This window comes from Rhinolophus sinicus, linkage group LG05 (assembly GCF_036562045.2).
Source record: "Rhinolophus sinicus isolate RSC01 linkage group LG05, ASM3656204v1, whole genome shotgun sequence".
NCBI lineage: Eukaryota > Metazoa > Chordata > Mammalia > Chiroptera > Rhinolophidae > Rhinolophus > Rhinolophus sinicus.
In genome coordinates, this window is record NC_133755.1 from 177,162,047 (window position 1) to 177,234,135 (window position 72,089).

General features: G+C 43.2%; 1 long non-coding RNA gene across 1 annotated transcript; it reads right to left on the reverse strand.

Annotated features, from left to right (window-relative positions):
- Positions 1-29,900: 29,900 nt before the first annotated feature.
- On the reverse strand, positions 29,901-51,744 carry LOC141571922 (uncharacterized). Its single transcript, XR_012496965.1, has 3 exons — positions 51,402-51,744; positions 44,676-44,808; positions 29,901-29,987 (listed from the first exon to the last, which is right to left on the reverse strand). It is a non-coding gene; the product is annotated as an uncharacterized LOC141571922 (long non-coding RNA).
- Between the last annotated feature and the right edge of the window lie 20,345 nt (positions 51,745-72,089).

A 72,089-nucleotide genomic window follows, 5' to 3' on the forward strand; every position in this document is an offset into this window, starting at 1 on the left:
AGGTGCCTTTGCTATTTAATGTTGATAATTAATCCACCATTTACAGGAAAGCCAGTGTATATGGAGGAGTACCTAGGGCAGATTGTATTGTTCAATATACTGTCCATCCCCACACTCTTACCAGGTGATTCAACACATCTGCAATGAGAGGTGGAGTCTATGTTCCCTCCCCTTGAACCAGGGCAAGCCTTTGTAACTCCTTTGGCTAGTAGAACATTGTGGAAGGGAAGCTGCATGTCCGCCAAAGCTGGGTCACAAAAGGCATACAGCTCTGTCGGACTCTCTCTTTATCGCAAGATGGTCATATCTAGAAGCCAGTCACCATGTTGTGAGGAGCCCAGGCCACATGGAGAGGTCACATGTGGGTGTCCGGCCCACAGCCCCAGCTAGGCCCCCAGCTAACAGCCATCATCAACTACCAGATATGACAGTGACGAGCCTTCAGATGACTTCAACCCATGACCTGAGTCTTCCCTCTAAGGCCCCAGAAGTCACACTGAAGAGAGAGCCTGTCCCTGCTCTGCCCTACCTGAATGAATTCCCTATGCACAGAAACTGTGAAAAACAATAAAGGATTATTAATGTTGTAACCACTAAGTTCTGGGGTCATTTGTTATGCAGCAACAGGTAACTAATACACAGACTTGTCGAGACCACTCTGTTTGCACTCCCAGCATCTGTGAATCTCAATATAAGAAATAATGGGGACAGGGGTTGGCCCTCTGGTTAGAAGAAGGGTCTAGGGGATTTGTACTGAAGCTAAGCTTGCATCCCAAGCACAGTATTTTCACTTGGGGTGACTGGAGGTGCTGCTACTTGGCATCACCATGTCTCTGCAAACATCTCTGCAGTGTACGAATCCTATACGTGTGTTTAATAGCCCTTGCATAACTTGGTGAAGGCAATCCGAAGCTCTTTTGATTTATTCATAATAATAGTTAAACAAGCTACTACTTTGAGAACTAGAAAAATTCTTGGGTCTATAATATTATTGGGGTCCCCAGAGAATAGAAATGGACCTACCCCACCTCCACTCCCACCCCCCACACAACTGGATTTCCAATTGTGTAAATGCTAGAAATGATTCCAATTTCATCTTTAGAAATTCAAGCCATTTGAGGACTGGCTATGAACAGACAAGCAATAATGTTTCTGGAGCCCAACACTCTCATGACCTCCAATGTTTTGTGTTAATGTTATGCATCTGGAATAAGACCAAAGGAGCATGAATGACATCATAATAGCAGTCAAGATGCCCAGAGAAGAATGGCTTCCAAAAAGTATGTTCCTTAGACGCCTACAAGTCTCAATGCTGGTTAAGTAGCTGTGGGGGTACAGGGCCCAGGGAAGAGCAATCTGTCAGTTTCCCATTTCTGTAAACTATTGGCGTGCCACGCATTCAGCAGGGGGCTTGGAAAGCTCGCTCCCCTGGAGACTTTCCTTAGGAAAGTAGCAAGAGTTTTTCAAAGGAGTCAACATGTATAAGAAAATGGATTAGAAACAAAACAGCTTTGGAGGCGGGATGGAAATAATGCAGCAGAGTCTTATTTACCAAGCTTTGTTCCTTGAGGACTGCTTGCCGGTTCCTTGATTCTCACAGGTTCCACTTCCATCACCCGGAAGCGGTGTTATCTCTCGTTCATCCTTGAATGAGCTGTGATAAAAAAAAGAAAAAACCAAAAACCAAAAACCTGGGCTTGCAAGTGTCACACTGATGTGAGGATGGGGGGAGAAATGAGAAACACAAGGCTACACCCTTTCTAGGGAATGTTTGAAAATTCGCCATCGTTCCTGGAAATCTGTGAAGTGCTTTCAAAGTCTGAGAATAAAGAGGGAAAGTTTAGAGCTTTAAAAAGGGAAAAGGGGTATTTTTATGGCTAGGGGAGCCTTTCCTGTTTTATATTTCAATGACTGTCTCGTGATTGTGCGCACTAGACTTTTTTCTCTATGAGAAAACTGTGGACTGTGTATTTTTTAAAAAATCACTCCATCTCTATTTTGGTTAGGGTTATTTTGGTTGTTAGAAGAATCATTGTGATTTTCCTAAAATGGAAGTTACAGACAGCAAAGTGGAAAATAGAGAAATTTGGTATTCTGGGTTTCATTTCACCTGAGTTTAATCTTATCACTAACTTTAGAACCAAAAGCCTTTCCCCACTACACAGAAAATGTAACTCCACTAACCCATTGCCAAGGGTATAGAATGGGAGATATATATACACACACACACACATATATATGTATAATATAGTATTTATATACGTTTACATATATGTATATATCAGATAAGATATACACACACATAATACAACACAAATAGACAAAAAAACATGATTGAAATAAAAAAAGCTTGATAAGATATTAGGTTGGTGCAAAAGTTATTGCGGGTTTTGCAATTATTTTTGACCTTTTAAACTGCAATTACTTTTGCACCAACCTAATAGAATGGCTTAAATCCCACAGGTAAGGGAAACCCTCATTCTCCCGCTCACCTCTAGAGATTGGATAATTATCTTAAAGGAAGACGATCATGATGACAGCTGTAGATTTCACCTCACCCCGGCAAAGTGAAGCTGTGGTTTGTTTGACTCTGCAATAGTTACCTACTGAGAGGACAAACTGCTGTAAGTGCAAATCACAGGAGCGTCCAAAAACAAAATAATAACCAGAGGCTGCTAGACCAAACTCTTCGTGGCCTCCTTGTGCAGTAACACTGAAAAACTGTCCTTCTGCAGTGGCCAGACGGCCTGGGCTTCCTGCAACCAGGTCCTTTCACATCGGCAGTTCTGATTGCTCCGTGGTGGGTCAGGCTTGGTGGAGACCAGAGTGAGGAAGACTCGATTTCTTCCACAAGCTCATCCCTAACTCGTGCATCCTGTTTTTCTTCCTGTTCTCTATGAATTGGAGCAAAGAGGTAAACGTATGCCCACAGTCAACCGAACCACAGTGAAATCCAATGGTTGGAAAATTCTTGGCCATGAAGTGCTATGCAGGTCCCAAAAGTTATATAAATTTAGATTTAACGCACAGAGGAGTGGCAAGGACAGAGCTAGGAGTCCCACATTCTTTGGTGACATGCTCAGCTGTGATAAGGAAGAAAAAAGGACAAGATCTTGCAAGTACATGGGCGGAGTGATTAAATTTGAGAAATACAGTGTGAGGCTCAGGAAATGGGGATTTTAGCTAGACACAGACAGAAGCCCGTGAGTCCTTACTTTCCCTATTCAAAAAATCTCCTCTTATGACTTCTCAGGGATTTAGAGGTTATGAATATCAAAAGATTTAAACAATGTAGGAGGTGAGTTCTAAGTTCTTTATGGAATCATAATTATTTTTGATACTTTTGTCATATTATAATGCATGAACCTGGGACTGGCTACATAATTTGTGAGATCCAGTACAAAATGAACAAAGGAGATCCAATACAAAATGAACATGGGAGATCCAGTACAAAATGAACATGGGAGATCCAGTACAAAATGAACATGTATAAAAATTAAGAATTTCAGACTGACGACAGCAGAGCTTTAATCTAAGGCCCTTCGGAGCCAGGGCCTGTGTGATTGCACAAAAAGCCAAAAAGGCAATAAACTATTTCCGATGCCTGTGATAAAATACATTGATGGCATCTGAGCACGGGCAGTGTGGGGAGAGCCCAGCCCCTCGAAGCAGGGATAGTGGTTGTTCGGGTCACCATCAACCACTATAAGACCTGGTCTCATTTTAACATAATACAAGACTGGGGGTATAACATAATATAATATAATAATATATAGTAGAACATAATAGAACATAATATAATATAATTAATATAATATAAAATATAATATAATATAATACCAGGTCTTATACAATATAAGACCGAGTCTTATATTAATTTTTGCTCCAAAAGACACATTAGAGCTGATGGTCTGGCTAGGTCTTATTTTCGGGGACATGACATGTTATAGGACCAAACTCAATTGTTAACAATGCTGTCTCCATTTCTCCAGAGACATTACGATAGTCTGATATTGATATTACTTAGGTAATACACACTGGCCTTAGCCAGAGTAAGCATAAAAGATAATATATATAAAGAGGCAACTAACCAAATGGGAGAAGATTTTTGCAAGCAACACCTCTGATAAGGGGCTAATATCCAAAATATATAAGAAACTCATATAACTCAACAACAAAAAAACAAACAACCCAATTGAAAAATGGGCAGAGGACCTGAAGAGACATTTCTCCAAAGAGGACACACAAATGGCCAATAGACATATGAAAAGATGCTCAACATCACTAATCATCAGAGAAATGCAAATAAAAACCACAATGAGATACCACCTCACCCCAGTCAGAATGGCTATTATCAACAAGACAAATAGTAACAAGTGTTGGAGAGGCTGTGGAGAAAAAGGAACCCTCATACACTGTTGATGGGAATGCAGACTGGTGTAGCTGCTATGCAAGGCAGTGTAGAGGTTCCTCAAAAAATTAAGAATAGAATTACCATATGACCCAGCAATCCCTCTCCTGGGTATCTACCCAAAAAATCTGAAAACATTTATCCATAAAAACATGTGTGCTCCAATGTTCATTGCAGCTTTATTTACAGTGGCCAAGACATGGTAACAACCAAAGTGTCCTTTGATAGATGAATGGATAAAGAAGATGTGGCATATATACACAATGGAATACTGTTCTGCCACAAGAAAAGATGAAATAGGACCATTTGTGACAACATGGATGGATCTTGAGATTATTATGCTAAGTGAAATAAGCCACACAGAAAAAGTCAAGAACCATATGATTTCAGTGATATGTGGGATATAAAACTGAAAGCAACAAAGAAACAAGACAAACAAATAAAAAAACAAAAACTCATGGACACAGACAATAGTTTAGTGGTTACTAGAGGGTAAGGGGGGAGGGGGTGGGAGATGAGGGTAAGGGGAATCAAATATATGGTGATGGAAGGACTGACTCTGGGTGATGAACACACAATATGATATATAGATGACATATTACAGAATTGTACACTTGAAACCTATGTAACTTTATTAACTATTGTCACCCCAATAAACTTTAATTTTAAAAAAAGATAATATATGCAGGTATATGCATGAATACATAAATGTGTTTTTATGAATCTCACTTATTTTATCTCAATCTCAGTGACATGGAGACAAAGAAATCCCCATTCTGAGGGTTTCCTGCTGTGAGCATGTGTCCTGTATTTTCAGAGCGGCCAGCGGATTGCCAAGGTGGAGGATTCGTGATGAATTAAAGTATCTTTGAAAAATTAGACAGCGCTTTGGGAGAGGTAGGTAAACAGAAGCACTAAACCCTGTCACATAGGAGGGGTTGCACAAGGGCCAACGGTCTTGCACAGAAACCCTGTGTAACACCTGTGCGTTTGAGCTGCTGAAGCCACAATCCTACTGCTGGTCCCTTTTGTCTCTGGGAGGCAGAACACGGTCCCAATGGTATAAAATCATTTGTCGAGAGAGCTAGTTCCCCCACCAAATACTAACTAATCTTCCAAGACTTCTCCTGGATTTTTTCCCTTTCCAAAGCATGTAGGGTTGCCAGATAAAATACAGGATGCCCAGTTAAATACAAATTTTGGATAAACAAGTAAATTTTTAGTATAAGTATCATTCAAATATTGCACGTGCTATACTTATATTAAAAAATTACTTGCTGTTTACCTGAAGTTCAAATTTAGCTGGGCAACTTTTTTGTATTTTTCTTGCTAAATCTGGCATCCTGAGAAGCATGGCATTTAGCAAGACACAGTTTGGGTATTACCCAGGCTTCACTGCTCTTCCATTCACGTTCCTACAACAAACTTACCCCAGAGCAGAAAGGATATCAAAGCCCGTGGCTTCCCACCAGGGTAACTGAAGCAGGAGCACTGCCTGAAAGAAATGAAAATGGCACACCACTGAGAGGAGGGTGTGGGTCTGGAGGGCCCCCCTGCAAACATCTTGGGTGTGCAGACACTGTAGGAAGCTCCGTGGAAGCCTGACACTGTGTTTCCTGTTTGTGGTCTCTTCCTCTTCCTTGTCTTAGAGGGGTTAACAGGATGTAGGCAGAAATGTCTTTGCTGTCAGTTTTCATTGGGACGTTTCTGCTTTAGCAAAAATACCCAAATAGCTGAGTCAGCAAAAAGCACAGTTCCAGGGAGAAGGCAGTTTTGGGGGTGCCCTCAAAGCTGGTGTTGGGGAGGGAATAAAATCCTAAGTGAGGATGAACACAAGGTCATCAGCAGAAGGCTTTGGTGTCAATGGGCATATCAGGAAATCTGAGGTCCATTTTCCTTTTCCCGCTGGCAGAAGCACATCGCTATTGACAGAAAAAACTGTGCAGTTTGGAGCAAACTAATTTTTTTTTCACTTAGTAAAAGGGAGATTTAACTCAATGGTTACTTTTATTTATGTAAGAAACACATAATTACACTAGTTACTGTCCACCAGGCATTGCTCTAAGTGCTTTGCAAGAATGAATTCATTAAATCTTTTAATAAATCCAGTAGGTGTTATGATTCATCCCATTTTACAGAAGAAAAATCTGAGGCACAGAGAGGGTAAGTACCTTGCCCAAGGGCACCCAACCAGGCAATCTTTTGACCACCTTGCTATACTTTAAGTAAAGCGTGTGCCAGGGTTGCACCGAAGAGCCAGCCTTTTGGTGTATGGTGGTGGCAATGACAAGAAGATGAAGATAATGACACATTCACCAGACACAAAGCTGGCTCTGGAGGAGTCACAGACACAGGACAAGTGGCTGCCACTCAAAAATGGCGGTTACTGCTCTTACACCAACAAACGTTCATGGTGTATGCCAGGCTCAATGCAAACTCCTGAAGACACTGCTTAGAATAAGGAAGCTGGTCTCTGCCTCAGAAGTTGACAGCTATAAATGACACCTTCCTCCCAGACAGAACAAGAGGGTGAGAGTGACAGCTGTGGTGAAGCAACTGTTTCATAGCCCCTGGAATGTTCAGAGAAGACCACCAAGAACCAAGCCTCACTTTCAGTCTCCTCTCCACGCTGCACACCTGGCTGTTTATCTGTATTTCCTAAAGATGTGCCCGATGGTTACACTGTACATCCAAATATTCACAAGTGGCATCCATCTGCCAATGAGGCTAAATTAAATTGAATAAATCATAGCATTATATAGCCCTGGGATTTTTTTTAAAACTATTTTTAGTAAATGTTGCTGTATTTCCCAACATCCTAATAGAATAGATTTATGTGACCAGATATATTAAGATTTTGGGTATGTGAATTTGGACCTTTGCTGATATTTATAAAAATCAGAGATTCTCAGGATTGACCAGTACTTTCAAGTTATTTTGGTTCAACAATCCACCAGGGGTCTGGATGTCCTCCACCCCATTTCTGCTAAGTTCTGAGAGTCTGACTGAGAGTCCTGAAAGCTTGTTATAATGCTTCCTATATCAGATACTTATTTGTGTTCTGAAGTTCAGCTTTACATCCTAGCCTCTATCTTATCTAGAAAACCACAAATGTACAGGAAGATGATTCTAGATTTTAAAGTGAAAGTTGATTGCATTTTTTGAAATACATATACTTTTCTAGCTAATGTTTGTGAATTTTACTAATCTTTTCAAAGAACCAGGTTTTGGTTTCACTGATTTTTCTCTGCTGTCTTTTCTCTTCTCCATGTTACTAATGTCCACTCTAACTTTTATTATTTCCTTCCTTCTGCTTGCTTCAGGTTTAGATTATACCCCTTTTCCAGTGTCTTAAGATGGAGGGTTAGGTTATTAACTTAAGATCTTTCCTCTATATTATCATTAGCATTTATAGCTATGCGTTTTCCTCTAAGCACTGCTTTAGCTGCATTCCATAAGTTTTGGAATGTTGTATCTTTATTTTCATTCATCTCAAAGTGTTTTCTAATTTTCCTTATGTTTTCCTCTTGACTCACTGGCTATTAAAGAGTATGTTGTTTAACTTCCACATATTTGTGAACTTACAAAATTTCTTTCTGTTATTGATTCCTAATTTCATTCCACTGTGGTCAGAAAACATACTTTGCACATTTCAGTCATTTTAAATTCATTGAGGCCTTGTTTTGTGGTCTAGCATATGGTCAATATATAAGAAGTTTCCATGTGCACTTGAAAAAAATTGTATGTATTGCTGTTGTTGGGTGGAGTGCTCTATAGATGTTAGATCTACTTGATTTAGTGTTACTCAAGTTTCCTTGTTGATCTTATGCCAAATTGTTCTATACCCATTATTGAAAGCTGGGTATGAAAGTCTCCAGCTGTTATTGTTGAATTGTCTATTCTTCCTTCTAATTTTGTCAGTTTTGCTTTGTGTGTTTGTTAAGTGAATACATGTTTATAAATATCTTAAAGATGGATTGATCTCTTTAGCACTGTAAAATGTTCCTTTTTATCTCTAGTAATGTATTTTTGTTTTAGAGTCTGCTTTGTGTTATATTAGTGAAGCCATTGCAGCTTTCTAATGGTTGCTGCTTGTATGGCATATCTATCCACATCCTTTCACTTTCAGTCTATTTGTATCTTGGAATCTGTAATGTTTCTCTTGTAGATAGCATGTACTTGAATCTTGGATCTTTATCCAATCTAAGAGTTGCTGCCTCTTGGTTGCATTGATATCCAATCAAAATCCATTCACACTTAATGGTGTTATTGATATAGTGCTTTCATATCTGATATTTTACTTTTTTTCTCCATGTTTTATGTCGTGTTTGCCCTTCTAGTGCTCCTTCCTGTTGTCCTTTGCATAAAGTAGATATTGTCTACTATCGCATTTTAATTCCTTTGATTTTTCACTATATTTTTGAGCTATTTTCTTAGTGGTTCCCTTAGGGTTTGTATGTCATGACTTATCAGAATCTGCTTGAGATTTATACTAATTTAATTTCAGTGAGATGCAGAAATATTACTCCTGTATAGCTCTAGTCCTTTCCCCTCCTTTTTTTGTGCTATTATTGTTATGTGTATGATATATATATATATTAGAAATACAATATTACATTGTAAAATTATTATTTTATGAGTATATAATTTTACATCTTTTGAAGAAACCAAGAGAAAGAAGCTGTGGTTCAAATGCCACAAACTTTCACTGTTCTTACAGAGTTTTGGTAGATTTCCTTGGGTTAATTTCCTCCAGTAATTTAATCTTTGCCATATACTTTTGGAATTTTTTCCAAATTCCTTTGTAACTCGGGTGGCCATTTGACCCAGATGTGGTCATGAAATGGTAGGGAAGAGTTGCAATGGGATCTTTTGGGAAATACTTTCCTCTGTTGTGAAAAATATATATGTATCACTTTTTCATCAGACATTCTTTTCCTCCTATAGTAAATGTACCTGTGCAAAGATGTGATGTTGGAACTGCAACAGCTACTTTGCAATATTGAGGTAAAAGCTTAAGGATAAAAAGTTGATACCTGGAGGCTTGGAAAGACAAGAGTCTGTATCCTTAATGACGGTTTTTGAGCTTCTGCACCAAACCTGGAACCTTATCTTTGAACTTGTTATGTGAGATAATTAAATCAATTTGTGGTTTAAGTCACGTTTAGCCAGGTGTTCTGCTGCTTGGAGCTTGAAGCATTCCTAATAAATACAGTGGTCCTACCAAGTTGTCAATTAAAGTTGGATGGCGTACAGAGAATTTTACAATAAAAGCTGAAGAATTAGAACCTAATCCCAATGTTAGATAGTATCTAAAACATTCCTTGGGTGATTTATTCAGATAGTTGTATCACTAATACTTTTCAGAATACAAGACTCTGTATTTGGTAGTTAATTGAAAACCCAAAAGGAGCAAGTGCTATTGGGGTTTTTCTGCGCCCCCTCCCCCACCCTGCCACCATTTGCATCTGAATAAATGTGCTTGGGACCTACAGGAGATACCCACAAGAACCTCCATTCTGAGTGAATCTCACCAAATATTTATTGCTTTTGGACATCCTGCAAATTGCTATTCAGAGCTCCTCACATGCAAGCTGTCCTGTCTCTCAGGTTTCCTTTGGAAGGGGAGGGCTGCCTTGTAGCCCCTGAGTCTCCTAACCCTCCATTCCTGCCTTTACTGTGCGATCAGCTAGGCCCACGCTAAAGTAAGCAAGAACCCCTATGTGAACTTCTTGTTTAGGCGTCTTTGCACCACCATAGTTGAGTAATTATACCACTGACTTGTGTTTCTAACTTAAGGACCCACCAGGGGAGGCTAACAATGGGTCTTTGTTACAATTTATCAAGCAGTGCATCTGCTCCCCATTTCCTTTTCCTAAATGCATCAGATTGTTCACTCTTCTGTTCTCGGTTCAAAATATAAGAGCAGATTCCTCTGGAAGTTATTGGGCTCCTGCCTCCCATCAGGTCAACACCAAACCGTCAGTACGACATGGTTGTCTGTTTTTATCCTTTATGGTGACTAAATTTAATAAGCATAATAAATATTATAATGGTTTATGATTCAGAGTTTACCGGGTACTGTTACAATAAACATTTTGTTATTTAACTTCTTAGCAATTTTATGTGTTGGGTATTTTATTCCTCTGTTTAAAAACAGGGCAGTTAAGACCAAGTGAGATTAAGTGACTTACCTAGGATCGCATAGCGTGACTCACAGAGACAAGTTCTGTGTGTGTCCTCATTCTCCAGGGAGGCCAACTATGAGCAGGGAGGAGATTGCTCTGGAAGACCACAGGTAAATATCAACCAAGAAGGAACAACCTCAAATCCTGGGTCTCCAGAGTGAGTGCACAATGGCCACAGGACAAAGCAAGATGCTGGGTGTTGAAGGACTCAAGACAAGGTTTAGAGGTAGGGTAACTTGGGGTGAAATAAGATGATACAGTCAGAAAAGCATCTTGAACAGCCCTGACTGGTCTGGTGGCACCAGGAAATCACCCCACTGTAAGGCTGAAGAAAAAAATGACAGGGTTACAGAAAGGGGTTTCACAGCTGCTGTAAAAGCGCCATGGTCAATACATATGTGAACCAAAAATGCTCAAAAGAGAAAGTAAAAATTGTTTTAAAACGTTGTACTTGAAACAAATACAAGAAATATCTTTGAGCAGAAGCAACAGACATGTAAAATTTCCTGTCATTCAAAATGTGTAAAGGAAGGAACGAAGAAGCACCACTGAGCTGATGAACGTTCTTAAGGAAAGCCAAGTGCAGCAGAGGGGTGGGGGTGGGGTACAACACCAAACATTACTTTCTTAGATCATATTGCTTTAATACGAACATGGAAGTTTTTTAAGACTAAAAATAGCAACTTCTGAAAACCTTTAAGCTCATAATTTCATCTGAGAAACTACACACATTTTTTTATCCATTCTAGTTAAAAGTATGTACTTCTTGGATAAGAGGTAGTGGCTGTTTCAGTGGACAGCGACTATATGCTGCAGGGTGACCAGCTGTCCCAGTTTGCCCAGGACTGAGGGAGGTTTCCTGGACACAGGACTTCCAGTGCTACAACTGGGAAACTGTCAGACAAACCAGACACATTGGCAAATGGAACCACATTTCTTTCATGATGACACAGTCCTTCTTAGAAAAACTTTAGTTTCCATAACTGCCAGATGAGGCTCACCCGTGACATCCTGACAGGTCAGGGACAGGATGGATGGACAGATGGGGGGATGATCTGATCATTTGATCATGGTGGCTGGGGGATGGAATTAACCAGGGTGGGGTGGGCAGACTCTTCAACAGCCTGGCTCAGCAACAGCCTAGACTCTACCCGATTTTATGATGATTTTAATGGTCTATTTTCAGAGGAAAAAATAAATGTGCAGTATATCTTTAAGAATTCTACCAAAAAAAAGAGTGTTTTTGTTGTAGTTAGAGAGAGAGACTCTAGCACTCATATCTTGATAAACTGTAAAATGTCTGTCCTACTTTCTCTGTCAGCCCCCTTCCTTAGTGTTTGCTTGCATTGATATGTCACTTTATAGTTGACAAATCAGTGGATAAGATGGGAATGACTTTTTCTACTTATTATGTCAATGTCAGTATGATGAACTTGGCCAGTTCAACTGTGTACTACCTCAGAAGGGGCAATGCATGAAGAAAAATTACTTTCTAATAAAAACATGAATGAAAACCAAAATCGTATACCAAAATAAAAAATGAAAGTGTGAGAGCCATAGGGATTTCTGTACGATACAGAGACGGTTGCAGTAAGAACTGAGAAGAAAACCGAAGAGCAGGCTTGACTTTCCTTGTTATTCATCCATCTCAGGGTTCCAGCCGCTGAAAGGCAGGATGTTTGTTTGATGCAAAAGTGTCCAGAGCCAAATATCAGATCTCACATACATTTTAACACCTTGTGTAGATTAGTAAATCAAGAAAGCTCTGTGAAAGCAAAAGAAGGTGATTCAAAAGGAGCCCTGGAACCACAGTCTTTTCACAGTGTTGATACTATACGTAGGGTAAGAAAACTATTTCACCCCCATTTCACATACTAAGAAATCTAGACGTTTGCAGTCAGATGACTTTAAGATTTTGCCTAAGCTCATAAGCCTTCCAACCCATACCTGGGTCAAACCATTTGATCCCGGACCTATACTTTTCTTACTGCCCCACGTGGGAAGTGCATCACAGTGATGGGGAGTGTCTCCTGGTTTCCTTCCCTTGCCTGCACTGTACTTTGTACACTGGTGTGGCTTAGTAGATACAAATAAGCTAAACTCCAATCCCACCATTTATTAGCTGCAAGGCTTAGAGCAAACTATTTAGCACTCTGAGTCACAACTGGCCATTTAAAAGAAATGTGCCTATGAATTCTTACTTCGCAGGACTGTTGTGAGATGTAATAAGACAACACACATAAAGCACCTTGGGTAGGGGATGGGGCAGCATAAGGCAGGTTTTAGATAAATGTGACACTTGGGCTAAGCTTTCAAGGTGTTTCCTACCTTGTTGAAGAGCTAAAATCTGGACCTGAAAATTAACAACAACCAGATCAGATGTGTTTACATCAATGATAGAAAGAATCAGCCTTCCAGGAGCCGGCGTGGAGGGAGTGGTCAGTCCCGGCCGCAGGGCCCATCAGAGAAGATTCAATAGGCAAAAAAGGGGCAGAGTCACAATCACACTGTTCCAGAAAGAAAAGGAAGCCCCAGAAGTCAAGAAGTAATGACTGTCCCTGTGGGAAAGCTCCAGGGCCTCTGGGAGCTCCAAGCTCCGGCAGGAAAAGGACAGAGTGTCTGTCGCAAGCAGCAGGGACATGGCTGAGGGATCTGCAGGCAGAGGCCCAGAGGCCCCAGGCTGGCTGTGGCTTTGGTGCCAGTGACCCCACCTCCTAACAACTGACACGTACTTTGCAAAACACAGAGTCCTGGAAAGCCTTAAACCGCTAGGGATGGCTGCACGGCAGGCAGTGCCCGGGCTTCAAGGCTCCGCAACTTCCACTGTCTGGCGCTGCCTCTCCCGCTGGCTCCTCCTCCTGCCACCCGTGTGGGGGTAGGTCTGAGGGGCAAACCAGGGGCAGATTTTCACACATTCACAAGCTGGCTTCACAGCAGTAGCCACCTATTGCCGAATTTTAAACGGCATCATCCTTTTAGAGCTCAATAATCCTTATTGTATCCTTTCAGTGTTCTGGAATTTGGAAACTTTATTAAAATTTGAACACAGAAAAATGACCTTTATTCCACCTCTGGGAAGTAGTCCTAATAACATTACCCCGCACATCCACATTTTTCCACAAACTCCCACTGGCTCTGCACAAAGCTCAGCCAAATGTGGCTGTGGCGACGTGGTTCCTTTGGACATTCAAAAGAGTTCTGGAACGTTTTTTGAGATGGATACAAGATGTGATGGGTAACTTTGTGTGTCAGCTCGGCTGGTCTATGGTGCCTGGTTGTTTGGTCCAACACTAGTCTAGGTGTGGGTGTGGAGGGGTTTTGTAGATGTGGTCAACATCTACAACCAATTGACTTTAAGTAAAGATGACCCTCCCATAACTTGGGTGGGCCTCGTCCAATCAGTTGAAGGTGTTAGGGGTCAAAACTGAGGTTTCTGTAAAATGAAGGAATTTTCCTTCAAGACTGCAACATACATACTCTGCCCAAGTTTCCAGCCTACTTGTCTACTGTGTGTATTTTGCACTTGCCAGCTCCATAATCACGTGAGCCCATTCCTTAAAATCTCTCTCTCATATGTATATGATTCTTCTATGGGTTCTGTTTCTCTAGAGACTTGTGGCTTCCTAAGTAACCTCACAGTTCCCAGGAAAAGGACAACCTGGAAAGATAAAAGGAGTCCATGGTGGGGGAGGGAGCCTGAGTCAGTTAAGAGAACTTCTCTCTGCCCAGGATGCACAGGCCTGGTGATGGCTGAACAAGAGAGGCAGAGACAGTTCTACAAATGCTACAAATTTGTGCTCTTCTTATAAAAAGATCACTGATTTTCCATTTAATTAAATATTCTACTTGAAGATACGACTACCATGTCTATGTATTGCAGCAAGTGTAAGGTAAAGATAAAGCTTCTTACCAAGTTTCCATTATGCTAAACTGAATACTCAAAAACAGCGTAAAAAAAGTCCCTTGCAAAATTCTTGTAGCTGATTCCCCTTCTTGGCAGGAACTCAGCTGCTAATACGCCCCATCCTTTTCGGGCTGCCTTTCAATTTACATATAATCTCCTAAATTCCACTCAGGACCAGCCTTTCTCCCTCTGCCTCCAGTCTCCTATACACTTAATGAAAGGTCTCATACGTTCTCATTTACGGCTTATTCTGCATTTCTGTAGCGTTAGCCAAAAGCAACCACGACTCACTTAGGCTGTGTGGAGAAGCATAATCAGCCATCTCTCTTCTATGTGAAATGTCTTCATTCTTGTCATGCTTTCATGGCTGCAGCAGCTGGTGGATGTTTTCTAGTTTCTGCAGAGCTTTGCAGCTGTGGAAAATTCTCCACTAAAGATTCTGCAGCTTAGTTTAATGCAGATGTCTGGACTGCATGGTCAGTGTAAAAATTCAATAGCAGCAGTAATTACTTTTTATTGTTATAATATACGGGAAGAGGTTCCTGGCTTCCAAGTTAGAAAGTCCCACAGTGAGTCAATCAAGTCTCCACCTCTGACCTCCTTAGAGGCTGGAACGGTGAGCCTTGTGGTTTGGAGGGCTCAGAGTCTTGTCAAGGTCAAGGCCATGAGGCCCCGTGACCAGGGCTGGGAGCCGGGGGCATGCAGCTTAGGTCACTGTTGGCCTCTCTACTGCTGCGTGTCAACTGGGCCTGGCAAGAGCCTTGCACACAGCCCTGGCGGGGATGCTTATGCTTTCTCATTTGTTTTTCTGGCCCCAACAAAAACATCTTCTGATTGAGACACTTCAGAGAGCACCTTCACTTTGGAAATTTGTGACATCACAAAGAGATCTGTGGCTTGTCCTCTTCAAAGGACTTTAAAATGTCCCACAGTATTTGCACTAACCTGGCCTGGCTCAGGGACTCCCGTGCACCAGTGGCTCAGGTGAACAGCAAGGGGTGCCAGGGGCAGCAGTCTCTCTCCTCCAGCCTCGAAATCAAGTTTTTCTTCAACAAACTGACAGGCTCTTGTTGCTGGAGCTTGATTGTTCTAGTACCTTTCACTCTAAGAAGTGACACAATCATTTTGAACCTGTTACAAATTAAGTTTTAATTTACCAGGTGTTGGCGCTGCCTCCCGGTTCACCTTTCGCCAGATCTCCAGGTGCGTGGTGAGTAGAAAAAGTGGTTTTGAAATGTCCTTTTTCCTAGTTTCTAAAATACTTGATGCCACATGCATCATTCTGTACATAGGGCACAGCCTGATGATTGTAAATTTTTCTCACCTTGCAGGCAAGATTCAGGGTGTGAAACGGTGATGGATTAAAGGCCCCCAAGCAGAGTGAGGAATGTGGTGGGCATTCAGTGGGTCTTGGTGGATAGGTGGTGGTTGAAGGGTAGTTTTAGAGAGAAAACTCAAAAGGAATCACAAAGTCATCACCTAACAAATGTGTCCTCCAAACAAGGGAAGAATGGGGCAAGGTCACGAGAAATCACAACCTGAAGGTCTGAGGACCCAACCTGAGGCATAACAGACCCTCACGGAAGAGATGACTAGGAGCATCTAGGACTTATGCAACCTTAATGGCATTTTTACCAAGGAGTCACCACAGTGTTGTTTTTTCATAGAAACACCAAATTGGGAACTAAAACCCTGCCAGATTTTATGTGGTACCTCAGGATTGTCCTATTTTTTTTTTTTTCCCAGAGGTGACTGAGAAGGAAGGACCTGGTTCTTCCAGACCTGACAGCCTGCGTGTGGCCGCACTCAGGCCCTCCCACCCTTCCTGTCCCTGAAGGGCTCCCGGGGTGCTCAGAGCTGGAGACCCTGGGCAGGCCCTTTGAGAGCCATAACACTGCCCTCGCACCCACTGAGGCTCAGAAGGGAGGAAGTGGGGAAGGCCTCATCCTCCCCCTGCCAAGTTCCTGAGGAACGTGCAGCACCCCACATGCTATGGGAATGTGCATTCCGGGCATCTGCAGGGCAACCGTTTTAGCAGCTTTCTGTTCTCCGCCCACCCCTCCTGTAGCAACGTTACACTCAGGGACACCAGTGCCATCCTCCTCCAGCAGCCACGGGGCTCAGAGCCGTGGCCATTGTGAGGCTGAGCCCAGGGGAGACGGGGGGAGGGACTAGCATCTCTCCTGGAACTCCTCTCCTCTCCTGGACCCCAAGTGGACTTTTCCCGGCTGCTGACCTCAGACCCCATGGATGCAGCCCCCATGGAAGTGACCATATAGCTGAAGCACATGGTGAGCAAGGATGGTTCTAAAGTCCAGGCCTAGGGCCATGATGCCCATCTTCAGGGCCTCTGCTCCCCCATCACCCCCTGTCCAGGACTGAATATGTGGTACAACTTGAGGGACCCCAAAAAGCTACCACCACCACCCATGCTTCCACTAAAAATCAATCTCCACCCATCTAAGGAAGGATTGGCACTACTTTGGAGTAAGGCTTCTCTATAAGGCCCCTCTTAACATATAAATGCAGTTGGGGGGCAGGGCACGTAATTCATTGCACCACATACTTCATTTATCGCAGATTAGCTGGTTAGATACATAACAAAATGCCTAGAAGAGGCCAAAGGACAGACAAAATTTTAGAAAGGGGAGTAAAGAGAAATAGTCCACAATACGGGGAATGGGAGCAAGGAAACCCCAAAACCAAAGTGTTCCCAGGCAGTGATACTGTTGGTTACCTGGAGGGAGGGAAATTAAAGGAGGAGCAGGGACCATCCTGGAAAAAGGAGGGAGCACAGAAGACGCCGGGACAAACACCCCTATAGGACCCCCTATCCAGCATAGACCCGTTGGGAAAACTGACAACAGATAAAACTGATTCTGACCAGTCTCGCTTCCTATGGATCACTTTTAACGACCTTTGAATCAACCTCCTTGCAGTCTACTCCCCCATTTTTCACAGCCCTGCAAAGCCAACCAGCAGATATAACCACTTTTGTTGATTTTACGTGAACTAAATTAATTAAACAGACAGTTAGTTGATCGACAGCTAAAAGTCAGTGTCCTTGGATTTTATATTTACTCGTACAAACAAATTCCAAACGTTAAAATCAGCCTTTCCCAGCATCCCACTTTCCAGGAAGCATCCTTTGGGCAGTAGTCCACGGAAACAATGAATCAGGATGGTCCCCTTCTTGCTGAATGCTCCTGCCTTCCTGGGGCTTTCCAGTAGAAGGTGTGCCCCTTCTCCAGCCTAACAAAGCTTTGCACACCCAATACAAATTCCAGGAGGAATCAACGATGCTTTGTCCTTATCCTAAACAGTGGTGCAAACATCTGGTTAACGTCACAACACAAACATTTTGAAATGACATTGACAGATCCTACCTGCCCCCTGGATAAACGTGACATTGTCCAGGTGCTGCAGAGAGCAAGAATTTTCTAAAGGCATGGGAGGGAGCATGCGGGGGAAAGAGAGAGGGAGAGACTTGCTCACACCTAACTTAGGATCCAGCAGCATCTTAACTCTGCAGAAACCACGTGCGTTGGCTTGGTTAGTAATGTGCAGACTTACAGAGAAGTCATGGGACATGCATGTGTCATAATAGCATCTACCATTACTAAGCGTTATTATCTTCAAGATCTGTGCTCAGGACCTTACAAACAGAATCACATGGGTTCTGAGAAGCCGATGCTATGATGATCAACATTCTGCAGATGTGGAAACTACTTTCAGAGAGGCCCAGTTAATTTGCCCAGTCAGAGTCCAAAGCCTGAGCCTGAACCACCACCTCCCAGCTTTAGTGATATTTGTAGGTCACACATTACCCCACCTCAACCCTGGCCTCAGACTAACCATAATAAGTCTGAGCAGCCCAGGAAGGGCCTAGTTAGGGCCTAGTATCCAAGGCCAAGGGCCTTGGCCTAGTTACCAGGTAAGACGCTCTAACACATCCTTCCAGGACCAAAAGTCTTAGCTGATTTTAATAGGAAACAATAATTTAAATTGAATGCTGAAAAATTGCCTGCAATTGAATTGACCACAGAGAGCTGACATTTCCTTTCATTTATATTAAGGATGCAGACTTTCTTAAATGTACTTGGCTGCATAAATACATCGTTTTGGGGGCTGGCCCAGTGGCTCAACTGGGCTGCTGTGAGCAGCTGGAGGTTGGCGTGACGCAATGGTGGTGGCGGTGACGGTGGGGCAGAAGAAGGGGGAAAAATACATCTTTTTTATGGGATCTATTTTGATGAGTCCTTTAAACATGAATTCATTTAAAATTCCATTGCATTAATTAGTTTTCAACTTGATATGTCGCTGGCTCATTAGGTTGTTCCTGCAGAATCCAGGTTTGACCACCGAAGCAAAGACAACATTCAACAAGGAACTTCCTAGAAGGTTCCTGTGTGACTCACAGTGGTTAGATGGCTGTACAGTGGTCCCTCGGTTTTTGAACGTCTCCATTGACGAACAGTTTGGTTTATGAATGTCATAAATTTCATGGATCTATGGTATCATTAGATAGTAAACTTCATGCTACATTTGCAGTTTTAGGGGTTGATTTTAAAGGTCTGGAATGGATTAATCCATTTTGCATTACTCTCTATGGGGAAACCATGCCTCGGTTTTTGAATGTTTCAGAACTTGAACAGTCTTCCGGAATGGATTACTTTTGAAAACCGAAGTACCACTGTATAGTATTCTGGGGTGTCAATCATGCTCTCACCCCATATAGTTCAAGCAGCTGAAATAAATAGCTGTCTCCTCTGTGAATCTCACTTCCATTAGATCAGAAATGTAACAGCAACTTCATCCTATATCTGCACCTTAAACTCTCACTCTATTTAAATAATTTCTCATAAGGTCATTACTTTTATAACAGTCCAAGCTTTTCAGGTCCGGCCAACCTATGATCCAGTGTTAGCTCTAAAGGAAACATTCACCTCATCCTTGGAAACGATATCAATGGGGAAATATGGTCCTTCAATTCATGCTCAAATCTCCAGGAGCTGTTAACAACACAAGCATTTTCCTGCCTGTCACTCCTACGTGCAAAAATCATAATAGGTACATCTCATATTTAGATCACTTTTCAAATCGTAACATTTACATATCATCCGTATTTCTTTCAAAATGTTTTCAATTCAAGACAGCTTCAAAATAATAGAGTTGTGTTAAAATTATTACTTGTTGATTTTTCTTTTTATTACATGCATTTCAAATGAATATATAGAGAAACTTTTCTGGGCAGATTGCAATCACTGGTCTCAGATTTACCCTTCCACTGTAAACAATTATAAAGCTTGACAAATATATGACGGTACTGTTTTCAGGCACTGAACAATAGGCACTGCAGGACTGGGATCCCTGAGAGAAGGAAAATATATGATGTGAGCCCCACATCCACCTGACTTTCTGATTGGTGACAATTTCTTGACTTCAGTATCAGAAGGTAGAACTCAAACACAGTAGAGCAGTCCTGCTGAGCCGAGAAAGCAGACTTTGAAGTCCAGGGCTCAAGATACCAGAGAGAAAGGAGTTGCACTGAAGGAGGGAAGAGATAAAAGCATAAAGGAGCAGAAAATTGTGTGATGTCTCACTGTGAATCGTTGGTCAAGGGCTGGTGGCACATTGATCCAAAAGGCTGGCAGAGAGAGCTGCTACAGGATTGAGAGAGGAACAGAAATACTAAAAATTCATGGAAGACGGTAGAATTGTAGCCCAGCTAGCATGGAGAGACCTCATTAACATCCCAGCTACTCAGCTGGGGCACCAGAAAGACCAACTTGTGTGTACAACTCCAGAAATTAAAGGCCACTTATGCTGTATCATCCAAACTGTCTAGCTTATTAACAAAAAAATTTAGATATGTGAGAAGCAGAAAATTTTGACCCACAATCAAGGACAAAAATAGTAAATAGATACAGACCCTGAAAGGACCCAGATGTTAGAATTAGTATACAAGAATTTTAAAACAGGTATTATAAATATGTTCAAAGTCTTAAAGGAAAATATGGTCTTAATAAGCAAGCAGATAGTGCATCTCAGCAGAGAAGTTGAAGCTATAAAAAAGAAACAAATGGATATTCCAGGAATAGAAAGCACAAAATCTAAAATGAAAAATTAATTGGATGATCAGATTAGATAAGCAAAAGAAATGGTCAGTGAACTTAAAGACAGATCGTGTAAATTATTCAATCTGAAGAACAAAGAGAAAGAGCATCAAATCAAAGTAAATAGAGCCTCAGTGACCTGTGGGATCTCAAGTAGATTAACATGCACGTAATAAATTCTCAGGAGAATCGAAGAGTAAGAATGGGAGCATAAAAACATATTTGAAGAAAGTATGGTAAAATTTCATCAGATTTGGTAAAAATGCACCAACTACAGACCCAAGAAATCCAGAAAACAAGACAAATCATAGTCTGAAAATAAAACATAAAGAGACAAGCTTAAAATGGAGGGGAAGTAAAAGAGGGGCAGGAAGACATAATCTATTACATTCAGAGGAATAACAATTCAAGTGATGGCTAACTTCTCATCAGAAACAATGGAGGCCACAACAAAATGTGACGAAATCTTTAAAGCTCTGAGATTTAAAAAAAGAAGACTTTTTCAGATGAATGAAAGCTGAGAGAATTAATTGACAGCAGACCTTTATTACAAGAAATATTAAAAGAAGTGATTTAGTATAAAGGGATATGATATTAAATGAAAACTCTGATCTACAAGAATAACTAAAGAACACAAGAAAGTTAAATATATTGATAAATACAAAACACAGGTTTATTTCTTCTCTTAAGTTCTGTAACAGACAAATAACCGTTAAAGTAAAAATTACATAAATGTCTAACCACTATGCTGTACACCTGAAATTAACAGAAAATAATATTGAATGTCAACTGTAAGTGAAAAATTTAAAAGGGTAGGAAAGGTGAATGGAAATAAGAGGTCTAAATTTTCAGGTATAAAACAAATAAGTCATGAGGATGTAACATACAGCATAGGGAATATAGTCAATAATATTGTGATAGTGTGGTACAGTGTCTGATGATTGCTGGACTTATCATGGTGATCACTTCTTTAGGTATATTAATGTTGAATAACTATGGTGTACTCCTGAAACTAATATAATATTGTATGCTAGCTATATTTTTAATAAAAAGTCTTCTTAAAAAAAACTAGAATGGCTATATTAATATTAAACAAAGTAGACTTTAAAGCAAGGAGTATTACCAAAGTAAAGAGGGACATTCCATAAAAATAAAAGGGTCTATTCAAAAGGAAGACATACACACCCACACATAAGCTTTTTGCTTACATATGAGTGTTTTTCTCTTTTAACGCTCAATTCTTTCTCCATTCCACCCTGCTTCAGAACACATTTTTTACCAGCAGGAGCAGATGCACAGCTTCTGCCTCACTTCTACCTTCCAAATCTCACTTCAGACTGTCTGGCTGTGCTAAGCCTTGGTCACTCAGAAGACCCTAGAGTGTGGTTGAAGGGAATTAAGAGCTTGTGTGTCTCTTCATTGCCTTCTTCCACTGCTGCAGTGACCTCAGAAGCTACTGGAGGATGTAGTCTACAAGAAGGAGAGTTTCCCAGCTTGCATCGTATCAGCAAAAGATAAACCTCTATTTGTGTTTATCCCCTAAAATGTTAGGGCTTGTTTGTTACAACAGTACACCCTATCTTATTCTGATGAATGCAGTGACGAGGCTGGCCTTCTAACCCATATCTGTCTGACTCCAAAAGCCTCCTGTGCTGCTCACAGCTCCTTTGGAAAGATAAGACGGATTTAGAGCCATGGGAAATTGAATGGCAATACAAGAAGAAGAGATGCAGATCCATGAGAGATTGGACAGCAAGAGAAGAAGACAAGATGCCTACACAGGCACGAGAGATCCAATAGCCACACGAGAGGGGAGGAAGTGCTCAAATGAGCGGCCTCAGAGTGAGACTGGAGAAACACGCACGTACTCCCGAGCGGGGGGACGGGGAGGAGGTGTGATGTACAGGATGGGCATGGTGACCGCAGGTATCAGGCAGAGAGGAGAGGACATGAATCTGTAACATCCAGCCTCAAGTCAGCAACTCAGTTTCTGACTCTCTCTCCTCTTTCTGTCTCTTCATGTCTCTGCCTCTATCTTTCTCTGTTCTCTCTCTCTCTCTCTCTCTCTCTCTCTCTCTCTCTCTCCCCCCCCCACCCCCGCCCCCCGTATCAAAATTTCCTGTAACTTTCAGGCCATTGGGTGAAGCCTGACGCAGAGGCCTTGCCTACTTCTGGGGATTAATCTGGAGCCGTCCAGGCCTAGGGCAGTGGAGACAGCGGCAGAGCGTACCTGTGACACGTGGAGTGCCGCCCTTCACGGCCTCCTTGGACGAGAGCACAGTGAAGATGACCTGAGCTCTTACCCAGGGAACCCTGCAGTCTTGGTGACATGTGCATTTCCTCCTTTATGCTGCTGACTGAATGCTGGGCTCAACACGAGTACTGAAGACCCCTGGACCCCAGAAACACAGCAAATATAAAGCATGAAGAGGCCCACCATGGGGACAGGGTTCCACTCACCACAGCATGGTGCGCCTGTGCAGATGTGCTCCTGGGGCTGTGCTTTTCCTGGCTGGAGAATTCTTCATGCCTGAGACTATGGCCAGAGCCCATCCTCGCAGCTGACTCCTAAGGGCAGTCCGTCCTTCACTGACTTCTCCTGCACAGATCAAGAGACTTAAACTCAGAATCAAGAGCACAGCTTTGGAAATGACAATGCCGAGGTGTCACAAAGACAGGTGCTGAAGCTCACTGACCCAAACCCAACTGAAAACAACCTGGAGCCCCGCCTGGCCTGCTCGCATGTTGTGTGTGAGATTCAGATGGAAATGACTGAGAGCTTATGTAATCAACTGACCCTCAAATTCCTGATAAGACAGAACTGTTCAGTGTCCAGGAGAAGACGTCCAGGTTGGGGCCGAGAGCTCAGAGCTGGGTGGGGGAGCGCAGCCTGAGGCGGGGCACGTGGCCTAAACCACCCAACCCCCCCACTCTGCCTCTGCTGTGTGGACCTCAGAATGCGACCTAACCTTGCAGAGGCTGTGCCCCAATACAGTTCTCTAAAACTGTGCCCAATCACAGTGAGAACATTTTTGAAAACTCATATTTCACCGAGTAATGTTGGGATTTTTTAAGTCTTTGGAACAACCCATTCCTAGTTTTTTCATAAGTTTCACGGAGGAACTTACTGAATGTTTTTGCAGTATAGTGACAAACTGTCAAAACAACCCTTGGAAAATAAAATAATCTCATAAGCTGCTATTTACAACCATCTGTCGGCTAAAATCCCGGGACTCACAGCTGGCCTGGGTCTAACCACCACCATTCCCAGGGGCACATGTCAGTGCGACGTGACCACTTTATGAGAGGAGCTCAGTACCTGCCAACCAGGAGTGTCCACGACAGGACCAGAACTGGCTCCCAGCAGCACTCGGTAGGGTAGCCTAGGGGTTCCCGTGTGGAGTTGTTTCCTGGCCTCGAAGCTGCAAATGTCAGCTGACCAATATTAACCCCCCAGCCTGTGCCAGGCCCTGTACTCTTTTCTCACGAAAAACAATGAATCCTCACCACCCCCCTAGGAGGCTGGCACTATCATTATGCTCATTTACAGATGAGGAAACGGAAGCCCAGAAAGATTAAGTACTCTTTCTAAAGTCAGCTTCCCTGGGAACCCGGCCATGTCACCCGATATGCAAAGGCCACCAGTAGAACTGAGAGGGACCTAGACTTTAGCATGAGAAACAGAAAGGAAGACCCAGCCAGAGCCCTGCCTGGCGAGAGCCCCCTCCACTGCCGTGCCCAGCCTACCCTGCTCCAAGCCCACCTCCGGCCTGGATTTGGCCGTCTTGCTCCACCTGTATCATCGACCCCAACCTCTCCTCTCCATGCAGTGAACTCAACTTTCCTGATTTGAGTTTTTTCATGGCTCTTTGGACAGAGGGTGCTTTTAATTAAATCACATTCATAATCATTGGTCCCACGAACTCAGTCAAGCCCTGAGAAGCCCACAGTCCTAAGAGAGGGTTTTGAGGGCCCCAAACCTTGAGCCATGTGACAGTAAGTCAACCTTCCGAGAGGGGAGGGGTGATGCCATGGGTGTGACATGAGCATCTCTTAACAAGAGGTTTGTTAGGAGAATGTGCACCAGACAATTGGAGCTTTGGGTCCTCAACTCATGGGGAGCTGGGCGAAGAAACTGTGTGACTGAAAGGAAGGGGAGGTTATTTTTCAGGCAAAAAGAGTTTACAGTGTCATGATGGCCTGGCTCGTGGTCTGGCTGGTGACTATCCAGATGCTGAGAAGTCCCATAGGAAATAGGAATTAAGTGGAAAAATAAAGTCCAAAACTTGTAATATGACCAGGTCCCTGGATGCTTTGGCTTGTGCCTAAAATATTGAACGTAATACTTCATTAATAACTTTCAGTGCCTTTGTCTGTTGTGAAATATAATTATGAAAGGAACATCTGCGAACTATCACTCAACTTAAGAACCAGACCAATACCTTTAACATGACCTAGGTGATTCTTCCTGATTGGTTGGCCTGTGATAAGCAATATCCCGAAATTGTGCTTCTCACTGCTCCTTTAAAAACAGTTTTATGTATGTATCTTTAAGCAATACGTTGTTTAGCTTTCCTTGTTTTTGAGCTTTATAAAAATGGTGGTACCATAATGAATATGCAACTTTCAACTTGCTTTTTGCACTCAGATGGTTTTCCGAGATTTATCCAGTTGCTAAAATCTATTCCTTTATAATATTTTGAAAATATAAATGCAATTGATTTTTATATTGACCTTAAATCCAGTCATCTTGCAAAAACACTCTTAATTTCAATGAATTTTCTGTAGATATTTTGAGGTTTTTAATGTAGACTGAACTATACCACCTGACAGTCGTGATAGTTTTTTCTTTTCCTCTGCTCATTACTTGTACTTTTATTTTCTTACTGAGCTAGCTAGGATTTCTATTATCATAGGAATGGTGATTGTGATATCTTCTTTGTTCTTGAATTTAAAATTAACTCCTCTAGCATTTCACCATTGAGAACGATATGGCCATCATTCTGGTAAGCACGATTCATCAATCACTAAGGAAGTTTCTCTCCTTCCTACTTTACTGCAATATTTTTTTTTTTTTTTTATGAAATGTTTTGTCTTCATCTATTGAGATGTAGATGGTACTGTTACATCCATAGATAGAATTAAAAAAAATTGCAAGCCACCCTTTCTTCATTGAGATAAACTCAACTTCCTCTTGGTGTATTCTCTCTTTTATTGTGATGTTATATTTGGTTTGTTAATATTTTATTTAGGCTTTTTGCATCAACGTTCATGAATGAGATGTCTTAAAACTTTCCTTTACACAATCCTTGTCTGGCTTTGGATTAAAGGTATAGTGGCATCTTATAATACACTAAGAAGTTGTTCCTCTTCTGTGTATTCCGTGAAAAGTTTATACAAGATTGGATGAACATTTACTTAAAAATTTGTTAAAAACTCACTTATAAAAACCATCTGGGTCTCTGAGGAAAAGTTATAACCTTCAAGGTTTTTAATGATAATAGAATTATCAAAGTTTTCTATTTCTTCTTGAGTACATTTTGATAAGTTATCCTTTCCTAGAATTGGTTCGCTTCATCTATATTTCCATAGTATTGTTTCTTCTTAATATTCTATTCTACCTGTATTTATGGCACCTTTTAATTAATGTTTTCATTTGTGGCTTATGCATATTTTTATTGATCAATCCAGTAAAGGTTTATTCATTTTATTAATCTCTTTAAGAAATCCCTTTTGACACTGATGATTCTATATCTTAATTTCCTATTGTACTTATTTTTTCTCATTTCTTCTTTCTGCTTTAAAAAAATTTTTTCTGGAGTTATTTTTCTTCTTAAGTTGGATACTCAACTTCTCAAACTTTCTTCTTTTCTAATACAAACTTTTAAGGCATAGGGACATCTCAAAATATTGCTTTGGCAGTATCCCATGAGTTTTAATATATGTTATTTTCATTATGATTCAGTCATAAGTATTTTAAATTTTACCTAAAAAATGGTTTCTTCTTTTACACATTATTCAGAAGTATATTTCTTAAATTTTCAAATGTATAGGTTTTAAATTTGTACTTTTGTAGTTATTTTCAACTTACTGGCACAGTGGTCAAAAATATGTTGTGTATGATTCCAGCTCTCTGAATTTATTGAGATTTACTTTATGGCTTAGCATGAGGTCTAATTTTTGTACATGTCCCACGCATAGAATGTAGAGATGAGTGTGTATTCCCTTATCTCTGATTTGGTAAATGTCCATTAAATCTAGAAAGTTGATTGTTTTGTTCAATGTTTTCATATATATATATATATGAACTGTGGTACATATACGTGTGTGTGTGTGTATATGTTTGATCTACCAATAATTGAAATAAGTCTGTTAAGTTCTCACACCATGATGGTGAATTTGTTTGTTATTTCTCTTTGTGAATCTACCACATTTTGAGGCTATTTTATAAAATGCATACAATTTAGAATTGTATATTTCTAATGAATTTAATCTTTTTATATAGTGACCCTTTCTATCACTAATAATTGTTTTTGTTTTAAAGTCTCTATATTAAACGTTAATATAGCTATCAGGTTTTAAAATTTATTCTCTTTGAATTTGCCTGGTGTATATTTTTCCATCTTGTTTTCCCAACTTTCTATGTCTCTAAGTTTTAATCATGTTATTTATAAATAGCAAATACTCAACTTGGTTTGGGGACTGTTGTTAACCTATCTGCTTATCTCTATGTTTTAACCGCAAGTTTAATCCACCTACTTCATTGTGATGACTGATATGTATTTAAAGTCATTCTCTGCCTCCTACTTTGTGCTTTCTGCTTGCTTCACTTTTGCTATGCTTTTTATTTAACATTTTTACTATTATGGAATTGAGATTGTTTTTTTCTGTCCTGTGTTTCTTAATTCCTTTTCCCCCTCTAAAAGGCTGGAAGTTACACATTTTATTTTCTTTCTTTTAATGGTTGCATAGTGAAAATAATATTAATAATAATAGTAGTAAAGTAGATGTATAAATATATAAATATATGATAAACAAATGCCATGTGGCAGACGGTGTTCTATGCATTTTCTATACATTAACTTATTTAATCCCCACAGCAACCCTTCGAAATAGGAAGCATTAACAAAGTTTGAGGGTAATATCTTAACTCCCTCTAAACAATAATCAGGACCTAAAACACATTAATGCCAATCATTCTTCTCCCAAATCATAGACTATCTTTCCTGTATTTCAACTATCATTTTTCCTTCTGTGGCCACTTTTTCTTCCTGAATCACCTCTTTTAGTCATTCTCTTAGGGAAAGACAGTCATACTCTCTGTTTTTTGTGCAATGGTCCCATTTTATTCCCATTAAAAAAAATTTTTTTTTACTATAAAAATTTCCAAACATTGTGAAGTTGAAAGAATTTTATGGTGAACACATGTATACTCAATATCTAGATTCTACTATTACAATTTTATTGTAATTATTTTATCAAGATATATTGATCTATTATTGCCTGTATCCATGTAGCAATCCCTCTTGCTTTTTGATGCATTTCCAAGGTAAACTGAGCACATATGGAGTCTGCCCCGCATCCTACAGCCCACCTGTCATGTATGCCATTGGTTCACCAGTTAACAAAGAAGAAACTTTAGAAGCACCTTGTAGATGTCAAGCCCTCTTCTCTGTGTTAATCCTCACCAGAACCCCACAAAGGACATATTCCCAAAGAGTAGACCCCCCAACTCAGAATGCTGCCCTCAGTCAACAGCTGGTATTTTTAGAGGAGACACGTGCGTCCCCACCTTGTCATTGTCACACTGCTTGAATTTCCACTGAGAGCACTTGCTGCTTATTAAAAGCACGCTTTGTAGCAGAAAATGTCCTCGGGTTGACATCCTGGAGTCCAGCTTCTTGTTATTCACACCTTTGATTTTTATTAGCTTTGTCTCTTGATGGGACCCAGGAGAGATAGAGGCACTACGTGTGTTCCATGCCTAGGAAAGAAAAGCCTGGTGGGGGACCCAGGAAGCCCCCCAAACCAGGAGGGGTAATCACTACTCCTTACTGAGAACTTACGATGGCAGGTGCCATTCTTAGCACTCTAGTTGTGTTTCCTCATTGAATCCTTGTAACTCTTGGTAGTAGATTCCAGCACTGCCCCTGTATTACACATGAAGAAAATGCATCCTAACTGAACAACTCACTCAAGATCACTCAAGATCTCTCGGTTTACAAGTGGCAGAGGCAGAATTTAAACTCTGGTCCCATAATTCCACAGCCAAGGTCTCAGTGGCTACCCCAACCTGTGGGTCGGGGTTCGAGTGGAGGAAAATGCAGAACAAACACACAGAAACCTTCTGTTTCACAGTTTAGCTACAGCAGGGCTAGGGCAGGTGGAAGGAATGCTTGCCATCTCTGAGTTCCCCAGAGTCCCCAAGCAGTCATTTCACTAAAAAAACCTCTCTTGCTCTCATTGACTTTGACTTAAATCCATGTTGTCTTAGATTGAACTGGGCAGAGTTGGGTTGGGGGAGCGTGGAAGGGTTGCCCAGTTTTGGTTCACATCAGGTAAGATAGATTTTAGGACTCCATTCCAGTAGCTAAAAGTGAACCAAACCTTCGAAGGATGCCCAGGCCACACAGCACATGATGTGCGTTGGATCGCTCTTTCTAAGAGACTTGTTCAACAAAAGGGGGCATCTGAGTGCTCCAAAAATTTAGACTTGGGAAATTATAAACTATGATATCTGATAAAGGGACACACAGTTTTCTGAATGCTGGAACGCACAGTACATAGGCGAAAGAAGGCAGGGCGCCAACAGCGATTAGGGGAAAGGTTTGTAACGCTCTATTTAAGCCAGAGCAGACATCCCCTGATATGCTGGTCTGAGGATTTGGAAGCTGGGGATGGAAGGAATGGCAGAAGCCACAAGCCACTATTTTAAGGAACTCATTGAGGGCTGGAGAAGCTCTGGAAAGTCTAAAGGAGCTTTAAGAAAGAGGAAAAGATTAGTCTGGAAATTTCATTTGAGAGCCTCCCGTGTTGTTTAGGGGCCGGCAAACATCAGCGGATACAGGTTGTCCCTTCCCTCCCAGCCTCGCCTCTCGTCTCTATGCTCCGTGTCTCTGAGTCTTGCTGCTGGGGACTTAGGTAGAGTCCCACCATAAAAAAGACTATTTCCACTCCTTATCTCACTTTCTTTTCGTGCTCAATTTATTGTGAAATGAAAACCCACAGGGGATAGGGGCTTACAATGGTACACTTGGTTCTCTGCATGCTGCCTACTCACCCTGTTCTCTGCCGTCTGTGGCAGGAGGAAAGTGCAAGTGTCTGGAATGAGAACACTGACCATCCTGTGATGACACTCATCCGTGTGACTGCAAAAGTCAGAAAGGATAAAGAGACGTAAGTGCATATTCCCTGGATCTTTGGGGAAAGCGATTAAACATTCAGAAAATAACAGTACCATTTCAATATAGAAGCTACGCATACAAACACATACATTTTCTATAGTGGCTTTTTCTAAATATGGCTCTTTAGCAAGATTTAGTGCAAAAGTGGTTACAAAGGAAATTTCAAACCTCTCTACGATTTTAGAATTTGTTACTTCCCTGTGCCTCAGTTTCCCGGCTTGAAAACAACAGATTTGTTGAGCATGTAAATTAGCTATCGTGTAAGGTACTTAGAACAAGACCTGGTGTGTAGTAAACATTAAAGAATGGCTATTGTTAACTAACATCTTTGGAGACAAGTGGAGAATTTCCAATGGCAGGACAGCCCGGGAATTGAACCTAAATTGGTTTTCAGTCCGACTCATTTTGTACTTTGGTTTTCTCTTCTACAACATAGTTGTCCCTCTGTCAACAGAAACCTATGGTGTCAAAAAAATCTCAGATCTGTTTGTGAAAGGACAATAAAAATAAAGTATGCTATAGGTCTGCTTTCAGGATCCAAGACAAATTCAGGAGGAAAAAAATATCTCTCAATCCTTTCTTTACTAGAATGAAAAGCCTATTTTTTTTTTAAGGAGTTCTGGGTGAAGAGCAGGTGGAGACATTAACCTCCCCTGAGGCTTTCAAAACAGTCCATTCAGGAACCTGAGATAAGAAATTCTGACACAGTCAAGTTGGGACTGGAAAATCACCTCACACACATCAAGTGCCAGAATGGAGCCTGCTTTCCTTGTTTCGTTCTTCTTCATTAAGATGTGTCAACTGAGAGGTGTAGGGGCCCACTCATGTCTCAGCCATTCATAAATATTTTAAGCTGACACCAAACAAAATCCCAATTGTGTTACCTCTCCTGCCTGACTGTGGGTCAGACCACCAACGTTGGAGGGAGCTCCTGGCTAAGCTGATAGATAACCCAAGAGCTTACTTATTGTATTTGGGGTTCCATCAGAAATACGGTGCTTTGCTAACCATGCACAATGTCGTAAAGCTGGGACTAGCACATGCAAATAAATAAATAAAAGCAGTAGTGTTGACCATGAATAAAGCTTCCTGAAGCCATTCAGACCATCAACAAGGATTCAAAATTAGACACAAGGCAGTGGTTACTCCCTTGTCTACTATTCTTTCTTCACACAACAAAAGAGCTCCAGTTGTTTATCCATTTGTGAAGGCGTTTATAAAGTGCCTCCTTTGGGTTAGGTCCAGTACTGGGGCAAAGAGACAAGACTGAACACAGCAATCTCTACCCTCAAGGGGCTCACACACTTGTCAGCAGGTCATTTAAATAACAGAAAAGAGGAAAACTGATTAAATATGATAATAAAGTAAAAATACCGCATTAACGTAATTGGAAATAGAACAGAGGTATGTGTGAGTGCTGTGGTAGCCCAGAAAAAATCAGTAAATAACTAGAAGAGTCGGAGTTCTCCAGAAACAGAACCAGTAGATGTGTACATACAGATCCGTCTTAAGGAATTGGTTCAGATAATCGTGAGCGTGGCCAGTCTGAAATCTGCAGGGCAGGCAGCAGGCCGGACGCTCGGGTAAGGGTTGATGTTTCAGGCGTGCGGCAGAATTGCTTCTTCTGGGACCACAGATTTTTCTCTGAAGGTCTTCAACTTGTTAGATGAGGCCTACCCCCATCATGGAAGGTAGTCTGCCTTACTCAGAGTCTACTGATTGTAAATATTAATCATATCTAAGAAATACCTTCCAGCAATGTCTAAACCAGTATTTATCCCACATTCAGGCAGCACAGCCCTGCACGTTCACATGTGCAGTTAACCTTCACAGTCAGGGAAGGCTTCTCAGAGGAGGCAGTTGTTTATCTTGGTGGGTTGGCTTATTTGAGAGGGGATCCCAGAAGGCACAGACAAGGCGGGAGAAAAGTTATTCAGGGAAGGGAGAAAAGCCAATGAGGAGTGTGGTCATGAGCAAGTTGTCAATATGAGCAACTGGGACAGTCCCACTCGGGCCACTCTGTGGCCTTTGGGGCTTTGAATTACAGCGAACTGGTGAGAGAACTTGTGCAGCAAATCACGGTGGCCTCATCCTAAGCCTGAGCCTGGGAGACAAAACTCGCTGGTATTCGTGTGAAAGAACCTGTCAGTGGGCTTTATAAGTGGGGGTAAGTAACCCCTGTGTTCCTGCCTAAGCATGTAACCCCAGCCTAGTGAGATCCCCAGATGGTGGCTCCTTGACTGTCCTAGTCTGGCTGAAATGTTCCATGTGTGGGCTGAGCAAGTTCCCGGGGGACCTGGAGCGAGGCTCCTAGGCATGAGAGCAGACAGACTCAGGTTGGAAGTGGGGAGACTTGGCACTCACAGGGCACACCGGCCACCCACTCACAAGTGGGCCAAGGAGTCGGGACAAGGCGTTGGCATCATCTGCCGGCCACGCCCCCTCTGCCATTTACTCTGTGACCTTGGTAAACTCATGAACCTCTCTGAGCCTCCTTTTTCTTATCTATAAATGGATGGATTTGAAAATCAACAAGATAATGCACTTAAAGGCTTATAACAAGGCTGAGCTTCAGGTCAACCTTTCACCTCTCACCAGCCCTGGGCCAAGTCCAGCAGTCTGGATTTACTCCACTGCCAAGGCAGGAAAGCTCTGCTTTCTTTTAGTGTCAGCAAGCTTTGAAGCATTCTGGACAAGGAAGGAGGTCCACACTGGGAGGTCACAGTGACGCACTGGGAGGTCACAGTGACACAGCTGTCGGTCACCTCTCGCTCATGACTCACTTTCTCAAAAAAAAGACAAGCAGAAGATGCCGCCAGTGAGGAGGGGGATTTCTTACTCTCTGGAGTCAAGTCCATTTTTGATGTAAATGTCTCCTCCACCATTTCCCACATAATCAACCCCCCACAGCCTTATCTGTGAATGACTTGGGCCATTGGTCCAAAAGCTGACAGCCAGTGTTCCAGTCACCTTCTCCTAACCTTTGTGCCAGTCTTGTTCCCTGGGACAGGACAGCGGCTCTTGTGAGCCGGGGCGACCCCTCCCATGCACACTGACCACTGAGTCTTTCTCGGCGATGGCCGCCCTGCTGACCACACATGGTTCTCCCTGCTGCCCCGTCCTCGGCTCTGTGCAGTCCATGTGCTTGGCCAGCTGCCCCACTCTTGAGCTATTGGCATGCTTTTCCTGGGAACTGCCCGCCCTCTTAGATCCAGATGGTGACAGGTCTCCTAAGAGTTTGAATAACAATTTTAGCTAACATTTATCGAGTACTTTCTATGCGCCAGGCACAGCAGTCAGCGACTCATTTAATCTTCACAAAAACCCTTTGCCCCATCTGGCAGCTGTGGAAACTGAGGCAGGAGGGGTTTAATAATGTGGCTAATATACAATCAGGACACAGTGGAGTCAGGAGGAAGTCCGACTCCTGAATCCGTACCCTTATTGGCCACGTCATTTTTCCTACTCTAGGCAGGATTGCACATCCCGGCCTCTCCCTGGCTGGGCTTTAATAAACCAGCAGGGGGCCTGACCCAGCAGGGAAAGAAAGAGTCCTTTATCTGCATATTTACAACTGAGACTAAAGTGTGTGTCAGAGAGAAAGAGACACCACACCAGAGCAGGGGGAACAGGGATGACCATTTTCCCTCCCTCCCGCCCCAAGCAGACATACATACCGAGGGGGAAAAGCCCTCCTCGGAGCGCTGTGTGCCACAGCCAGCCCTCGCCTGCCAGCTGCTCTGACAGCCTGGAGCCCCGGGACACTCCATAATCGGGGCCACATCAACGCCTTGAGAGGTCCCAAACCAGAGAAGATTGAGTCCTTCCGACCCCTACATGAGTCATCAAAAATTTAAAAAATAGTGTTCAACTAGAAGCATAAGGAAGTCCTACAAAGTTATGATTTGCACCTGCCAACTACTTTACTTTTTTTAAAATTGCATACCGGACTCTTTTTTAAAACAAAAAATTCTGTTTCTGCTTTGCTGGTGCTCTAAGCACCTTCTTGGCTTACCATTCTGGGCAATCTAGCACTGCCTGTCTATGTAGTTATGTTAAATTGTCCTCTTCACTTGAGGAGGCCCATGTTGGTTTCTGCTCCCTGTTCTGAAATTCCTGTGAGTTGCTTGGCCACGTCCAAGTTCCGCAGATTCAGAGCTTAGGCTTCTGTGCTGAGCTCCTTGCAAACATGGCCACCATTTGCAATGAATTATAGAGGCGTTTTAGGCCATGTTTCGACCCACTGCTGTGAGTCTTCTTGTTTTCAGTTGAACGCAGGTCTTTTGAAAATGTATTTTTCTAAAGGTGTTCAAGTTCTGACAATTAAGTTCGCGAAATTCCCACCACTCACTTACATTGGCAGCACTGTACAAACAGCCCACTAAGGTTTCATAACCTTGGTATATCAGTGTCTCACAGCTGTGTTCGTGCTGATGTGTGGCAGTGTCATGCTGAGTGGCATTCATTATTGTTGCTGTGTGCTGTCGCGAGAATGTCTGAGCGTGAATTAGAGTAATGAACAAACATTAAGTTTCTTGTTAAACTTGGCAAGATTGGAAGTGAAATCAGGGACATGTTAGTCCAAGTTTATGAGGATAATGCCATGAAGAAAACATCAGTGTAAAAATGGATTAAACATTATTTTAAGGGGAGAGAAGGCGTCACTGATGAAGAGAGGTCAAGATGGCCAGTAACAAGCAGAACTGACGAAAACATTACAAAAATTCATCAAATTGTGCATCAAAATCATTGGCTGACTGTGAAAATCATAGCAGACCAAGTAAACATCGATAGAGAAAACGGTTAGGAAAATCTTAACAGAAATTCTTGGCATGAGAAAGGTGTGTGCAAAAATGTCCCTGAAAGAGCTCTTGCAACACATCAAAGCTCACAGGGCACTATCTGTGAGGGAGTTTTTCGCCAGTAAACAAATAAGTGTATTGGAACTCCCTCCCTACTCACCTGATCTGGGCCCCAATTATTCTTTCTTTACCCAAAGATAAAGGAAATATTGAAAGGAAGACATTTTGATGACATTCAGGACATCAAGGGTAATATGATGACAGCTCTGATGGCCATTCCAGAAAAACAGTTTCAAAATTGCTTTGAAGGGTGGAGTAGGTACTGGCATTGGTTCATAGCTTCCCAAGGGGAGTACTTTGAAGGTGACCATAGTGATATTCAGCAATGAAGTACATAGCACTTTTTCTAAGATGAGTTCGCAAATGTAATTGTCAGGCCTCATATTCAATGAGAGTTTGTAATTTTATCTTTCCAGAGACTGAGGGAGAGAATGTAAACAGGAAAACACTGTGAACAGGAAACACTAATAAACTGACAATTAGGCAAGGCCTGTAGAACACCACACACTACTGCAGGAAGTTTGATCAACAGGGTTCACTGCATACAAGGTCAGGCAATTAAGTTTGCGAACTCATCTGAGAAAAAGTGTTACATACCTCATTGCTGAGTATCACTACAGTCACCTTCAAAGTACTCCCCTTGGGATGCTATGCACCAATGCCAGCGCCTCGTCCACCCTTCAAAGCAATTTTGAAACTGTTTTTCTGGAATGGCCATCAGAGCTGTCATCATATTACCCTTGATGTCCTGAATGCCATCAAAATGGCTTCCTTTCAATATTTCCTTGATCTTCAGGCAAAGAAAGAAGTTATTGGGGGCCAGATCAGGTGAGTAGGGAGGGTGTTACAATACACTTATTTGTTTACTGGCTAAAAACTCCCTCACAGACAGTGCCGTGTGAGCTGGTGCATTGTCGTGATGCAAGAGCCACGAATTGTTGGCAAAAAGTTCAGGTCGTTTTTGTCTAACTTTTTCGGGCAGCCTTTTCAGCACTTCCGAACAGTAAACTTGGTTAACTGTTTATCCAGTTGGTACAAATTCATAATGAACAATCCCCCTGATATCAGAAAAGGATAGCAACATCATTGCATGAACTTGCAATGTCAGACCTTCGTATATATGTAATTTCTCACTGATATGTAGGAAATAGAGTAGATGTCATGGCCATAATGGCCTCATGAGCAAGTTTGCTGGTATTACGAAAGGTGCCAACATGTGCGACAACATCTGCTCCTGCAGCTGCAGACAGAACACGGTCACTCGGCACGCACATGGCATTAGAGCAGTAGTCCCATTCCAAAGGAATGAACTCAGCCAACATCTCTGTATTTGTCACCCATTGCCACCTTGACAAAGTATTGGGTGGCTGAAACAACAGAAATTTCTTCTCTCATAGTCTGGAAGCCAGAAATCCAAAATGCAGGTCTTGGCAAGGCCATGCTTTCCTGAGGCTCTAGAAAAGGATCTGTTCCATGCCTTCCTCTTAGCTTGTGTTCCCAGCAACCCTTGGTGTCCTTGGCCTATAAACACATCACTCCAACTTCCGACGTCACATGGCATTCTCCCCTGTGTCTTCATATGTTGTCTTCCCTCTGTGCTTGTCTGTCTCTGTGTCTCTTCTCCACTTCTGTAAGGACATCAGTCACATCGAATGAGAGCTCACTCAGATGACCTCATCTTAACTTGATTTCCTCTGCAAAGACTCTATTTCCATATCAGGTCACTTCACAGGTACAGGGGATTAGGGCTTCAGTGCATCTTTTGAGGGGACACAACTCAACTCATAACAATGTCCTAACAGCCCTTATCTCTTCTATGCCTTAGCCCAACACTTAGTGGGAGCCCAGGTCCTCCTGTCCTAGTCCCACTAACCTTCCGGGTGTGGCTCTCCCAGCTCCCCACACACTCTGTGCTTAGCCAGTTAGTACCCACGGTCTCGGGCTCTTTCCTTTGAGTGTCCCTCCATCCCAAGCTCTATCTACCAGTCCTCAAGGCCCCACTCGGATGCCACCTTCCCCAGGAAGGATTCTGGAAATCTCCCAGAGCTTCCTGCATCTGCTGCAAGACAAGATCCACGGGCCATGGGGACCCAGGCCACCATTAAGGCTAATCTTGCTCTGTCACTTCTCTGTGAGTAAAGCATTGTCCATCCAGTGCCTGTATGAGTCATGTCTTTCTTGGTGACCCTGAACCAGGAAGGGAGTTCCCACCTGGGACGGCTGCTCCTAATGGAGGAGGCTCACATGCTTGACAGTTTCGTCTCTTATCTTGCCACTTAAGTACATTAATGGTACAAAAGTGCTTTGTAAACTCACAAAAGGTATATGTAGGTTGTGAAGTATTTATTGAATAAATGAACGAATGAATTGTTCTCTCTGTGTGATATGTCAAATATCTTGATTTGATGCTGTCACTGAATTGACCAAAATATTTGGGCATCTTAGAGTCAATGGTTCTAAACTTCAGTTTGCAAAAGGATTCCCTCAGGACGTTCATTAAACTTCAGGCTTCTGGCCCCCCCTTCAGAGTAGGGATAGGAGACCCCAGGAAATTGCCTTTCAACAGGTCCCTTGCCCAGGTGACTGACGTGGGGTCTCCCAAACAATCTGCGAGAGCAATGTCAGCACAGCCTCAGGCACATACATACACATACACCAAACACAAACCACATGTCCACAGATACCAAGCAGCTATACACATAGACACATACACATATACTTACACACACATCACACACACACACATACACACACACCTTTTCAATTGTTTTTTTTTTTTTTCAATCAGTTTTGACCAAGTTGTGGCAAATATTATGGTAGTTGGTTATTTCTGTCCCTGTGTTCAAACAGCTGTGCTGGATGCTTGGGTCCCAGCTCAGGATTTTGACATGCACATCAGCATCACTGTTTTAATTCTGGAGGCTTGGCCTGAAGACCGCAGGGAACTCGGGGGCTTGGATTAGTAGCAATGAGTTTGAACCAGTTCACAGAGGAAGTGGAGCTGGACAGGGTGACCGCTTGAAGATCCGGCCCCAGAGGGACAGCCCGCCTCCCACACATGGAGTCCGGAGGCAGGTGAGGACGCCAGATGGACGTGTGTTTGCTGACACACAACGGTGGACCGAGACTAGAGCACGTTGCAGCAGCAGCCGTTAGCATGTGTTGGGTGGCACCACCACACCGGCAGGACCCACAGCGCCACGGCTGCAGGAGGTACAATTCCTAGGCACCTGGGGAAAGACATTTACTGTCCTTTGAAGACCCAGTGCTCCCCTCATACCCTAGTCTCCTCACATGACCAGGCCATGGGACTGGCTCTGCTTGGATGTGTCACTGTGGGGTAAAAACAATATTCAAGAGCCCTCTCCCTTCCCTGCAGTGAGTGTGAACAGGAGCGATTCTTGGGAGGATGGGCAGGGTGGGATGGGCCCCAGGAATAGAAACACTGCATGTACAAATTACAGCACATCTGTGGGGTTCCATTTCCATGAGGGGAAGGATTAGAAACAAATACCTAAAGTATTTTCTTGGATGACAAGCAGGAGCGATCATGAAAATCAGGTTGGAAATACTGATTTATTAATCCAATTGATTGTCTTGCCATCGTTAAGCAGGCAATACCACATGACCCTTCATTTGATAAGTGAGAAAACATTGGCACAAAGGAGTTAAATTCACCCCAGACCCTGCGTCTAGTGAGCGAAAGACCCCTATTTAAACCCTCTGGTCCTGGCCCTCAGCCTCCAGGCCTCTGCCTCTCGGTGGGGGTGGGTGGCCAGCTGTGTAGGGGACAGAAATGACAGTGGTAAAGGTCAAGTGCTACTCCAGGATCTGAGGTTCTGGAATGTTCCCTGAGCTCACCCTCCTGTTTTGCCTTTTCAATTTTCTTCTTTCTCCACTCTTACACTTAGAAGATGTGAGCATCTCTGGAGTGGAGAAACAGTTAAGGAAAGAAGAGAGAGCCATGAGCAGGATTGTAAACAGGACAATGGTCACTGTCATTTCTCACTTATGTAATTTCCTAAGTCATAAGGAGATATGAAAACACAGACCACTTATTTACACATACAGAGAAAAACTGAAATCATTTACCAGCAGGAAGAACGTCTTCGGTTTCTGCTCTGCATACTCCTGGCCTCTCTTTGAGCTTTAGTTGAACTTTTCCGTTTTTCAACTGCTGTCTTCATTCTTGTTCCCAGTATGGGGGGAGAGGGTATTCCTATTTGAATTGCTTCTAAACTGTTTCTCTTTTTTCCCTTCTGGGAAGATTTCCTGCATAAATGATTTCTTTCAAAGTTAATTTCCAGGGGCTCGTTTTACTTTAAAAAAAAAAAAAAGTCTACAGATTTTTCTCCACAGACTTAATGACTGAAACACACCCAGTTCCCTCTCGAATAGTTTCCTCTGTACGTTTCTCCATGTGGCTTTTATTCCAGATGGAGCCAGTGTTGCCACAGGCCAGACAGGGCCTTTTCTAAGCTACCTGAATGGCCAGGGGTATTTACAGGTTGCAAACACGGAGAGAAAGCACATTCCCCACCCACACCCTTGCCAGAGTGCTCTCCTTCTTTAGAAGAATGATGTTTCTACAGGTTCCCTTTCATGCTAAAGACTCTGCTGCCAATCTGGAAACCGCGTCACATACGATGCATTATCAAGAGATAAAGTCCTCAACCCATGAATCACGGCCACCGCATATGTCCACTGACTTGTCTTACCTCAGGTTCTTGCCCAGAGCACAACTGGCATGTGTGTGTGGGCAAGAAAGTGAACTGGAAACATGGAACGTATTAAGTTTAAGATGGGAGACTGGAAGGAATGAGCACTTTATTTGCTTAAGGCAGCTTAGTTGCACCTGATATTAATAAATGAAATGAAGGCTGAACAGTATTTAAAGCAACCATACAAATTGGAACATGCTCATCTAGTCAATAAAACACGAAGAAAATCCAGAAGTCAGCAATAAATAAACTGAATAAACTCAGTCAGTCACTTCTATTATCTTTTCGTAAGATATTCCCAGGAATCCGGTTTTTGGAAGCTCTCCATGAGTTTTTCCTTCTTACATTGAACTTGTATCCCCTTTGCATTGTAACAGAAAGTTCCACTGGAACATTGACCAGAAGAAGGGACTGGCATGGCAAACACAAGCGTGTCTGATGCAAATTTTACTTCCTGCTAAACATTTTTGAGATTCCAAAAAATGTATGTAAATACCACATTTGTTAAGATAACAATGGTTAAGATTTTTTGAGAAAGACCGACATACGTAACTACTACCTTCCAACACCTGAATCTCCCGCATGCTGATGAACTCAGCATGGCTATCCCACAGAAACTACATACTATTTGAGTGTCTCAGCATCTTTAGAATTCCAGACTGAAGACATGGGCTAGCAGAGGTCAGAGGTCAGAGGGCATATGGAGAGGGCAGAGAGGTCAGAGGTCAGGGAATAACTACTAAGAGCCCCTGGCCTGTCCCAGTTTCCCTCCGGTCATGCTCCCCACCGCTGCCACAACATTCCTGTTTCTTTCCTTGTTGAGGAGAGAGAGAGAGGTAGGAGAGACGAGAACAGAAAGAGAGAAGGAAATGAAAAAAGTATTTAGGAAAGGATGGAAGAAAATTGCCAGGTAAAGAGAAGGCTTTAAATGGTCTGCATTGCTCTGAAGGTGAGAAAGTGAAATCAAATCACCAGAAGAAACTCCTTCACTTTTAGCAATTTCAACCAATGGCTTTATAGCATTTGCTTCCAGGGAGAAGAGCAAATGGGCAGAAGGAAATGAATGGCTATTCCAAGGAATGTTACGTAAAGTCATAATACAATGAGGGTTTGTGTGCTTTCGGATATAGGACAATTTGCAAAACGTATCCATTCTGGGTCCTATTATTCCCAACAGGGATTCTCAGCATGGGATGTGTGGACCTCAGAGGGATCCATAAACCTGAAAATCTTGCAAATTTTTAAGTTTCTGTGATTTTTCTGGGGAATGCACCAGAGCTCCCATCAGTGTTTGCAGAGATTTCCCAATCCTGCAGGTTAAAATGGACATGTTTTAAAGCTCTAGTTTTAAAGTTCTCACTTGGCAGGCATTTGTGAATCTTTCCCCAGGGTGCTTTCTCCAACAGGATAAAATAGTGACTTTATCAGACTTTCCAGAAGTCCAGATATTGTATACAGTCCTTCCCAGGCAAACATCCATATCCTTTAACCATTTCTCTTAAGATAAGGTTTCAACTGTTCTCACCACAACGCAGTTGCTTCTAAGCATGCAGTGATCTGTCCATTTCTCTCTTAACATATGGCGTCCACAAAGCGAGCAGTGTACTCCAGCGTAAGTCTGACCGGCACAGAGGAAAAGGGATTACCAGCCTACATTTGGACACTGTGCTTCTGCTGATATAACCTAAGACCACATGAATTTTTTTTGATAGCTACATAACCTTTTTGTTTTCCATCAAGTCTTTTTGACAAGCAAATGTCTTCATTGGTCCCTATGTGTTACCTCTGAACTCAGTCACCATTCATTTGTCTCCTACTTATACAGTGATTTTGAGAAGACTAAAGGGCAGAATGTGATGTGTGTCTCTTTAAAATGTTATCTTGCTGGATTCCTGAATTGTTCAGTATGTCAACATATTTTAGGATCCTGATTTCTCCTCCCTAGTAGTTGTCCCTCTCAGCTGCATGCCATTGATGGGCATATTTATCATGTCCTCAATGGCCTGTCCAAGCCACTGGTTTCAATATTGACCAGGAGAAGGAGACCAAGGAATAGCAGCTCCTGCTACCCACTGCTCATTTAGATTGATCAATGAATCAATGCTTTTAGGTAGAAAGTGATCAACCAGTCATCGAGCGAGCTGATTACTACATGTAGTCTTTCCTGTTGGGCCGGTTTGGGCTTCCCCCACCGCATGCAGGTATCAGAGCTGTCAGACTGCTTACATGGCAGCATCCAGGGGGAACAAGGCATAAGTGTTTGGCATTTTTATGGCCTCACCTCAGAAAGTATAGTTTCACTTCACCCTACGCTATTGGTTGAAAGTCACAACCCACCTAGATTCAAGAGGAGGGTACATAGACTAGACCTCTTGATGAAGAGCGGCAAGGTTCTAGAAGAACATCCTAGAAGAACAGGCATCTTTGGAAAATAATATCTGCCATATACTGATGGGCTTAAAGAAAGAAAACTTGGGTGTTACTGATGGAGAAGAGGGACATGGGACAGTGATGAGGAAAAAATAATTCCTCAGTTCTGAGGGACGTGGATGCTAACGGACAGGTGAAGAAGGGAGGAGGTCACTGCTTCTTCCTACTTTGATTTTTGAATATATATTTCTATATAATTACTTATCATGTAACTTAAATTCTATAGAAAATTTCTATTTTTAGCCAAAACTAAACCAAAAAGTTTAATTGTAAAAAGAAGACATTATTGGGGTGGCTGAATGGCTCAGTTGATTAGAGCACGAGCTCTCAACAACAAGGTTGCCAGTTCGATTCCCACATGGGATGGTGGACTGTGCCCCCTGCAACTAAAGATTGAAAACGGCGACTGGACTTGGAGCTGAGCTGCGCCCTCCGCAACTAGATTGAAGGACAATGACTTGGAGCTGACAGACTCTGGAAAAACACACTGTTCCCCAATATTCCCCAATAGATCTATTTTTAAAAGGACATTATTAAGTTACACCCCATTAACTTAACTTAGATCCACCAATTGAGAAGAAATCTGATACCTTAGGCTGAATTTCCTTCTTGCTGGTTATAACAGAGTAAGGGCATAAACAAAGGCAAAAGTGAATAAACGATTTTTAGGGCCATGGACAAACAATTTTAATGTTAGACAGCAAGGTGCTAATTACAAATATTTCTGAGAATCTGGTCATTAAGCACTTAAGAGAATACAAAAGTTCTTTCTTATCCTATCCTATCTTATCCTTATCTAATATCCTTAAAAATATTGCTCAATATTCTTAAATTCAAGTAAGAATTTAGCAAATATAAGCAAAATGTGTAAAAATTAAGCTTTATTTCTTTAAAAGTCATCAATAAATCAGCATTCTCATGCTTTTTGCCAAAGTGACATCAACTGTCTCCTACTTAGAGGCTTTATATTGTTTTCTAATTGGGGGAATTGTCTACCAAAAGAAATAGGACATTTATTACTATAAATTACAATGGAAAGGTAAAACCCTACTGTGTGTATGCAAGATTGTTGTTTTAAGGATTTCCTTTCGTTCCACCCAGATTGGCTGGGAGCTTAATTAGAAGTTCCTGCTGTGAAACTTTCTTCTCTTCCTAAATAAATGGAAAGTTTATTAAAATAAAAGCCCTGCACCCTCTCACTCTGAGGGATGGCCAACTTCAGATAATCACCTGTTGGTGGCTGCAGATCGTAAGTCGGTGTTTCTCTTGTAAATCTCCAGCCTGCCAGGACAGGTGATGGGCGCTAAGCACATGGGAGGGTGCTCAGCGCTTGCATCTCAGCCTCTATCCTCGACACCCACAGCCACTTTCAACAGCAGAGGCTCAGCCATCTGAAGAATCTACTCCCTGGCTCTACTGTTTGGCCATGGCTCTGTGAGATCTCTGAGCAGCTTTCTTCACTCAGTCACAAGTTGTGCCAACAACCCAACAAAGAAACCAGCTCAAAAGTTCAGTGTTCAGACAATGGTCTATTGTTTGCTCTGTATGAATTCCAACATCAGGCCGGCCTGATGCTTTTTATTTCTTTAACCATATTGACTAAATTGGCCTGTTATTTTAACATTATGTAGAATATTTTGGATCACAAAAACCTACTCTCCTGTTCTTGCTGGATACGCTTATTCATGAATGTGTGATTTCTTTGCCTATCAGCAGTATTTCACCAACTTTTGCCAACAAAGCTTGTGTCCTACCTGCAAAGGATGAGGAAATGCACAGGCCTTGAGGGCTGACCCATGCTCTCCCGTTTGCTGTCCAGTGTCATGAGAGGCTGGCTTTACCTCTGTGCCCTCCCATGTGCTCCATGGCCCTGGGACATGCACAGAAACCTCACCCCACCGACGTGAGCTTCCCTTCTCTCTCCCCTCTTCTGACCTCCCCAACCCTGGAGTCCCCATTTCCTCTATCACCCCCAAATGATGCACATACATCACAGCGGCTACCTGGCCCCCATCCTCACCTGCGAACCAGGAGCACACCCACCAGAGAGCCTTTCAAGGAAGGCTGTCACATTGAGGGTGACTCAGCCCTGAGCTCTCGTCCCTGCCATGCCCACTTGAAGCTCTTCATGCTCGTGCAGACCAGGCACTGATGCTTACAAAGTGCTATCAAGTCCATGGCCGGGCTTGGACTTCACAGAGCCCCTGGGAGATTGACAGGATCAGAACTACCCTCCCATTTTGCAGATGAAAATCTTGAGGCTATTTCTCTTAACCTCAGCAAGGTTAAGTGATTTGCCCCAAGGTAACCAGCTGGGGAATGGCAGTGACGGGCTTCAAACCCAGGTCCCTCCATTTAGCCAGAGCTATTCTGAGAGTCTGAGTGTGTCACTAACCCTATTCTGAGGGCCACCTTTGCTCCTTAGGAAGGTGGTCAGAAATCGGGTCTCATAAACCTTAACCCCAGAGTTTAACCAAATGAAGTATTGCTGAGGCTGTGTACGTAAGACAAGGAATGTTGCACGTGGAACGAGATGATTTGACCTCTGCTTTGAGCTCTGCCATGGATTAGAAGTGCGAGCGTGGCCAGTGACTCATTCATTCACTCATTCATTCATTCATTCAACAGTTTTTGAATACCTTTAAGTGCTGGGCACAGTGCCAAACTCTGAGGAAACAGGATACAAAACGTGATCACGTGGCTCGCGGTCTAGTGCACGGGACAGACAGATGTGAAGTAATGTGGCAAGAACATCAGAAGAGAATCCTGAACCTGTTTCAGATGAAGGAAATGAATTAGATAATCTCCGGGATCATCATTCTTCAGTTCTGTAATCATCCAGCCTAGCAAGACTTTCATGATTAATAACACTGGGGTGAATAACACGAAAAATCGAACATCACACAAAAAAACCCAGATGTTTCTCCTAAGCGTCTCAATTAAAATATCAGGATTGAGCAATTTATGTTTCATCTTTTATCTCCCTGTTCCATACTATGGAGAAGGCTGATAGGACAGGGAAAAGGTTCAAAGTCAGGAGACAGAAAAGAAACGAGAGGCCCCAGAGGCTCAAGTGGCAAGTCATAAGCATGGTCTTGCTCAAGGCTGGGAAAGTTACAACTTGACGGTAACTGCCCTCGGCTTAGGGTCCCTTCCTAAGTCACACCCTCCCCTTGCTGCCCTGGTGGCGGCCACATCTTCAGCTCTCTGCTGAATCTCCCTGACAAGAAAGGACCATAATTTACGAATAGGCTCTAAATCCCCTCCCGAACCCGCACATGCACACACACCAGTTTCAAGGAATCACTGGGTTGGGACCTGACTCCATTTGTTCCTAAACTTCAGTGCTCACTGGAGACAGACAGGAGACAGGAGGAAGCAGGAGAGCAGGTATTTGCTGCTGGGGAGCAGGGCTGCTAAGCGGGGCCCTGGCCTGGGGCACATGTGTGCTATTCCCATTCCACAGCTGCCCTCTGCCCTGAGTACCAGCAGACAGACAGTGGGGCAGGAGCTGGGGCGGCGGGTAACCTATGGGCAGTGGTGAGTGGCAGATATGTGGGACACTTCCCTGTGATTGGTAAGAGGGACACTTAAAGGCTCACTTGGGTCCCCTGGGGCTTTGGAGTTTGGTTCAAGGCCTTTGAGTCTGAGTCTGGGGTCTTGATTCCCCAAACAGCCAGCAATATGCTAATTGACAGTGCAAAGGGAGCCACCTGAGTCCCACAGGGTGCCGGGGGATAAGATATTCACATTCACCTCCTAGGGATTTCCCACCCCACCTCGCTGCATTAACCATGTGTTTCTGATGTTTTGACATCTGGGGCCTTGCTGACCTTGGAGAGCCTGCCCCTCCCAGGGTTAGCTTATTCCTAAACAGCAAATTCCTAGACAAAGCCTGTTAGTGCCCATTCCATATGCAAACTAACCAATCGAGAACCCATCCCTCCCAAACACACCTCCTCTTGGCTCTCACACTCAGGGCTACTATCCCTCTGTCCTAATCACCCCAGGGCCAGGTACCAATCAGGGACAGCTTCTATACTCCAGGGTCCACTGGAGTTATTTACTGGCCAATCCTAAACTTGTTTGCCCTGCCTCACCTACTCCTCCCACGGAGGCTGCAGTAAAGGCTCCTGCCTGTTTTTCCCTCACTCCCTCTGCTTCCTGACCAACCCTGGTGCTTCCCCATGTGGCTCTGCCTGGTGTCACCTGCCCCCTCCTTTTGGGATCTGTGAGTAACAAACCATCCTTTTAATGGCAATTGTCTCCTTATCTGTTGGCCTCGCCATACCTGAATAATAATAAAATCTACTTTTTTATTTTTTTAAAGATTTCATTGAGTAAGGGGAACAGGACTTTATTGGGGAACAGTGTGTGCTTTCAGGACTTTTTTTTTTCCAAGTCAAGTTGTTGCCCTTTCAATCTTAGTTGTGGAGGGCGGAGCTCAGCTCCAGGTCCAGTTGCCGTTGCTAGCTGCAAAGGGTGCAGCCCACCATCCCTTGCGGGACTCGAGGAGTTGAACCGGCAACCTTGTAGTTGAGAGCCCACTGGCCCATGTAGCAATCGAACCAGCAGCCTTCGGAGTTAGGAGCATGGAGCTCCAACTGCCTCAGCCACCGGGCTGGCCCATAAAAATCTACATTTTAACCCCTACCCCCACCCCCAACTTTCTCATGGATAGTCTCTGCCAAAAACAATCTTTCCTGACCAACTCCCCTGTCCGCTTTATACATATATCTCTATCATAGCTATTAAGAGCATGGTCATCAACTCATCTTGTCTGTGTAAAGCAGATAATAACAGTGTGACTAGTTAGAACATGGACACACAGCAAGCTCTCAGCCCTGGGTTTGGCATGTGATGAGGCTCAGCGCATCTTAGCTCTGGTTATGAAATTGATGAGTCATCACTTCTGAGTGTCTCCAGGTCACCTCTGCGTGACCAGGCCAATTCTCATTCCAACGCCCACTAAATTTTCTACCATTTATTTGAGCAGTACTCAGCTACCTAATAAACTCCAGCTCCGGGAATGAGAGGCCTTTGGAAATCGCCCCTCTGCTCCTGGAGTGAGTACCAGCGATTCCAGCAGGAGCAGTCACTGCCGCCGCCTCGGGAGGCCTCGGGTGCAACGGGGTGGGAAGGGGCTGCTGGGGTCCAGTTTCCTGAGAGGTCAGGGAGCTTCAGGGGAGAGGATTCATCCTACCTAGAGAGAGACAGACACGCAAGCTTGTCCAGAATGCTGGTTGCTGAAGACAAAAGGCAATTCTTTCGCTTTGATTTGTCTCTGGTCCAGCACCTCACAGACTTACATCTGATTTTCAAGGAGAGAGAGGGGTTACGGGTAAAAACAAAATGAGGTACTTTCTCTCAAAACTCCATACAACATCAACATTCAGGGCAGCATGACTGACAGAACACAAAAGAATGCCAACCAGTATGGAACTCCAGTTAATGGCATGCGTAGGAAAGAAGGGCACTGATGAATGCCGCCTGCTGTGAAAGGCATAGGAACAATTAGATGGACCGGCAGAGGGAACGAGAGGAAGAAAATGGTGGGGACAAGCTGTATTGGGTGAACCTGCTCCTGAACTCCCTGGAGACCCCCCTCGTCCCAAGGCTCATTTGGGGATCTTGCAGATGTTCTGAATCCTGAATTACAGGGGCCAATGGATCACCAGCTGAAAATACACATAATTTTTAAAACTACTGTACAGATTTGTTTTGATAGGAAATTTCAAATCCTGAGCTAAAATTACATTTGTACTTTTTCAAGATGAATTTCCCTTTTGTAAGATATTGCTTTCTCTGGGATAGCAGGTTTCACATGGTTTAACAAACATTTAGCAAAAGATAGGAAACATTTCAAATTCAATGTTATCAAAGTTTTTTTCTGATCCATGGCCATAGTATCCTCCCTCTTTTCTATGATGAGTTAATTCCTATCCAAGGAAGCCCCTGACTCATTAAACACCCCAAACTGGGTCTTAGTCACTAAACAATTGAGAAACCACGTTTTAAATATGAAAGTGAGAATGAAGGAATGTGTTTTTGCCAAATTGCTACCACATAACTCCAAGTTTCTGTACCAGCGGAAGCTGAGTAATATGAAGTGGACCCCATGACATCCATTCAATCTGCTCCTAATCCATGCACAAAATAGCTCTGACAGTTTCTGGAACCTCCAGAATATTTTCCAGATATTAAGTATTCTTCCAACTTCTTTTTTCATATCTGAGTGTGAATGACTCGGGAACATTCACTGAATCACCCCCACATGAAACCAAGCTTTAAAACCAACATGAAAAAACATAACTGATTGACATAGAGGCAAAGATATGGAAGACTAACCTCTTTACATCCATCACGGACAAGATACTAATAACTTAATTACCTTGACTCTGTTCATTTGCAATAGGTCTCCTAAACTTCCCAACAGCCAGCCCTTTCTTGCTATGTAAATCCTGTCTGAGGTCGCTGGGGCTGGGGAGTGTCAACAGGAAAGGGCGGTAGAGGGAGCCCAGTGGACATGCAGGCTCTTCCCAGCTGGTGGTGCACAGATGCTACCACCAGGTGCAGGGTCCAGTCTCGACTTTCACCCTGACACAGACCACTGCAGGGGGGACTGGGCTTAAAGTTGAGACAGACGCATGAGGGAAAGGAGATGAAAAGGAGACGTTGGCACAGCGTCCTGTGCACCTGGCAATAGAACGTGCCAGGTGGTAGGACCAGGGGCTCCCAGAAATCCAGGAGGAGCACGGTGCAGGGAACATGACAAGGACACAGACTGCACCTTCCCGGGTTTCGGCTGGTTGAACACAGTGCAGGTTCTCAGTGTTCGCTGGTTAGTTCTGGAGCAGGCTTCCCCAGAATGTAGAGCTAGTGGTCAATGCATGTGACGAGAGAGGAGGCTCTACTAGTCGCTCCAGTGGTGAGGCTGTCACCATCACGTCACCCCCTCTTATATCTAACAGCAGTTTGCCGCTGATGGTCAGTATTTCACAGTTAGCGGTTTATTCCTTTGACTTCAAGCTTTATCCCCTAGTGTAACATTCATTATTGTGACATTGGTAATGATTGTTTACAGTTGAGTAGAGGTAAGTTCCTAAGAGCCAGTCCCGAAAACACATTTTGATAGAGGGGAAGAAATAAAGAGCGTAAGCAGGTTGGGAGGCTGGTGTGGAGCCAATAGGCAGATGTGCTACAGAGAAGGGCCTGGGGTGGGGTCAAGGCCTGGGAGGTAGGATTCACCGGCCTTGCTGTTCTATCTGAGCTCTTCCTTATTGAATGGATTACCTGATTGAAGGGCAGAACTAATGAGCTCATGCTCGTACAGAGCATCAGGCTGTTTTCCAGGACATTCTTTTTTTTTCTTAACCCTGGCAAGAAACACATGAAAAGAAGATCTTGGCAAGAAATGAATGACTCTGCATAGCCAATTCTCTCCCCTAGACGTCAAAGGATAGTGCCTGCTGCAGGATGTCTGGGCCTTACATCAAAGCCAAGATGAACAGAATGGGAGGGGCTGCCCCAAGCTCCGCCCCCACCAACCCCATGGCTGGCGGGAGGGGGAAGGAGACTGCAGGGGCACTGAACCCAGGAAGGCCACAGAACCCGAGAGCAACATGAAAGGGGAGAGGAATTTTGAAGTGGATAAAAGGAAATTTTAGTCCACGACATATATGAATGTTGGGTCTAGAAAATGGAGCAGGCAATGAGAAGAGAGGCAGCTCCACCGGGATGGTCCCAGGAGACATGCAAGCAGCCGGTCACCAACCACCTGCCCAGCACGGGGCCGGGCCTCTAATGATCTCGACTCTCCAGCAGCTCCGTGGGGCAGACTACTGCCATCTTGATTTCACAGGCAAGAAGGCTGAGGCTGAGAGGTGAAATGGTTTGCCCAAGGCCACGTTGCTAGTTAGTGAAAAGCTGAGCTATCACTCCGAACTAGAAGAGAAAGGATTTATACAAATGAGGACACACGATTTATTACTTTTAGGAAAATATTATCAAAGGATTATGCTTCCTTCTTTTCCAGAGATTGAGAATTCTTGCTTTGGAGCCAACCTGTAAAGCATCCAATTTCAGCTTGCAAATCTGGAAAAATCCTATTCTGGGTTATTGATTCACAGGAAGCACCCAGGAACCAGAGCTGCTTGCATGTGGACTTTTGTCCCCTCTTCTTCAGTGAACTACCTGGGGAGATATATTCTATGGCAGAGCAGGTCATAACTCACCCCCACTCAGAAGATCTGTGGCCTCACTGGAAAAGCCCCTGTGCTGTACATGAAGCTTAGAAGAGGTTACATCTGCCCTGGGACTCTGGGCATCAGACCAATGCAATCAAACCTAATGAGAAGGCAGAATACAGATTTTGATAGAAAAGTAGATAAATGATCCCTGCTTCCATGACCTAAGAGGAAAAGAGAAACACTATTTATGTTAAAGATTTGAACATTATTAGTAATAATAATTCCCATGTATTGGACAGCTACTGTGTGTTTAGTGTTTACATACACTTTCAAATGTGGTTAGGGACGGCGGGGTGGGAAGCAACAGAAGCCCACACACACACAAGCTGGAAGGAAGAGTCCACAGCAGAGATCAGCACTGAGGACAGGAAATTGAGCTATGCTGCGAGGAGAATGTGAAAGAAAGCGCTGGAGCCATGAGACCTCTCCTCTGGGCCTCTTCCCGCACACCTGCTCTGCGGGTTGGCTTCCTGGGCCTGCTCAGAGCTCCAGCTCCGTCTTAGTTTCAGCTCATGTGTGACTCTGGCTCCTTGTGGCTCCGATCCTGGCTTTGACTTTCCATGACCTGAAAGCTCCAGGGCTCAGCTGTCTGACTTTCATTTCTGGGCTTCTTAGCTCCTGATCTTAAGAGAATCAAACAGTCTCACTTGAACCTGTGGATTCATCCACAGGGTTCAGGGGCCTACCTGTGGTTCAATTTTCTATGGAAGAGGGTGACAATAAAACTATGGGGTGTATTCATGGCCACCTAGGACCAACCCTGCACCTGGCAGACCAGGTGCAGGGTTGGTCCTAGGTGGCCATGAATACATGGCAATTCCAAATTAGGGAGCTGTGGGCAATTCCAAATTAGGGGGCCGTGGCTGACAAGGTCCTCCAGAACATGTTTACCACTTATTTTAGGAGGTAGGTATTATTATTTTCATTTTATATATAAAGGGAGTGGCTAAAAGAAATGACCAACAATCACACAATTAACAAATGCAGAATTGGAATAAACCTAGGTAAGTTTATGCCTGTTATCTACTGCTGTGTAACAAATTAGCCCCAAACTCCGTGGCTTAAAATGAAAGCCATTCTATTTACAGTGCTGTGGGTTGGCTGGGCAGGGCTCACCGGAATGCTCGTGTCTGTTCCACAGGGTGTCGTCTGGCTTCTCTCAGGCAGCTGCAGTTTTGTCTGGAAGATCCAAGATGGTCTCACTCATTTGTCTGCCCATCTGTGGGGCCCCCTCTGCTCATGGTTTTTCATCCTCCAAGGCCTCTCTTCTCTCATGGAATCTCATTTTCTAGGGTCTTTCTCTCTCTTCACATGGTTTTTCCAGCAGGATAGAGGGATTTTGTGGCGAAACAAAACCCACACGGTGGACTAAAGCACAGGTCTGGACGTAAAGCAGCATCACTTCTTCTACTTCTTAGTCAAAGCAGGTCAAAATGCCACCCCAGACTCAAGGGGAGGGGCCATGGACTCCACCTTTGGATGGGAGGAGAGACACTCAATTTCAAAGGGGCATGAGGACAGGCCAAGGTTTTGGTGACCATCTTTGGAGACCATCTTCCACAGAACCCAAAACCCATGCCCTTGGTACGATGCCAAGCCCCACCGGGAGCCCTTCGGATGTCATCACCACTTCCAAAGGCAGCCTGCACGCCAGCCAGTGGCATAGGTCTGAAGGTGACATCTCCCCCTCAGTTATTTAATAAGCTGTGTGTCCTCTGGAGGCCTAGCGCTAAGCTGGACAGCGAGAGGGCACAAGTGAGTCAGACCTGGCCGCTGCCGTCCCAGAGCTGACTGTCTCCTAAGAGGAGGAGGTCTTGTATTCAGAGGAACTGAGGAATGTCTAGTCCCCTCGAGAACAATGAGAACTTCTGAAAGGAGGAAGCACATGGGCTGCCAATTAATCTGGGGCTATTGAGTACCTTCTTTTTCTAGGCATTCTGTCAAATTGGGCTACTCAGAGACCTTAGAAAATAAATCTTTACACTGGGAAGTTATTAAATTCATAATTTTTTTAAATGTGATTTTAAAAAGAAAAAAAAAATTCCTCTCCACCTCTCAAGTTGCAAACAGCCAGACACAGAGCTGAGGAGCCAGGAGCAGCAGTAGACGGGAGGGTATGTTCCGTGAATCGACGGCGGATACCAAACCCCAACACAAAGACACTCAGGAGGAATCCAGCCTGCCTTGAGAGTGTCAGGTGGTAGGAGCCGGTCCAGGAATTACAAAGGTTCTCTGCTGAAACTAAATCCTGTCGCTGGTGACAGCACTGAGCCCATGCTTGTGCATCTCAGCAGGGACGGTCACCTCTACCCCTCTCCATGGCTGGTCTAAGGTTGTCAGAGAGGCTGGTCCTCCCTGCAGCCCTCGGTCTCCAGGACTAACATGGGACCCCCAGCGCATAACCCTTTCCTGCCACTGGTATCACAGGGAAATATTTGTCCACGAAAACCCGGTTGTCTTTCTCAATCTACCTGAGACTTTGCCAGGGTGATCTCTGAGATTCACCCCAAGGCTGCTATGTACGCCCCCATCTATTCCTGAAGTCATCCTGTGTGCCAAGCACAGGGCTATTTCAGAAACACAAAAATACAGAGGAATTGCTCTCAGGAAGCTTGCGGCCTAGCAGAGCACATAGGAATATACATTTCTATGTGGGAACCAAAGAATATCTAGAAGTTATCACTTAGCAGTTTTCAATTTCTTTTAAATTATGGAACTTGCTGGTTTTCGCCTGTTTGTGTGAACGCGCTGCGTCATCAGAGGTTTTCGTAGGTGGTAAATCACAGCCAGCGGTTCAGGCTCTTTGCTGCCCGTTACGTGGAAAGGTGCCTGAAGGGCTGATCTCTGAGCGGCTGCCAAAATTACAATAAATAAATAATCTGCCTGTCCAGACATGTGGGAACCAGGCTGCAGGAGTGAAGATGAGACCTCATAGCCACTCGGGTTTCAAGAGCTTATCTGACACTGATGGCTTCTACCAAAGGGCTTCATAATTTGCAGCTGGGATACTTTCTATGAGGAGGTTGGCTTTGCCACAGCCTCACAGGTCTAATTACCAAACTGGACATGCTTGGGGCTGGGGAGCCTGGCAATGAAGCAAAGCATAGGTCAGATTAGGATTTCTGCAAGGGCTGCCTGCTACAGAGGTACCTGCACAATTATTCGTTTACCTGAACGGATCCAAATTGGGTATTTTATTTATTGTGGAGTAAACGATGGGGTGGCATTGTCTTGTGTCTGACTGACCTGAGAAGACGCATTGTCACCATGCGCCTTTCATCCCCCCATGCCTTCTCCCGGCCCTGTCTCCTTCTCCCCACCTCCCTTTGCTTCACTCACCCTCTAGATGTCATCTCCCCCTTTTTATCTTGGATTACCCTCAAAATACACATGACCTCTCTTAAAGATAACATAGAAAGGTATTTCTTCATGAAACCTTGTGCCTAGTAGGCCTCTTATTTCAAGTTCCAGAAGCTGATGAGGGTCTCCTTAGTCATGAAAACAGCTTGAAGCATAGTTTAGAATAGTCTTTGAAGGATATTTTCCAGCAACAAACCAGCTGTCTCTCCTGGGAGACTCCAGTTGCAAGCCTGAGTAATAACCAAAGATTCCATTGGAAGTCATGTTGTTCCCACTGAGGACATTCCTGGACCCAACCTTCTGACAGTAAAATGCTTTTCCAGTGGCAACGAATCTGACCAGACGGCCAAATGGAGCTGGTAAATCTTAGGAACTAAAAGTGATTTCTGTTAAAGAAAAAAAGATGCTACCCAAAATAGCCTCAGTGTTTCCTTCTCTAGTTCCTTAGCAGTCATGATGATGCACAGATGATAAGGTTTATCTCTAAGGCATTTAAAATAATGCTCATGGGCTGAAGTCAGTTGATGACACACTTCACAGACACATACCACAATCCCAAACTGAAACTGAAAATCCCCACAGTGCTGCAGATAAAAGATCAAACAAATATAAGCTTGCTCCAGGGCCACAGGCTGAGTGAAGGACTTTGAGGACAAGTCCGCCTAACTTCAATCCTTGGGACGAGGGAGGGGCATCTGAACAAAATCCCACTGACTGTGGCGGGGCAGGCAGCTGCTTAAACGCTGTCCCAAGAGAGACTCTACCAGTGTTCCTGAACCAGTCATGAAAAATATGGACCCTCAGGGACCAGAAAGAGCTTCTAGTAGGAAGTTTTAAACAAAAATTCTTCACAGTTCTCAGATTCACTAGAGGGCTGAGCCTTGTGCTCAGAGGATGATGTAAGCACCTATGTCCAGACCCAGAGCAGCCCCCAGGGGTGGCACTGGTGACTGACTCACCTGCAGCCCTTGCTGCCACTCCTACATGGAAGTGGAAAGGATAAGCAAGCTCTCAGAACTCAGGGTTGTGACCCAGAAGTGAATAATTAAAAAAAAAATTTCCATCTGCCTTCCGTGGCCACAGGACTTTCTCATTTTTCCCACCTGTATACCTGTCCTGGTAACTGAGGGATAGTCTTCATTCAGATGGGACCTGTGGCAGTTGTAAAGCATGGCTTCAAATGCTTTGACATTCTTTTCATCAAGAATGAGGCCTCTCTCCCCTTAACTGTGGAGAGGTCTATGATAGCTCTGACTGATAAAATATGATGGAAGTGGCCTCCAAGGCTGGGTATAAAAGGTCTATTTACCACAACATTCACTCTTAGAGCTCTGAGTCTCCAGGTCACAAGTCTGACCACCCCAGGAATACCATGCTTGGAGGAAACCCAAGCCACACAAAAAGGCCATATGTTGGCACTCTGGGAGGGACCTTTCTGAGCCAAATTTCCATGGCACTCCAGCACCAGATGTGTGTGAAGAAGCCTCCAGATGACTCTAGCTCCAGTCACCAAAGTCCCCTCAGACATTCTAGTCCTCCCAGATAAGACCTCAGACACTGTGAAGCAGAGATAAGCCATCCTTAGTGTTCCATATTTAAATTCCTGTCCCACAGAATCCATAAACTTCATAAAATGCTATTGTTTTGGGCAACAGTAATAAAAAACAGACACCTAGATCATTGGAACAGAGTATAGAGCCCAGAAATAAATCCATGCCTCTATGGTCATTTAATCTATAACAAAGGAAGCAAGAACTTACATTGGTGTAAAGAGTGTCTATTCAATAAATGGTGCTGGGATTAGGAATGTAGACAGTGGAAATTTAATAGCTGTGTTCGATGTCAGAGGGATAGTGGATGGGGGGAGAGGGGTTGACACAATGTGAGGGATATAAATGATAAATGTCTAACTATTACATTGTTTTGTGCACCTGAAACTAATAAAAAAAAAAACTAATAAAAAAATAAATGGTACTGGGAAAATCGGATGGATACATGCAAAAAAAGTGAAACTGGACCACCTCCTTACAGCATGTCTAAGAATAAACTCAAAATGGATTAAAGATTTAAATGTAAGACCCAAAACCATAAAACTCCTAGAAGAAAATATAGGAAGTAAACTCACAAACATTACCCTTAGTAATATTTTTACTGATATATCTCCTCAGGCAAGGGAAACAAAAGAAAAAATAAACAAATGGGACTCCATCAAACTAAAAAGTTTTTTCACAACAAAGGAAACCATCAACAAAACAAAAAGACATCCTACTGAATGGGAGAAGATATTTACCAATGATACACCTGATAAGGAGTTAATACCCAAATTTTACATATAAAAAATACAACTCATATCAATCAAAAAAACAAATGATCCAGTTAAAAAATGGGCAGAGGACATGAATAGACATTGCTCCAAAGAGGACATACAGATGGCCAATAGAGATATGAACAAATGTTCAATCTCACTAATCATTACAGAAATGCAAATAAAAACCACAGTGAGATACCACCTCACCCCAGTCAGAATGGCTATCACCAATAAATCAACAAACAACAAGTGCTGGTGAGAATGTGGAGAAAAGGGAACCCTCATGCACTGTTGGTGGGATTGCAGATTGGTGCAGCCAGTATGGAAAATAGTACGGAGGTACCTCAAAAAATTGAAAATGGAACTACCTTATGACCCAGCAATTCCACTCCTGGGTATCTATCCAGAGAAATCCAAAACAGTAATTAGAAAAAATATATGCACCCCTATGTTTTTTACAGCACTATTCACAATAGCCAAGATATAGGAACAACCAAACTGCCCATCGGTAGACGACTAGATATATTTATACACTAGGGTATTACTCAGCCATAAAGAAGAATGGCTTTGCAACGACATGGATTGACCTAGAGAATATTATGCTAGTGAAATAATTCAGACGGAGAAAGACAAATACAATATGATCTCACTTACATGTAGAATCTAATAGAACAGAATAATTGAGCAAACTAAACAGAAATAGACTCAGAGGTACAGGGGAAAAACTGATGGTGGCTAGATGGTAGGCTGTGTGGGGATGGGGGAGAAGGTAAAGGGATTAGAAAGTACAAATTAGTAGCCACAATATTGCCACTGGGATATGAAAGACAGTTTGGGGAATATAATCAATAATGTTGTAAAGATTTTGTAGGGTGTCAGATGGGCACTTGTCTTATTAGGGAGACCACTTCATGGACGGTGTAGATGCCTGACTGCTGCACTGTACACCTGAAGCTGGAGATGAACAATATGGACTATCAACTATAATTTTATATATATATATATATATATATATATATATATATATATATATATATATTCATGGGATGTGGAGTGCCGCATAGAGAATAGAGCCAATGGAATTGTAACAGCTATATACAATGTCAGAGGGGTCATAGTTTGGGGAGGGGGCTATCACTTTATGAGGGACCTAACTATTACATTGTTTTGTGAACCTGAAGCTAATAAAAAAAAAGAAAAAGAAGAAGAAGAAGAAAGAAAAGAAATTGTGGTACATTTATACAATGTAGTACTCTGCCATAAAAATAAAAAGAATGAAATCTTGCCATTTACAACAACATGAATGGACCTAGAGAGTATTATGCTAAGTGAAGTCAGCTTGAGAAAGACAAATACCATATAATGTCACTTATATGTGGAATCTAAAGAACAGAATAAATGAGCAAACAAAACAGAAATAGACTCATAGATACAGAGAGAAAACCAATGATTGCTAGATGGAAGGAGGTGGGGATGGGAGAGAAGGTGAAGAGATTAGGAAGCACAAATTGTAATCACAAAATAGTCACAGGATGTGAAATACAGTATGGGGAATATAATCACTAATGTTGTAAAGACTATGTAGGGTGTCAGGTGGGTACTGGACTTATTGGGGGATCACTTCATAGATTGTATAAATGCCTAACCACTGCGCACTGGATAACCAGAGTATGATCTAAACTGCTTCTCACCCCAGTCCTAGTTGAGAACCCATAGACTTCTGTGGTTCAGCCCTCTGAAGGCCCAGCCTGTCTTTCATGTGCTGAATGCTGAGACATGGGGGATAGTAGAAAGGGGGTGAAAGTCCCAGTCCGGGCCTCCAAGGAACTTCCAGCGAGTTGGAGAGACAGGCTTCCACAGTCAAGCGCTCCCTCCTGCACATAACAGGTGGAGGCTATGTCTGAGGAGTGGGCCATGCAGCCCGGCACCCTGTGGGGAGAGGTCTTCCCACCACCTCCAGAGCACGTGACAGTTCAGGGCAGTAATTGCCTCATGTTCTGGGAGTTGCACTCGAAGGGGGAAAATTCACCTAGACTACAATGTGATTTGTGTCCCCTGGAGTTTGAAAACTCTGCCCCTGGAAAGTGCTACAAAGGGCCTGGGGTCTTCCAAACGCTCTCCTAGAACTTATTTGGACTGCTCAGTGGAAAGCACATAGCCCTTCCTAGGTCGTAGAGACTGACTAATCACGGGGAATGGGGACAATAAGTGCTTGAAAGAGGCAGGAAAAAAGCCCCACTGCAGGCGCCTGTGGCAGTACATGAAACAAATGAGGACCACATTTATGAGTTGTGACACAGGGGCAGGAAACCCTGAGAGCCCTTCCTCCTGTCCCCTGTCTACGTGTGGCCCTGCCTTCCCGTACCTGCCTGCGTGGAGGCTAACCCTGGGGGCACCGAGGACACAAGGAACCCAGAAAACCAGACGCTCACGCAGGAGTTAAAGGCCAAATTCCAAGGGCTGAAGCTCTCTGGCCAACAATGACTTCACATTCTTGGGAATAAACTATTGACCAGATGCACGAAGAGAAGATCCATGTGCAAAAACAAGCACAGAGACACAGATAGGATTCTGAACCCAGAAAGTCTTTCACAGACAAATCCACCCTGTGGGACTCAGTTCCCAAGCCCCAGTTCCCCAAAGCCCACTGAAGAGCAGGATCACACCTGCCTGATGAAGGGGTGAGAAGGGGGTTCTTTGGACTCAGCCCCAAAGAGTGTGTCCTCAGCAGATAACTTCCAGGAAGGTAATACCTTTGGGCTCCGCGGACTTGGAAAGTCCAGCTCAACTATGATCACTGTCTGGAAAACTAGCTTTTTCTGCCCTGGCAAATGTCCTTTCTATCTGTTTTAAATTTAAAAGGAACAAATGGCCTAGAATATTTAGAAAATATAACTCCGTATTCCCTTCCACGGGTCATTACTTCAGCAAATCTGAAACATTTTGATTCTACATCTGGCAGTGACAGCTGATATCTACAGAAAAAGAAACTGAGGCAGCAATTAGGGGAGAAGTTGGTGAAAGTCAAAACGCTCAAAGCAAAGATTGGGACTTTCATCAATGAGCTCCTTGGGTGCAGAAGTGTGTCTTGTCCCTTTTCCCAATAGCACTGTGATACCTAGCACTGAGCAGGGTTTTAATAAGGATGTGATGAATGAAGGAATGAGCTAACCGATGGATAAATGAAAAGCAAATGAATTGATGAGTGCACGAAGAGCAAATGAATGAATGAGTAAATGAGCACATACGTGCATACGTGCAAACACGCATGGCCCTTGAAGATCCCTTCTCTCCTGCAAGGAGCTGAATTTCAAGCCTGGTCCCCTTTCCTGGTTGCCGTTCCTGCATCTCTAAATATTCGCTGGACGTAGCTCATTGAATGACCTGGCATTACTTTAAAATTAAAACAAGTTCATCAATATCTAATCACCAAATCCAGCTCCCGGTCCCTACAATGTGACTATTTTCTGTCGAAGGCACCACCCCTTTTAATAATTATCCAGTGAAAAAATCTTAGAGTCCCCTTTACTTCCTACCTCCTCTGAACCTCCATGTCTAGTCAGATACCCAGGTCTCTTGACTGTTTCTTCAAAATGTCCCCTGTTCTGCCCCTTCCCTTTCATGCCTTCTGTCACAGTCTCATCTCCGGCATTGACACCTCACACGTGCATTACTGCTGGGCCAGAGCTCTGTACCTGGGACTCACTGGAATGTTCCACTCCTGTTCTTTACCCCTGGAATAAAAGCCAAATACCCTAGCCAGACATTCAATGTTTTTTTAAATTCCTGTGTCAACTCATCGTTCTGGTCAACCTATTTGTCCTAATCCTGTCCTTGCAAATCTGCCCATTCCACCAATCTCACCTGTAAAAGGCACAATTCCTTTCCCTATCTCTGGAGATGAAATCAACACTTTAAAACTCAGCTCAATTCCTGCCTCCCTATGGAGGCTTTGGGGACTGTTACCCTGGAAGGGTCACTCCTATAAGGCACGCAACCCCAAACATCTCTTCCAGGATGGTAACGGTGCTCCCACCTTGCAGTCTTATGCTCTGCCCCATCTTTGAGCCTTTGGCCCTCTGTGTGCACGGTGGTGGTGCTGGCTGGTCGACCTGAACTTAGGTCTTACCTTCGCCTGAGATTCCAGCACCAACCAGACTCACTGGCACCTTGCCTGTGATTGGTTATTATCCTATGGCTACAAATGTTCTAATTCTCATATTCCTTGGGGGTGTGCCCTTTATTTGATATCAGGTTAGTGCAAAAAGAATTGCAGTTTAACAGGTTAAAAATAATTGCAAAAACCGAAATTACTTTTGCACCAACCTAATAATCTACCATACTGCATTAAAGTAATCTGTTTGTCTTCTCCAGTTGATTAGAAGCTTCTAGGGTACAGCGATTCTGTCTTATTCATATTTTAATCACCAGCACCCAGCACCTAAGCAAATAACATTTGTGAATAATCATGGTGATAATTATAGCTACATTTCTCTGAGCCTATTGTGTACAAGACTCTGTGGACAAGCTGCCAATCCTCACAGTCCCTTGGGAGTTAGCTGTCGTTCTCTGCATTTTAAAGAGAGGGAAACTGCATCTCTGAGAGTCCAAATATCCTGCCCACTCTGGAGATGCGATTCAAATCCAGTCTTTTTAAATTTATGATCCATACTCGTTCCTCTGCACTTCCTTCTTGTTTTCTTCTGCCCCCCCTTGTTTTCCTCATACACAAAGAACCCCAATATTATTGTACTCAAGATGAAGCATAGAGTCTCAAAAATGCAGATGACAGAGGCACCCCCCCCAAAGTAATGTGATTTGAGATATATGAGAAATAAGTAGTTTGTCCTACAGACTTGTGCACTTTATCTGACAAAATATGTTACCATCCAGAGGGTGATGTTGGTTAACTAACAATAAGCAGGATTGATTTGATGTCTTGTACATTTGTTGTCATTTGGTGACAAGACAAAGATAGGGATAAATTTCACCTTTTTAAACTTGACCCAAAGGTTAACCTTATACCCAGACAGCTGTATGTGTATATCAACTTATTAATCTATGGACATTTTCATCTCCAATTAGAACATTAATTTCTTTGTTAACATGTGAATCTTTAGGGAAAATACTTAGCTAGCTTCAGTTATATCTGGTTTAGTTACATAAACCTATTATCAAAGAGTTCATGAGAACAAACACTAGAAGTACAAAGAAAATTTAATATAAAAATAAATGGGAAGAAAAGCTCTAATTTGAACAGCCAGTTTTGATGTACTTTTTCAGACAAATGTCTATTTCAAAACAGCTGAATGGTTTCTTAACCAATGGCAAAAAAAAAACAACAAAAAAAACCAGTTATTTAAAAATTTAGTACTTGTATACATTTTTACCCTCTCGATATTCTGAAATATAATTAAGAAAACTGTTGTTTATTTCACTGGATTCACCAACCAGAGAAGTGATTTAATAATGTTTATAAATACATGCTTAAAAACCTATCTGTTTCCATCAGCTTTTAAGCAAATTGTATTGCTACTGACAAGAAGTCTGTAAAGTTTCTGATTTGTTCAACCAAAAGTGACAGAAGCCATTACGTTTTTATATGTGCAAACACTACACCTATTATTGTCTACGTAGTGAAATAACGAAGTAAATGTTATAAGAAAGAACTGAACACTCCTGTACACAGTGACTGATGATGAACACACGTTAGAAAGCAAACATAACGGGGAAATACTGCACTTCCCTTTCTGCTGTGATCTGTCCCAGGCAGCTTGACACCTCCACGTGCCATCTGCTAAAAGTCAGCGTCCACTGTGCTCACTGTAGGACCCTCACATACACATCAGCTTCCACCCGTAAAAGATGCTAAGGTAATGAGCCTGTCTGTGACATAATTACTTGGTTCTGTTTGAGGCATGGATAGGGGTGGGCACTGGCTGAAGTACGGGGATAAATATTCCGAAGATTCCCACTGACTGGGAAGTGCAATGTATGACTTATCCGGTGATAACTCCTTAGCCTGTCACAACAACGAAATATGAATCTCTGCCTTGCCTGAACTGGAGCTTTGTGGCAGGTTTTGCTAGGAATACCGTATGTTTGCCTGGAAATTTGAGTGTTGTCAAAGTGCTCCTACAGACGTTATTCGCAGAAATAAATTCCTAGGCTCCCAGAATAAAAACACTCGTCTCAGTGTTAGCTGCACCTGCCTGGTCCAGGCCCTGCAACCAGAGATGCCAGTCATTTAGACAAAACTCTAGAAAGGAACAAAAGCGACCGTGCTTTCCAGAGCATTGAAAGAAAAAAGACGGAAGCGAGACTTTTAATCAGCTTTGAAGAATAAATTCTACGGGTCAGAAGGCAACCAGGTGGATTTTTCTCCTGGCTCAGAAGGAGGTGGAGACAAGGAAAGAGGCTGAAAACCAAAGCGTCTTAGAAAGCTTCTGCCATAGTGGCAAGGTTTTACCCACAGGAAGACTGTGCCCTTGCTGGAGGAAATCGTCTCTTCCCAGGAAGGCTTGCCCAAGCACAGATGGACCTTCCCACCTCCTCCACATGTCCCCGCAGAGTGAGGCTATGAATCCCACAAAACTGACCCGAGATACGAAAGCACCCTGGATACCCTGGACCACCAATGGTGAGTGTTTATGCTGCTTGTAAAGTGCAGACCTCTGGGCAAACTGCACCACACATCAATCTTTAACATTATGTTCATTACAAAAAGTAAGCAGCTCTCCAGCGGAGAGGAGAGGCCTCTGCCTTCCTAGGCTGCCTGCACAGCCCTGTGCTCACAGCACTTTCTCCCAGAATGCACATCGCACACCTGTCTGCAGCATTCCACACACTCATTCTGTTGGGTCAAGAGACTGGAATATGGTGCTTGGAGTTCCCAGGTTGGATGTGCTGTCCAGAGGCTCGTGGAACTCATGTGTCGATGCTGCTGTGTGATCAAATCAATACAGGCTTTGTAGAAGGAACAAAGTAAATTTTTATTATGGAAAGTTTCAAACATAGACAAGAGTAGAGAAAATATGAAGTGAGCCCTCATTTACCCATGATTCAGTTTTAACAATTATTCAATTATTCCAATATTTTGCTAATCTTTATTTCCACCTTTCTCTCTCTCTCTCTCTCTCTCTCTCTCTCTCTCTCTCTCTCTCTCTCATACACACACACACACACACACGAGTGTCTGCATGTGCACAAACACACACTTTTTCCTGGACTATTTTAAAGCATATCTCAGATATCATGTCATTTTGCTATAAATACTTCAGAAGGCATCTCGAACTGATAGCCCTGTTCCTTTACATGACCACCATAACAGTATCACACTAATAAAATTAACAAGGATTCCTTCTTACCAGTCGGGATCCACTTTTCACTCACATTTCCCAGGTCATCACACAGATGTCATGTTCCAGTTAATATGCTAGAATCAGGATCCAAACTAGCCCGTGTTGCTATGGTTGCTGCGCCTTAAGTAGCTCCTTAACATTCTTCTTTCCTCTGACGTCTTTAAGTCCCGCTGTTAAAAGCAGAAATCAAAACAGAATAGAGTGTTTATTTTATTATGGGCTCATGATCTTTTAAACTGTTCAAAGCTGAACTCAATCTGTGTGCCCCTAATGATGTTTGGGGAAACCACCACAGTTCGAATGAAAGTGGAGGGTACCTCTGCTCTTCTCTCCCTTCACCATTCGCTCTCTATTTTCCCACAACATATGTCCATTTGTTGTTTTCAACTTCTGATCTCTGATTTCTAGACCCTGCAAGTGCTTTCGGATTCCCTTCCTTTGTGCAACATCTCTCCGTCGTGGCTTTATACACCATCTTCCGAAAGAGACGGGCCACATGCTTGGGACAAGTCAAGGCTGATGGGCTGGGCTAAGAAACATTTTCCTCACGTTCATACCATGAATTCAGCTTCTGGAATCTCTGTGCTTTGCCAAAGAGGGCAAGAAGCAGGAAGGCCATTTGTCCGCAGAAGTCTGCTGTATGTTGACTGGGGAGGGGTCCTCAGCAGGGCCGTCTGTCCTCATCTAAACCAGCAGTGTGGCTCCGACCCCAAGCCCGTTCTCCACCAGCATCGCTGTCCCATGCCTGCATCACTGGCCGCATGGCAGAGCCAGGCTCCAGCTCCACGGAGCTCGGTGTCCATGGAGCTTCCCAATGGCACCTTTGGGTTCAAAACAAGGAGGGCAAAGCATGCCATTCTTCGCCAAGGAGACTTATTAGGAAGTTATAGATGAGGCTCTGTTAGAACTTAACAAACCACAGTGAAAAAGTTTCACTGAGGAAAGATCACGCACTTCCAGAAAGGCTTGTAGTGACCTTCAAGCGGCTGAGGCATCAAATGGAAAAGAATCATTTTGGGTTAGGACGCACTTGGTACAACTATTGAAACAATCCCAAGATCTGGGGTTTTTGTTGTTGTTGTTTGTTTTTCTTCAAAAGAAGCATTTTACCACATTTCCTTCTGGTCTCTTCCCTCTACAGACACCGGGGGGCAGGGACGTCCCCAGCCTCCACCAGCCACTGTGTATGGTCGTCTAAGTGCAGTGCTCACCCATGTCAAGCCCACCGACCAAGCTTACCTGGGCTCAAACACCCCCCCTCCCTTCCTACAAGCCAGCCTGTGACAGAAGACACCATACAAGAGCTCTTCAGTTATTTGTTAATTAATTCATGCTGGCCTACAGTCTATTTCTGAAAGTTCATTGAAAAATGATTTCCAAAGAAGCCAGTCACAGAAGGACAGACACTGTATGTTTCCACTCACATGAAGAATGTGAAGTAATCAAAGTCACAGAAACAGAAAGTAGGATGGTGGCTGAAGGAGAGGGAATTCGGGTTTAATGGGTATGGAGTTGCAGTTTTGCAAGAGGAAAGAGTGCTAGAGACCTATTGTACCACAGTGTGAATATACACCGCTGAACTGCACACTTAAAATGGCTAAGATGGTAAATTTAATGTTATGTGGTTTCTTACCATAACATAAATAAGTAGGTAGATAGATAAATAAATAAGAACTCTTGTTAAGAAGTCTTGCTCTGATTTGGCCCTGAGCCCCAAAATAAATACCTTCTACAGTTTTGCAGTTCTCATGTTTACACTACGCTACCTTTTTTTGTAAATTGGGAAACTGAATATGCCACCTTTCTGAACTTCTATGTCACCAAAGTTAATTGACAATTTTGGTATTGTTGGGTTTTTAAAGTCTTCATGCTTCACCAGAGCTCAGAAAGGTATCCTTTTGGAATCTAAACCACTTTCCTTTATGCAGTATTAATTATTCTTTCCGAGATACTGTCATTTTACTAATGAACAGAGAAAGGACTTGCATTTTTAGCACTAATCAACTTCTATCTCTAAAAGAAAATTCAATTTGGGAATCTCTGAGAGTTTCTTACACACACATTTGCGAGGTCCCGAGCCAGAAATCTCTAAATCTCCCGCTAGTTTCCTGAGTGTTGACTGGGTGTCACAAAATGCCAGATTCCACATTAATCTACAAACCTTTTCTCAATGGCTGCTCCTTGGTTTTATGAGGAGGTGAGCCTATGAAATGTCCAGCGGGAGAGCTGGGGCAGGACCCTCCAATTCACACTGAAGATTCTTCTAGAATCAACACATGTAAGGCTGAGAATATGCTTCAAGGAAGTATGTTTCCTGGGCATAGGGAAGGGGCTAAGAGAAGCACAAACATCCCTGAGCCGAGGCTGACCACCAATGAAGGTCAAGAAGGACCCAGGCGAGGGTTCTCACCTCAAACAGCCCATCAAAATCACCCGGAGAGCTTTTGGAAAAGGGACGCCCAGGACCAACTGAATCAAAATCTCTGTAAAATGGAGCCCAGACATCTTACTCTGTTTTTAAAAAATACACTGGGTGATTCCAATGCACAGTGAGGGTGAATAACCAGTGGACTAGAATCATGGCCTCTGGTGCTCTGTGATGCTCTTGACGAAGTGATAAGGCAACCTCCCAGCTCCCACCTCCTCTCTTCCTAAGGAAAATACGAAGCCTTTCTGGTGTCCTATGCCTTTTCTATGCAATGTGTGGTCCTCATCCAGCAGCATTTGCCGCACCTGGGAGCTGGACAGACATACAGAAGCTTGGGCCTGCCCACACCCTCTGAAGGGAAAGCTGCATTTAACAAGATACCCAAGGGATTCTTATGCACATTAAGGTCTGAGACGCCCTGTCCCATGCCATTTTATTATGACATTTTTCTATTGCAAGTTCTCTCTGAAGCTCTCTAAAAATAAAGGCCACTATTTGAAATATGATTGTCTGTTTTAGTTATGCCTGCCAAGGGCTGCCACTCCCTGATAAAGCAACTTCCTTTTGCATTTCCTGTTGTCACACTGACATAACAGCAATAAAGTCGATGAAAGCTGTTTTCTCTGAAGATAAATGTCTGCCCTTTGGCCCAGATGATCCTCTAGGCCTCTGAGCTATTTCTCAATAAGAAACAGGAGAAATCCCACCCTAACATGTCCCAAGGGCCAAGAGGGAAGAGGCATTTGTACATGGGGATGTCAAAGGCATTACTACATCTCCTTTAAAATTTCATTTTCCCTTCACATCCAAATCTAGCCCAAAGAATCATTTATTTTGCAGTGTTGTTTTTTTTTAAGTTTCCAATTAAAAAATCTTGGAAAGTAGTTGACCTATATTTACTGTAACCATATTTTCCAAATAAAATTCTAGACACATGGTCTGATAATTCTGCATGTACTTACTACACTATTTAAAAATAAAATGTGTTACTTTTTTTTTTCCTGCTTAAAAAAAGTAACCCATGTTCATTTTAGAGAGTAAGGGAAGGTCAAAGAAGAAACAAAACACCTGCAGACCTACCACCCAGAAACAACCACTACTAACATTTGGATCCATATTTCTCTTCATTTTCCGTCTATAACCAAAGATAATTTTTACCAAGTTGAGGAATACACTGTATACAATTTTCCAATTAAAGCTATGTCACAAGGATTTTCTCATGTTATTGAAGATTCTGTGTAAATCTTATTTTTAATGGCTGTATAATAGTCTATTTTGCATACACCATAATTATTTTTATCCACTACTGCTATACATATCACTGAACATTTAGATTCCCATAATTTTTTGCAATTATTAAAAATACTGGGATAAACATTCTTACACATATATCTTTGTTCACACTTCTGAAAATTTCCATAGCATATCCACAAAGCAGAAATACTGCATAAGGGGATAAAAAGGTTTTAAATCTCCCCAGACACAGCACCAACTTTTTTTTCATACTACAAATTTACTCAATCATTTATTGAATTCCTGGTTGGCTATTTAGTCTCCGATTTTTTTATCATTTAAGAAGCAATGTGTTAGGAAACAACAACAACGCGTTGGACATCTTTGTATTTAAATCTTTACTCATCAGATGATTTCCTTGGGCTTGATTCCTAGACATGGAATTATTGGGGTAAACAGTATAAGCATTTGAAAGGCTCCTGGTGTACCCTGTGTTCCACAAGAGGTTATACTGTTGCTAGTGGAACGTGAGATGCTGATCTCACCATATGCTCATCAACACATTACACACCACTCCACGCATCAAGGAACGCACGCCCAGTGAGAGGCGAGACGAGAGACGCCCAGATAAACCACTTTCCACCTGAATTTAGAGGAGTAAAGGAGAGGTGCCCCTGCCATTGCAGTGGGGAGGTTTCCTTAATTAGGTGCTGATTTTGCGTTCTGGGAGAAGCTTCCACATTCATTATTTTTTGTGGCTCCTGATTCCGAGCTCTCAGAGATTTTTCCTTGTCCGTTATCTATTATCTTCCGTGGCCACATCTGAAGTGGGTGTAGAACATTCCTTCCTTTAAGGCTGTGCAATTTTTGTAGCTGCTTTCTTGTGCAAATTCAGGGACTTGGGAGTTATTTTAAGGCTAATTAGTCAAATCTCTCTTGAGCCCATCTCTTTCTTGCAATACATTGTCAAAGGCAGAGAGTAAAATCCAGCTCGTTACCCCTTTTCTCTTTCCAACTGTGTCCCCTGGAGCAACAGGCTCAGCAGGTACGTGGTCTCCCTTCCAAGTCATCACAGGTGACAGTGGTACCAAAGGTGTTGCCCCTGTACATCATGGGTTTCCGTATTTCCAGCCTCCAAGATCAGTTTCCTGGCTGCATGCCTCCTGACCACCAAGGCAATGTCCCATATTTTAGGTTTTTGTAACAGTGACATCCCACTTCTGGTACCAAATTCTGTATTAGTGAAGGTAAACCAACTTTTTTTATGGAAACATTTACCAACTTATACTTAACACCTATTTCTGAAGACAGCCATGAGAAAATAGTTTAAATCAGTGCTCTTCCAGGTAATTTGGGAAGTTGTAAGAACATACTTATGGAGCACTTACCATATGCCAGACCTTTGCTAAGTGCTCTCTATGTACTATGTCATTCACTCCTCACAAAGGGTCCTGAGAAAGGACAGGATGCTATTATGATTCCTGTTTTACACACGCAGGAAAGTTGAGTGACAGCCCAAATTATTCAGCCCATCCACTGTAAAGCTAGAAGTTAATGGTGAGATAGACTCAGTGTGGAGTGGGGTATTTTGCCACAGCAAGAGCCCCACTGAGAGTCTGTAAGAGGATCAGTGACTCTTGGGAGGGAGCCTGTACCATCTAGTGCAGCCCTAGGACAGACAGCTGACCCTGGGCTAAGATCTCTGTGCAGCAAGGCCAACAACACCCCTGGTGGCTGCCACGCTCTCAGAGATACTGGTGACCTTGGGAACGGCAAAGGGAAAGGACACTGTGGAGAGCCAGGACGTGGTTGTTTTCGAGCACAATGAGACTCCAGGAGCCTCTTGCACAGAAGCCTGGGATTTCATGGAAGGAGAGCAAAGTTTTGGGGCCTCAGAAACTTGACTAGTGGGCGCTAGCAGGGTCACTGCAATCCTACTGAACCAAAAGCCATCCTAACCTATAGAGGGGTGACTTTCATGTTTACTTTTTAGGTGAGTTGATGTGGGGTGACTCAGGGAACCCTGACTCTTCACGTTTTGCAGGCTATTCAATGCCACGGGCATTGCTCATGGCCCAGCATCTCTGAGCTGCATCCATTTCCCATTACGTCTCTGACATCATACCCCACCACCCGCTCCCTACCTGCTCCCACAGCTCCAGCGACACTGACCCCCTTGGCGCAACCACAAGGACCGAGTCCCCAAGCATCTCCTTCTCAATGACCACCCTGTGAACAATTACAATGCCCAATCCCTACACCCAATGTCCTCCAAGGGGATAGTGATTTTTGTTTGTTTTGTTTGATCTGTTTCAAATGCCTACAACATTCCTGGCAAACAACTCTCAATAAGTATTTGTTGAAATGAACGAAATCACTAAATGGGTGAACTATAGAGATGATTAGTCTTGCTTCAGCTATTTTTACAACGTGAAAACCAAAATCCTAAGAGGTAGACTTCATCCAAGATTGCATGCAGGATTTCTTTCCCCTAAGTGTCCTAACTTCCATCACTGGCCTGAAAGTCCCCTAGTTTAGCCCACACAAAACTCTCCACCGATCAGGCCAGTCCTGGAGAGGTCCAGATCGGGTTACAGCAACTGACATAAGGTCGGAGTGATGGCTAAGTGTCACGCCTCCAGACAGCAAGCTTCAGATGAAGCTCCAATGGAGGGAAAATCTCTTTCTGAGCAGCAGACTATATATACCTTCTCCTTTCCTACCCTCCCAAGAGCAACTGTCTCACACCCACAGAGCCACCAGTAAGCCAAGTCCCCAGAATCCTCCTTGTTTAATAGCTCGAACCCGTTGCTGACCATCCCCACTTCTCCTTTGCACATGGCTGGCACTAGAAGAAATCTCTCCGAGCAATGAGACAAAGTGAGCTGCTCCAGGAGGTGTTCAACCCACAGTTCATTGCAAATGCCCAAGGTCATAAACACTTCTCTGAAATATTTCCCTCTTCCCTTCCCAAGCTTTTGCAGAGAACAAACACAGACAATACACAGTTTTGGAGCAGATTTATTTTTTCCATGATCTCTGCTCTCTTTGAAAAAGCAATTTGTTATACAGGTCAGATTAAAATAAAATCCTGACAATGATTATTAAAATCAAGAATCCCAACTGTAAAAACTACATAATAAACGTGTATTCTGGGATTTCAACTACAAGATTCTCCCTCAAGAGACCCTTGTGTGGAATTCAGTGGCCTAAGAACCCCCTAAAATTGTATACAAAACTTTTGTGGATATATGGAGATTTGTGTGTGTGTGTGTGCTCTCATCAGCTTCTCAAAGGGATGTTTCCAAAAAAAATTACTGAGAACTGATGATTTTTGACAGTCAAAAGTGTTAAAACCTGAATGGGTAAAGATCAAACTTAACTTCATAGTATGCAATGCAAAATCTGTGACAAAGAATTGTATTTACAACAGTAACACTTTCTGTTTTCAAGATGTCATTATCAAAACAATATCCTAGCTATATGATGTCAGAGGGGTAATGGATTGAGGGAGGGGGATTATCACTTTGTGAGGGGAGTAAATGTCTAACTAGTGCATTGTTCTCTACACCTGAAACTAATTAAATAGATAAACAAACAAACAATATCCCAGCTAAATATTTAGTTTGGGTAAATATAAACGGAGCGTAGCAAATTAATTTCCCAATTGTTATTCCTTTCTGGTGATAAGACTATCACCTTGGTTTTTAACCATGTCTGTCTCTGGTCTCTCTCTCTCACAATTAGCCTTGTGCAAAACACCACTTTGCAAAGTAGATACTTTGAACTACATTTTCCAGATAAAGACCCTGAGACTCAGAGAGTTAAGTAACTTACTAGGCCCCTCAGCTGGTAAATACAGGAGCCAAGATTTTAACACAGGCCTACCGGGTCCCAAAGCTTATGGGTTTTCCAGCAAGGCAAACCACTATCTTTTGAAAATTTACATTCCGCTTTCCAAAATCAGGATTTTCAGTTCAAGTATTTCCTTTAATGGTGAGTGGTTAAACTAGAATATAATACCAGCAATTATATTTACCAACTGTATTCATGAAAGATTTTAAAATACTGGCAGTTCTGACATGGTAAAAGTCATCATAAGCTACTTTCTCTAAGTTTGGCCCTGATTAATGAGCCAATGGCCAGCTAAAATGCTGCCGTCACCCAGTTCAGAATTTCCCTCAGATCCTCCCTTTGGAGACAAATGAAGCCCTAATGTACAGTTGAGAACTTCTCCGAGTCCAGAGTGACAAGCTCTGCTCTGCCAACAGCTCCACCCAGAGAACCAGGCAGGGTGGGAGGCGGGTAACTACCTGTTACCGCTTTCATGAAATGGGAACCATTCCACCAACCTCTCACCAGGATGTGTGGGAACAAGAACTAGGGCTTAAGTCTCCTCGGTGGCAAATGGCTTTTAAAGAAAATGCACGACTGCACATGTGTCATTATATGAAGTTTCCCTAGAAGAAAATGATTTGGGAAGGGAAAGAGATATTATAGCTTTAAAACAGAGAGTGTTCAAAATGGGGAAATAGCACCTCAATAGTTCTCTCACCACTGCCGCCGTGTTTCTGGTGCCTGTCTTCAGTGCTCGTCTATGAGTTTTTGTGAGGCTCCAAAGTAATCCCACAAGATTCAACAACTACAAGTCACCATCACAATTTCCAAGTAGTCGGGAAGCATTTAATTCCCCAAAGCTGCGATTTTTGCATTTAGCAAGAGAAGGAGAGGAAGTGGGAAAGCTTGGCTCAGTGTGACAGTCTAAGAACGTCCCAGCACACACAGGCTCCACAGAAGTCTGTCTTGATGGAGACACATATTGAAAAGCACAGCTCACTCTACCTTAGCCAATCACTTTCCAATATACCTTCCAAAAATCTATCTTGTGTATTTTCTGGCAGATCCACTTCTAAGCAATCGGATTCTAGCACACTCAGGTCAGATACCAGCATGTGTCCTTATAACTGAGTCATCAACATCACAGCTGCCAACATGGCAGGGCAACCCCTCAAATCTCCCTTTCCTGTGTCACTGCGTGGGGGACAGCCTCATATGAGTCCACACAAAGGAGGGGTTGCCTTAGCATGCCCCCTTCCTTAGCGAACTTGCTTCTT